This window comes from Heterocephalus glaber, unplaced genomic scaffold (genome assembly GCF_053883595.1).
Source record: "Heterocephalus glaber isolate CG9 unplaced genomic scaffold, H.glaber_assembly_v1.0 deba00000347, whole genome shotgun sequence".
NCBI classification, from domain to species: domain Eukaryota; kingdom Metazoa; phylum Chordata; class Mammalia; order Rodentia; family Bathyergidae; genus Heterocephalus; species Heterocephalus glaber.
In genome coordinates, this window is record NW_028258143.1 from 24,477,586 (window position 1) to 24,549,674 (window position 72,089).

The 72,089-nt window shown below is 36.4% G+C and overlaps 1 protein-coding gene across 1 annotated transcript; it reads right to left on the bottom strand.

The window, feature by feature from the left end:
• Positions 1–32,394: 32,394 nt before the first annotated feature.
• Positions 32,395–40,601, bottom strand: LOC147829884 (uncharacterized). Its single transcript, XM_087198275.1, has 2 exons — positions 40,194–40,601; positions 32,395–34,312 (listed from the first exon to the last, which is right to left on the bottom strand). The coding sequence occupies exon 2, from the start codon at positions 34,269–34,271 to the stop codon at positions 33,060–33,062; it is 1,212 nt and encodes a 403-aa protein (XP_087054401.1). The 5' UTR covers positions 34,272–34,312; positions 40,194–40,601; the 3' UTR covers positions 32,395–33,059.
• Between the last annotated feature and the right edge of the window lie 31,488 nt (positions 40,602–72,089).

Consider the following 72,089-nt stretch of genomic DNA (forward strand, 5'->3'; position numbering starts at 1 on the left):
AAATATGCGTAACACTCACTATTTTAGATTAAAAAAATAAAGTAGGAGTGTGAAGTAGCACTAGATAAGAAATCTGTTCTCAGATTACTTACTAAGATTAAAATATGGATACACTAGAACAACAAGTTCATTGCTAGGTGACTGTCAAAGAAGAGAATACTTACCTCACAGGATCAAGACTAGCATATACCTTGTTGAAATCTGACAAAATTCTCAAAAAAAGACCAATCCAAATGACCACAAAGTAATATGAATCATAGTATATTTATCATACAATGAAATAGTCCATGGTAATTCAGATTGACATATAATTATGCAAGTAATACAGATGGGTCTCAGGAAATTCATGCTGAATGAGTGAAACCGGGAACAAATACAGTGTCCCTTTCTTCTCACAGTATGACAAATACCACGATGACAGGGAGAGCAGCAATGTAGGCTGGTGGATGTGTGTTTAGCTAGTAAAATTAGAAATTATTTTCCACACAAGTGAGGATATCATAACTTTTTAGGGTAAGAGAAGAATAATGATTAAGAAGTGGCATGAAAAAATACCATTTTGATAAATGTGAGTACTGACTACATGCCTGTTCATTTAATAACAAAATATGTTATAAGCTTTTGTACTGTTTCCTTGTATGTTTTCTGCTTTACTATAGAAAGTAATTATAAATGATTGATGAATAGAAGTGCACAGAAATAAAAGCACCAAGTACAATGTGTGGTCACATGTTCTTTGTTTTTTGGCCTAGAAGATATATGGGAAAACAAAACATAGAGTGATGTATGAAGTTCTGTAGGGGATCAGAAGAAAGATAGAGGGCTCTGGCCAGGAACAATTAGACAGTTTCTGAAGGGAAGCAGTATGGAAGAAGGCAAGTAAAAATCATTAATTTTGAGCCAAAATATATGACAATTTAAAGAGAAAGAACAACAGTAAATCAGACTGGAGACAAGCATGGGCAGGGTACGCGTCATGTTAAGAGACGTGGCTTGGTTTCGGTGACAGTGGGACAGCCTATGTAATCATCCTCTGTTCAATTACCTACTTGGTCTTTCCACGATTGTGAAGTGCTGAAAACCTTTCTAAAAGTCTTGCAAATATTTGCCCTTCATCTAAATGACTTTGTGAATTACTACTGCAAAATGTGACAGATTCAACAAAAGAAAATACACAATTGTGATTTAATTTTTACTTTGTAATTTTTAGTTTTCTTTTTATTTGCTAAGTAATATAAATCTAAATACATATACCTACACATATCTGCTATTAAATTTTCTTTTATTTTTGAGGTCAGATAATATGGATAATCCTTGTACTATTTTATAATTTTTAAAGAGATTTTCCAATGTATCTATTAATAATGTTCAATCATCATTTAACAGTTCCTGTAATATCCCATCTTAAGACTGAATCTTTATTTACTTCACCATTGTAATATGGTTTTCAAAATTTTCCTTCTGTATATCTAACTAAAATGAATGTCCTGTCAATGTACAATATTGTCTGTATTCATGACTAATGTTCAGGTAAGAACTACTGTGCCATTTGAGCCACATGTGAACAATTTTTATGATTTTTGATATTTATTTTTAGCATTTTCTCAGATTTTTACATACCTAGCAGTAGCATATCAGAGAGTACATGAGTTTATCAGTCTCCTAGGTTGAATATTTCAGAAGTTTAAATGATTTGAAAGATGGGAAAAGGCATCATATGGTTGTTTTGATTTCCACTTACTTGGATTTCATATATTACTGATAAAATTTCATAGCTTATTGAGAATTCATGTTTCCTCATTAAATTTGATCCTCTGTGATCTATGCCAATTTAATTTGATTCTTGATTTTTTTCTCATAGTTTCATTTGCATTTTATATGGAGTAAATATTTTCAATCATATAGAAACTGATCATATATATGTGAATATTCTTTTTTCCTATATTTATTTAATAATTTAATTATCTAAAGAAACTTGAATTATTTTTATCCCTGTTCATCTAACCATATTGTCTAAAGTCCTCCTTTTATCAAGATTTGAAATGTGTCTATATTTTAAATTATATTTTTCCAAGCTTTTAGTGTAATATTACGAGACATACTATTTCTCATTTTATTATTAAAATTTTGCAGTTTGAACGTTCCCTCTTTTTATCTGCTAAAGCCTTGAAAAGTTGTTTTGACATATTCTAATGAAATCACTTGTGTATTTTTAGGCAAAATTTATCCCTAATGAGAACTTTGAGTAAAATTCTTATCTTACTCCATAATAAATCCATTGATTCTTCCAAATAAAAGTTCATCAAAGATTTACTAAGTGCTATTTTTCTGTACAACAAAAATAGGCATCAGACAGACAGAAAAGAATGATTTAATGGTGAGTTATTTCTAGGGGAGCTAGATAATATCAATGAACAATGTGTGGTGTCTCTCTCTGGTGGTGGTAAGTACTTGAGCAAAGTAAAAGAGAATAAAAATATGTTAATAGGGAGGGTGTATGGGTTACTATTTTAATAAAGGAGGTAAAGAGAAATCTTCCTGATGCACCTATGTTAGATTAGCTAATGGTAGACCACAATCAAGGACAGGACTCCTCAGGTAGTACAGAACACAATAAAGTGCACAATCCCTGAAACAGGACCAAAGTTCCGACTTGTGGTGACAGCATGTGAGTGTTAATTGTGGTTGTGAATTTTGCCAGTTCAGAAACTCCTAGAAAATTGCTAAAACACAGTTCTGTGCCTGTGAGTGAGTGTGTGTGTGTGTGTGTGTGTGTGTGTGTAGATGTTTCTAGAAATTATTGATTGTGGGTCAGTGAACTGAGGGAAAAAGACACACTACGAATGTGGGTGGCCGGAGACCCAAGCGGAATGAAAGTGGATGAAAGAGGAAAAAAACCCAAGGTGTCTAAGTTGGGTTCTTGAGATGGAACATATTTTGCTGCTGCATGGCCCTTAGACATCAGACTCCAGCTTCTTCACCTTTTGAATTTGGACTCATAGCAGCAACTCTCTGGGGAGCTTCTAGGCCTGCAGACTGAGCTGGCACTGCATCCTTAGTCCCACTGTTCTGAGGCTTCCAGCTTCTTGGACCAAGAAGCTACTGGGTTCCCTGGTTTTTGCTGACCCTTGTCCATCTTGGGGCTCTCCAGCCTCTGATTTTCCAATCCAATAAATTGTTTTTCATAATGAGATATACATTCTATTGATTCTGTTGCTCTAAAGAACTCTGGCTAATACAGAGCAACAATGACACTGTGGCTATGCTGGTGACCAAAAGTGAGAATAAAAGGAAGACAGGTCCAGTGGTCAGTGTTGATGCAGGGCAGGTGATGTGACAAAGGAAAATATTAAATTTCCTACTCTTTCCACACTAGTCTTACAATTTTTATTGCTTTTATGTGACTATACATAAAGAATATTTTATATTTTTCAGTCTTTTGATCCTTTGAAACCTTAATGAAAACTAGTTCTGATATAATTAAAATATATCTGTTTCTCATCTTTCTCTTTTTTTAGGATCAAATGTTTCACTCACTTCTTAATAATCGCAATTACTACTCTTTATCTCCTATGAAAAGGACAATTCCAGTGATTTGTTCTAGTTGATCTCAAGGGTTCAGATGCATGAAATGTTTTATCTTTTAAGAAATTATCACCTCCTGTATATTGATAGAAAATTCCATTCAGTTAATAAATAAGTTAAAGAGTTGTTTAGACACCCTTTAACTTATGATCTACCAGATGCTGGCTTATAAATAATATCTCATTAATCACCAATATCCTTGGGATGTCAATATTCTTCACTCCAGTCTATACACGAGAACTTTTGGTTCATAGAAACTAAATAATTGACCCAAATTGATAGAACTACAAGGACTTAAGTCTGATTTTTCTGAAAGCAAGATTCATCACTCCAAGATTAATCCCAATTCTAGAAACATTGCCCAATATTTCAAATCAGTTGTAAGTAACTGTCCAAATCTATCCAAGAACTCATGGGCATACCCAAGAATACATAGCTGTCAGACTTTACCAGGCTATTCTAGTATGGCATAATTTAATCCGATATACTCAGCAGAAACTACAGGTGCTTTTAATTCCTGTCTGCATGTTCTAAGCACAGTTCCAGAAGCTCGGTGTACGTCATTGGACCAAAGCACTTTTCATCTTGCAGCCGATATTCTAAAGAAATATGCCCTCATGCAAGCTGCTAAGTGTTCATTTCCTGCCTCTCTCATATCAAAACCTTGGCCACCTGAGACTAGTTCTAGAAGGACTCTGTATTTTGACATTTCCCTTCATCTCATTCCTTCTTCCTGTGTACAGCAATGTAGATTTTACTTCTATTTTCTGCCTTTCTCTCTCCTGTATAAATGATATTACTGCTACACATCAGGCACACTAGCAAAGCCAAGAGTTTGCCTTTATCTACTTCAGATTCAACAGTTTGTTGTTGTTATTAATCACACGGTCACCACACACTGGATTCTTTTTGTGCTAAGTGCTTTTCTATTATTTATTCAATTCAATTTTCTCAATTATCTTAAGTAGACATTTTAATTTCCATTTAACAAGTGGGGAAACAGAAACAGATGGAAGTGTAGAGAGCAGACTTGACATGTTCATTCTGCTCAATTAGACGCAAAAGCCACTTTTGGTACTGAAAGACATTATGTTACATGAGATAAGTCAGACCTAGAAAGACAACCACATGTTCTGTCTCATATGTAGGAAGTCAATAAAGTCAATCTGAATGTAAAATGGTGATTACTAGAGTCTGTGCAGAAAGGAGCAGGGAGATGGACAAAAGGAAGCTGAAATTGATTAGCATACACTGGCTGTATTGAACCCCACTAATGTGCAGAAATAATATACGTTAATGTAAAATAAAACATGTTTTAGAAACCACTCTTATTTTAGACAGTATGATGAAATATTTTCATTCCTAGAAAAATGTCTTAAATCAGTTAAAGAACTCATGACTCTAAAAGATTTTTTTAAATAGCTTCCTATTGATGTATATCACGAAGGAAAAAATAAGTTCAAGAATTGATGAACTTCTTCCAAATAAATACTGGCACCACCAGCACTATAACCAATACCAAGAAAACAAATATTTTCAGCATTCTGAAGGCTTCTTTTAGCTACTCTCTGAGTCTCCACTCCATAAGTAACTACTAACCTGAGGAGGGTGAAGGCAAAATTAAACTTTTGAGAGGGGCTTTGTTCAGAAAGGTTTTTCCTACATTCCTGCATCATGCAGGCAGGTTTTGGTGCTAATGTCTCCAGGGGCAGTGCTTGTGTGGGCAGATTGAAGGGGACCCAATAAACTTGCCACAGAGCACAGAGAAATAGTTAACTTTCAAGGGTAACACTTAGAGATTTTACAAGGTACACAAGAGCCAAATAAAATACAACCTACTTCTGGGGCCACAAGTGGATGATGTAATGGCTTGCATCTAGCTGTCCCCCCAAACCCTCCTGTGCTCACAGAGTGGCTTTTTGAAGAAGACTGAATCATGAGTGTGTGATACTGGGATGAAGGATGTGTGGTACTGGATTCACTGAATGGATCAGTATAGTTCTGGGTGTGGCTCAATGAGTTTACTGAAAACAGAAGCTCCACCTTCTGTGTGGGTGGCACCTACAAAAAGGCTTGTGCCCAGATAGAATACAGAGGGAATGGGAGGCTCACTGCTGCCACTTTCTGCTTACCTTTCATGGACAGTTTCTCCTCTTCCATGGCCCTCTCCCTTGACTATGGGCTGAAACCTCTACAAACCACGAGTTAAATTAAACATTTCCTTTTTTAACTTATGGGTATGGAGTATCTGTCCCAGCAATGAAGAAGTAACTAAGACAGATGGCTTGGGCATTGTGATTTTTATGCTGTCCTCTCCAAAAGCATTGTCAGAAACTTGCCACCAAAGGCCAGCCTCTCAAAAAAATGGAGATAATTAATTTTATATCATAGAGAACTGTGTTCTACCCCAGGAAGCATTTAACTTGTGCACAATCACAATCACTCTAGAATAAATGTTTCTGAATAAAGACCAACATTACGACTACTAAAAAGGCTGAAAAGATTGGAGAGAGGTTATTAGGAAACTGAGAAGTTTTCTCCTCGGGGAATGTCTTAAAATGAAACTATTGGTTGGATGTGTGTCTCTTATTTTTCCTTTTCTTTTTATATGACAAGCTGCACTCCATTTATAACTGCTTGAGCTTTAATTCAATTTGGTTTGACAAGATTGATGGTTCAGGGTTGCAGAAAGGCCTAGTTGTGACTATATACTGCTGTTGGGGCATAAAGTATAAAGATCACTAATAAAAAATGTAGGACTTAGAGAAAAATGTCATTCTATGTCAGTGGATTCAGGATAGGTTGAAAACAATAATGATCTTGTTTACATGAATTTGTGTCTGTGTTCACACTGAGAGCTTTAGAGAGAGATGAGTGGGGGGAGGGGGAGAGAGAAAGAGAGAGAAAGAGAGGGAGGAATGTGGGACTCAGTTAAGAAATCTAGGCCATATGTCATACCTTGGGAGGAAATGATCCTTTCAAATTATTGATCAGTGAAACAGAAGGCACATATATTTTCTATGCAGAATATTATCTATTAAAGGAAGTGACTGTAAAAGACACAACAAGAAAGGACCCCTAAATTTGTGAGTGGACAAAAGTTTTTCCTGGAGAAGAGAATATCCACGTTATGTATATAAGGTAAAGAGGGAACAAACTATTTTACAAAGATATACAAGCCTGTTCAAATGCTTGGATCTAATAAATACATACATACATAAATTATACACACACACACACGTGCACACACACACACACACACTACATTTGAGAAACCCTAGCTAAAATAGGGAGTGGACCAGAATTTCAGGGAAGTGGACCTTGAAAAAGCCTTGAGAATTCTGCATGCCATACCGAGGAACTTGGATTTCCTTCCAAGGGTAATATGGAGTCTCTGTAGGCTGCTTTGTAAAATTTGAGGCTTGTGCTTTAATAAAGTATTTCCAGTAAATGTTAGAGAAAGGGTTGGAGGGTTTGTGGCAGAGATAAAAAAAAAAATTGCGTTTAAACATTGAGAAATTCACTGGCTTGGAAACATTTTATAGTGAAGGGGCTTATGTAAATATCTTCTTTTTTTGCTTAAATTCTTTCATTGATGCATTTTAGGTATAGAATACATTTACATTTATCATTGGGTGCTTGTACCTGCACATGATGTATCTTTCCCCATTACTTGTGTCGTATGTAAATTTTTTTAAACTAGAAATATGAATTTTTATCAGATTGATGTATCTCGGTGTTTCTCAAATGTGTTTGACCAAAGAAATGTTTGTAAGTGTTTCTCTGCATGTTTTCCAAGAAATATATATTAATGCAATTCTTGGGAAAGATTTTAAGAATGTTGATATGTTAGTGAACTGGAGATTTAACTCATATATTACCCACAGATTTGAATTCTTTACAGAGGATAACTCATGCTACCATCAGAAGCCTGGTTAGAAAGTGCATACTGGGATTCTGGGAATTAGCAGATTAGGAGTCACTGGGAATCTATCTCCATACCTATATAATGGCTAAAAAGTGCTGAATCTGTCACCTGTTCTATTTTGGATCTCTAGAGTCACTGAAGGCTTACATCTTCTACTAGAAGGCTCCATAGGTCAATTGAGATAAATTTTGGTCAATTTTGGCTTTTAGCACAGTAGTAGATTCCCTTCTTTCATTTCCAGCCCCCTGTCAGGGAGCTGTGCACATTTTGTTGGAGTAGACTGCATGCTACTAATAAGTCACAAGGTGTGCAAAAAAGGTCTGTTCTCCAAATATCTGAATCTCTGCTATGATCACTGGTTGCTGTTTATGGAGCATGGAACCATTTATATGGCTTCTTCTCTAACTTCAGGTTTTTTTCTTACCTTTTTTAGAAGCCAGATTTAAGACTGGAACATTCAGGGTGCCAGGGATGTAGCTCAGTGGAGCTGTACCTGCCTGGCAAGCAGAAGACCCTGAATTTATTTCCTGTTACCGGAAAGAAGAAAAGACTGGAATAGTCAGTAGTAACTGTTAATACAGAGAAAATTAGAAATTGACAAAGTCCCACTTAGAGTCTGTTTTTAAAAAAATTTAAAATGGATGGGCATGTAGCTCAGTGATAAAGAACACTTGTTTTATTCATCAGTACTGAAAAAATAAATGAAATATAATAAAAACAGGAAGAAATGGAGAAAGGAAAGCATCTGTTTTTCAGAATTATCACATTATTAGACTCAAACAAAAAACAGGGCATACTTAAAAACATGAAAGTATAGACCATTTGAAGATAAAGAAGGGTAAACCAACTCCAACTCAGATTCAATTTCCTCTACTACACATTCACAGCATGGTTCATTTTTAACACTTGTTGGGTGGGAGTTCTCCCCTATGCATCAAGAAAGCAGTACTGCAGCAGCAGATAACAGCAGAGGGTTTCTAATCCAAACCATGTCTGACACTATCTATTGGAGAAAGAATCAGATCTCAAAGGGTGAGCATTCTCCAAGACTGGGTCTTCTTGCTTTAGATGCCATTGCATGACTCAAGTTGTTTTGCATATGCTTCTAACACTTGGGCTAAAAATCAGGGTTCCTCTAAGATCCACCTTGGATTCCACGAATTTACTAAAATGACTCACAGATCTCAAGGAAATAGTTATTTAAAATTAGCAGTTCATGACTACTCAGATATTCTTTTTCCTTCTGCTCATCAGTCTTCCCTGCAGGGCCTGTGACAGAACTCTTCTCAAATGACCAGGAACATATATCCTATTACCAGACAAGGTAGGTCAGAGTTACTAGAGAGAAATCACTGGGGAAAACTAAAAAGCATATATGTAATATCATACCTTTTCAAAGAAAAAATAAATACATCAAAAGAAACTGTCTGTAAGAAATACCTGATGGCTAATTTACTAGATAAATCTTTGAAACAACTCTCATTGAGATTCCCAAAGAACAAAAAGGAAGGTGTGGATAAAAGTCATGAAAACACTGTCTGAACAAGATGGAACACCAGTAAAGAGATAGAAAAGCTAAAAAGAAACCAAACTGATTCTCTGCACCTGAAAAGTCAAAAATAAAAATAGAACCCAGAATACTGAAATGAGAAATTCACTAATTCATCAGAGAGATTCAAAGGCAGATTGGATAGTAAATGAGTTTAGAGAGAAGACAAGAAAAATTATCAAGAATGAGTAAAAGAAAGAAAAAATGATAGAAAACAAGTGAACAGAACCTAATGTACTTGTGAGAAAACGTAAAGTGAACTGACACATATATTGTAATCATTTCTGAAAAAGAAGCTAGAGACAATACATAGAGAAATAATGTTAAAAATTTTCCAAATTTCATGAAAGATCTAAGTGTAAATATTTAAGAAGCTGAAGAAATGCCAATTAAGATGAGTTCAAAAAATAGTCACACTGAGATATACTGTAATCAAACTTTCAAAAAGCCAAAGATGAGGAGAAAATTTTAAAAACAGTAAGAGGGGAAACAGCTCATCACAGACAATGAGATAATCAACAGATTCCTCCTCAGAAGCTTTACATACTTGAAAACAGTGGAAATACATAAATACATACATATATATGCATCTATATATATATATATATACATACATGTACAGATTTTGAGTATAATTTTTGCTTTTTATGTGTTATGTTAATAAATAAAAAATATATGCAATCACCATGAAAGCTAGCATTATCATAGCTTCAGTTTGTAAATCTATATTTTCTTCCCTATTAAAGTGGATAATACATATAAGTAATTATTAATATTTAGTTTTGAATACATATTGTAATTCTTTTCTCAACAAACCAAAGAAGTAGGAATGGAAGTGTAAAAGTAACATAATTTTTGTGTATTATTGAAATTAAACTAGTTTAAATTGAAATTGCAGTATTATATTTTTAGAAGGCTAAATGGACTTCCCATAGTAACCACCATGAAAATAGTCATGAAATATATACAAAATGAAATAAGAAAAAAATTTAAATGTCTTTCTATCAGAAGAAAAAAATTCAACACAAAAGAAGAGTAAGGAAGTGTGGAAAAATTATAATATAGAAAACAAATAGTAAAATTTTTGAGTCTTTATATAGTCATATAAACTTTCCAGTCAAAGTTTGGAGATTAATAGAATAGGTACAAAAACATGATCTAGTTACATGCTGTTTGCAAGAAACTCGTCACAGAGAGACACCACAGATCAAGAAGCACAAACAGATTAAAAGGCAAAAGGAGGAGAAAATATATTTTATATAAACAGAAAGCAGAGCAAAGTAGAGATTGGTATACTAATATTAGATACAATATGACATAAATGAAAAATGTTATAATAGACAAAAGACATTAGAGCCCGAAGATATAATAGTTATAAATTTTCATACACCTAATGATGAAACATCAAAATATATGAAGCAAAATTAACAAATTGAAGAAAGAAATAGTTTTAAAATTTGGAGACTTCTATCACACTTTTTAATGGATAAAACAATTATCTAATGATAATAGAGAAATAAAGGTCCTAAGTAACAAACAAAATGGCTCCTACAGAAATATCGAGACATTCTATCCAACAATATAGCTATGCATGTTCTTCTCAAGAGTATGCGTTACATTTTTGAGGGTATACAGTTTGTTAGGCTACAAATGAAGTCTTGGTAGGTTTACAAAGGTAGAAATCACACAAAGTACCTTCCCCAAGCTCAAGTGAAATCAGTAACCAAAGTAAAACTGTAAAATGAACAAAATTATGAAAATTAAACAGCATATTTCTAATGGTTAAAAGAATAAATCATGAGGGAAATAAAAAATATTTAAAGATGAATGAAAATTAGAATAGAACATACCAAATGTGACATAATGAAAGTAAGTGCTAAGGGGGGGATTTATAGCTAGAAATGTTTATAATATTTAAAAATAAGAAGGACCTCAAACAATAGTTGCCTTTTATAACTTTAGAAACTAAAAAAAGAACAAATTTAATCCAGTCTTATCAATATGATAATAAAGATTAGAGCAGACATAAATGACATAGAGAGTAGAAAAAAACAAGACAAAAAAATCAAAGAAACCAAAAATTAGCTCTTTGGAAAAATCAGTAAATTGACCAACTAGCTAGAAGGACAAAGAAAAAATGAGAGAAGTCTCAAACTACTAAAATAAAAAAACAAAAGTGGCGACTTATTTTTGATTCTACAAACATAAGAAGAGATTATGAAGGAGTTCCACAAGCAGATGTATGCCAACAACCTAGGAGATCTAGATTAAATGGACAAATTCCCAGAAATACAAAATCTGCAAGACTAAGAAGAAATAGACAATCCGAAGAGACTTATAACCAATAAAGGAATGGGGAAAAAATAAGAACCAAGATGCATTATGTAAAGGTACAATTCCCAATGAGAAATGTAATTGTGTTGTATACCTAAAATGTATCAATAAAAGAATTAAAAAAAAAGAAATAAAATAATTGAATCAGTCAATCAACAATCATCTGACAAAGAAAATGCTAGGTCCAGTGGTTTTATTGAAGAATGTTACCAGACTTTAAAGTAAGAAATAATACTAATCCTGGAAACAACCCATTTCAGGCCAAATGAATAACAAAATATGGTGTTTTCAGACAATTAGATATTATTCAGTCATAAAAGTGAAAGCAATTCTAACTCACGGAAAAATGGTAATGAATCTTGAAGACATTATGGTAAGTGAAATAAGTTAGTAAAGTAGGAAAAATGTTTCATAATTTTAATTATATAAGACATCAAAACTATGAAGACAAAAAACAATAACGGTTGCAAGGGATTGGGGGAAAGTGTAATGAGAAGTCGTATTTTGTTGAGTATGGAGTTTCATTTTTGAAAAATGGAAAGAGATAAAGATAGGTAAGTGGTGATTGTACAAAATTGCCAATCTCTTTAATACTAAAGAACTGTACACTTAAATAAATGTTAAATTTTGTTATTGTATTTTACCACAGTCTAAAAATGACAAAAGAAATGCATGTCTTCATGGAAGGAACATTGACTTGGAGCTGGACAAACATCAGTTACAGCTCAGTCTCCACCAGCCCTGTGACTGAGTAAATCTCTCAAACTATCTTTGACTTAGTTCCTTCATATGAAAAATGATACAGAAAACAATATCTGTATTGGTGACTTGTATTAATAACTAAATCCCATTGTCTGTGTACAAAATCTAGACAAGAACCTTGCCCTTACCTGTAGTTCAAGCATTACTATGAACAAATAAAGTATATAGATATATTAAGAGACAAGGCATTAGATCTTTACACTCAAATTTGGATTTGATTTCAGCAGATACTGCTAATAATTATGTGTCCTGCACAAAAAATGAGGAAAAGATGTCTGATAATTATGACTGACAATAGGACAGTGTATTTTAAATTAGGACAGGTTGCAAGTTTGAAGCTTATAATTGTTGTCTTTATAAACTATTTATTTGTTCACATGGTGTGATTTGAGGGGCCAAAAGAACAATCTGATTATACAGTGATCTCTATTAATATCAAACATTTCTTTAACAGTAAAGAAGACCTTTCCATAAATAAACAGAAATAAGAATAGCAGGTACAATTCCCAGGATATATTCCATATACTCAAGCAGCGAGTACCCTCTGTAATGTCAATGCCACAGTAACTTTGAAGTTATGCATTACTCTTTGTATCTCTGAATAAATCTACAAAAGTTTAAATAATTTGTATAAGGCCAACAAAGTAATAAACAGTGGAGCCAAAATTAGAATAGAATTTTGTTCTAATCTAAATATAGCAACAGAATCTGAACTTATAATAAACATATTATTATTATCTGATAAGATTAAGGTATAGATTTTTTTAGAAATTTTGCTTTATTTTGAATTGAAGAACTAGCAAAGGAAAGGTAATTGAATTTTGTTTCCACTTTAGTAACATTGAGACTTCAGAAGAACTTTCCTTTCATTATAGTGACCTTTCAAGTAATCAGATTTTCAAACATTTATCTTACTAGGCGTTGTGATAAATTTTTTGTACTTTGCTTTGGCTATCATTCTCAAGACCATGTTTTGGATTCACAGTTGACCTGCAATGGTATGAACCTCCCCTGATGTCATTCTAATATTTCACTTTTGTTTTCCTTTTGTGTTGTATATGTTTTCACTCATTTTAACTCGATGTTATTGTATGTGGGTATAAGTACAGCAACGCATATTATTATAACTACATACATTTATTAAACTACCTTATTTGCTGTCACTTAAACTATTTTATTTACTGTCACAAATATATATACAAATATACATCAGAAAATACACAAAGACTACATTAAATAAAGTCAGTACTATCAGATCCATTTAATTGGGGTGAGTTCTTTTTTTATAGGGTAGATCAGGGAAGCAGCCCAATGAGGAAGAGATCAGGGAATTGAGATGAAAAACATTGAGAGATTAAGCTTAAACTTTTCTTGGCCATAGTTTCTTTCTTTTCTTCTCTTTTCTTTTTTTTTTTTTCATACCGGGGATCAATCTCAGGACCTTGAGCTTGCGCGGCAGGGAGAGGAACCACTGAGCTAAATCCCCAGGGCCATAGTTTCTGAAGTCAGCCTTAATGATAAAAGAGAACTTCTAACTGAAAAAAACTCAGTAACAAGAAAACAACCTAAAATAAAGAAAGGAAATGAATACACACTTTTCAAAAAGAAACATATAAATCACCAACAGATGTACAGAAAAATGTTCAACATTAGTAAACATCAGAGAAATTCAAGTTTAATGCTAGATCTTATCATATCCATGCAAATAGCACACTATTGATGGGAATGTAAATTGGCACACCTTTTATAAAAGAATAGTATGAAGGTTCGTCAGAAAATTAAAAATAGAATTACCTTGTGATACTATTTGATCCAGAAATCTCACTTCTGGATGTATACACAATGGAAAAAAATCACTGTATCAAAGAGAGATCTGCACAACAATTTCCACTGCAGCATTCTTCTGTGTAGCCAAGATATAGAAGTAACATGACATCTATCAACAGTTGAATGAGTAAAGAAAACACAGTATCCCCCAATGCAATTCCTTTTAAATTTAAACAAAGTAAATTCCATCATTTGTAACAGTTGGGATGAACCTGGAAGAGATGATGATGCTAAGTGAAATATGCATAGAAGGCAAATATCATACAATCTCATTATATAAAGAGGGTAAAACAGTCAAACTCTTAGAAGAAAAGAATACAATGATGGTTACCATAGATAGGGGTGAGTATGTAGTAAATGGGAAGACATCGGTTAAAAAAAACTACAGAATTCATATTAGACAGGAGAAATTAATTTTTGAAATCAAGAGCACTAAAATAATATGCATGTGGGGTGATATATATCTTAATTAGCTTGATTTAATCCTTCTGCATTATGCAAATAACTAACTTCACATTGTTCCCCACAAATACATATAATTATTATGTGCCAGTTAAAACAACAAAAATGATATCTTCTATTTCAATGGCACAATTTGTCAGAAGCATCTATTCTCATGTATAACTGAAATCAAACACTCTCCAGAGTAGATTGTATTGTGAAATGGTTGGTTAATCCCCCATATTTCCATCACAGGCAACTCATTTCTGTACCACTGATTATTTTTCACCAGAAGAGTAAAAGAATGGGAAATGTAATTAATATTTGCTATCAACTCCTCCTTATTGTCAAAAACTTTCCTATTCTTGCAGAAATTTTGACCAAAGAATAACATTTGTCTAATTGTCCCTTTCCCTGCAGTTACAATGTACTACTCCATGTTTCAAATTATTTTTTCATGCAAACAACTGTTTTTGTAAAACAATTGGAGACCCAAGGATTTTCTCTCAAATTTTGATTACTATAATAAAATCTGAATGATTACCAAATAGTTTTTCCAGATAAAACAATGATCAGGAGCATTTGAGTAATTTTTAATATTAGTCAAATGACAAAATTAAAAGAAACCATTTTATGTAATTCAACATTTTATGATCAAAATCATGGTGGCTAGTATTAATTACAAAAATATTTTATATGAATAAAAATGCTTAAACAACCCACTCCTCATGTGTAAACTCAGATGCTTCAAGCCAGGAAATAAATGGCAGTGTAAATAAAGGATGCATTATTCTTTCAGAGTATCTAGGCTGCTGATAAAATAAAGTTTGTTAATAAAGAGAAAAAATGTTAATTAAATTAACTAAAATATTTATTAACATTAGTTGATTCACATATTAATAAATAAAATGTTTCTAAACTACCAATAAAATACCAAGTCTTTTTGCTAGTACTTTAGGATTTCAGTAGATATTTTTTAGGTTATTAGAACATTTAATATGGGGAGAGATGACAAGAATCAAAGAAATATATTTTGTAATAGAAATTTATAATATATAATTAATTTATAATTTATAATATAAATGAACATGATAAAGTGATTATAAAGAACGCATGTAAAGTCTATCAACTAGAAATTTTTATTATAAAGAGTAAAATTTTGTAAAGAAAACAAAAAATTCATTTGATGTTTTGGATTGTGTAACAAATTTTTGTAGAAGATTGTCTCAGTACATTTATCAAAGATATTTACAAATGACACAGACCTGGTTTAGTTACATAGAAGTAGAGAAAATAACATTTGCTGAGATTATTATAGGCCATGAACTATATTGGGTGATTTCCTTTCACATATTTTATTTATGCTACTCAAGTATTATAAACTCTTATTTTCTAGAAAACTAAATAAATAATCACAGATACTTCCAAGTGTCTCAAAACCATGAGTGTAGAAATTTATGAACATTGGGTTTAATCTTCTCCCAAACATCTCATCTCAAAGCCTTTTTCTCACAATGTGTTAGGCTCTTACTGAGTGAATATTGCATTGTTATAGTAAATAAAAACTATTTATACATTTCTGAGTAAAAATTACAACAGTCAATATTAATTATCTTAGCCAAAAGTTCTTACTAGAAATTGCTTTTATTTTGTACCAGGGACCGAACTTGGAACCTTGAGCTTGAGAGGCAGGCACCTGAGCCACTGTGCTAAATCCCCAGCCCTCTTACTAGAAATTGTATAACTGCTTTAACAAAATTTACTCAAATGGCTGAGGCTTTGAAACTTGTTACTAATTTGTTCAGTATTTTTCAATAGCGAAGATCTTATTAATTCACTAACTTTTTACATAAGTAGTCCAGAAATAGAACGCCATGGAATAGCTTTTTTCTCTCCACTCAGATTTAATGCCCAGTTTTAACAAATACCAAGTGTGAGTCATCCTGATGTCTATTGCTAAATACAGCAATTGTCTTATTCTCATAACATTTTCAGGAATAAGTGCAAAAGGCACAGTCTCCAGGTTAATGTGGTCAGGGTACAAATTCTGCTTAACTCTCTGTGAATAGACTTTTGTATGAATGCTCAGTAACTTGCTAGTTTCATCAGAAGGACCAGTTACTAGGAAAGGTAAAAAATGGTGATTCTGCATAATTTTACTTTGCCTGGGGAGACCAGACCATACAATGCAGTAAGTATGGTCTTGATATCAACAGACCAGATAACATATATTGGCATTCTATTATCCTTGGGGATTTGAGCAAATTAGTTCACTCTTCTGTTTCTCAGCTTCCTCCTATGTAAAATGAAATTAGTAATTAATGGAGTAGTTTTGAAGATCATAAATTATAATTTATACAATGCTCCCACTACATTTTAGTATTGAAAATTTTTACCATTTGGTCAATTATTGTTTTATGTTTGTTTGTTTTTTGGGAGGTTTTTTGGTACTGGGGATCATGCTCGGAACCTTGCGCTTGTGAGGCAGGCAGCAGAAGCACTGAGCTAAATCCCTGGCCCTGGTTAATTGTTGTTTACCAGGCCTTTTAATGAGTACCTTCTGGTACCTCCAACATCTTTTTCAAACCCGCAGTGGAATCTGGGAACAAGCCAATTATCTTTATAGATTTGTTGAATGGAACTTAAACAGCTGTAAAAAAATGTAACACTGCAATAATAGGACTTATTTCACATAATTCAACTGTATATGCATCTTACAGCAGATTGACTATTTGGAAGCAAGCACTGTCTCTCTTCTTTTGTTGAAACAGTGACAACCACATAGTGGGTTTTCTAGAAATGCTAATGTAGTGGCATATGGAACTCTGAGATATTCTGTAACTCTTTTCCAAATAACAGAATTTGAGCTTACCCTAAGTAAAAAACTGGCATCGGGATTTCTATGGTCATATTTTAGGGTCCCTTGTAAACTGGCCCCTGGCAACATTTGACTCGATTCATTGTTGAGTCACAGGTGATCAGGAGAAAAATCAGCTCATAAGTTGCAGTGGCTGATAGGGTTTCTTGCCCCTCCTGCTACCAATCCAGAAAATAACTTTTCGTGACCACCTTGATGAATTTTATATTGGCCCTATTCAATAGCTGAAGGACCAAAGGCGGAGCGAGACAAAGGCAACCTGTGAACCTCTGTGAAACAGAAAATCTCAGGATGGCAATCACACTGCATTGGCTGCCCTCTTTAGCCAATGGACTGACATGATGCTTGCAAACTTACCCACCTTATTCTGAAAGTCCATAGATCTTTACTCTTCCTTGTTGTATGATGGTTCTTATAATTTTTTGACAAATAGTTCTTGCCATTTTAGAAGATGAAGAAACACACTGTTCCTATTTTAAGGCTGAAGTGGGAGCAAAATTAGAGATCATACTGTTCACAAGCACAATTTTGGTTAAATCTGCTCTAGTTACCTTGAGTCAGGCATTTTCTTTTCAGAGCTTTTGTGCCTTCAAGGCTCACTAGTGCAATAACATTAAGGATATCTGAGTCTGGTTATAAGATACATTAAATGCATAGATACTTCACAGTGACTGGGTGGCATTATCCTCCTGCCAAATATATTGTAGAACTAATTTTGTAATGAAGGCACATGATTTTCAAAGGGAAATTCATAAACCAACTAACCTAGAATAAGACTTTGCAATTAAACATGTGAAGACATATACCTGAAGCAATATACTCTAAATAATGAAATGTACAAAGTTGTTTTAACACAGAAAGGTAGTTTTACAAGACAGTAACATTAATGTGTTGCAGTAGAAACACTGAGCATTACAATGAATCAATCAATGGAAAATCAAGTTTATAAATATTTTTTAAATCATGAGAACTTGTACTGCACATTTGGAATTTACATAGAAATTACATAGAATGAAATTACTTGGCTAGTTCTTTTGTAATAATTGGAATATGGAGCAATGTAGTTGTAAATTTCCTTATAAAAATACCTATGAAATAACTTTGCAAATAATATCAGAATGAGAAATAAATATGTGGAGACATACTGAAAGCAAGTGCTTGTTTTTTTCTGTCAATACCCTTAATAATTGTCACTGTTGTTCTTTCTTTTTAAATCTCTCATTGCACTTAAATCATCAACAAAGCCTTTAATGGCAAATGAATAAATACTATTTAAACTTCAGTTGTAATTGTGCCAAATTTCACTCTTGCAGATAAATGAGATGGTGATTTGCAATTCAAAATGATTTCACAATTGGAGAAAGAACCATGTGTTTTAGAGAAAACTGAAATTGATCTAGATTTTGTTTTTACAACTTGATAACTGTATAAGCCAGAACTGATTCCTTTAACGCTTTGACCTGAGGGTCCTCACTTCTAAAATCTGGTATTGCCTAAGGCTATGAAGTCAAAACATGTTGGCACAATAAACCACTGTGTAGTCAGTTCCACCCTGTGGCTCTGCTGGACCTGTCCTGTGGGACATGAAAAGGTCACTATGTTGCAGCGGTGGGTCCCACAAGGAACACAAACATGGCAGGCTGCATGGTGAATCTGATAGTGTCATCCCAGGCATCTCACACTAGGAACTAGAGAGAATTTTTCTTTGGTAAGTTTCTCATTTCCAATCTCTTTTGCCAGTATAGAAATTTCTCACATTCCCCCCTTAGGCAAGGAATCACTTTCATTCTTATTCCCATTTCATGATAATTATGGAGACATTATCAATGTTTATTTCTTTCTGCCTTATATTGTTTATATCCATATTTTTTTTTGCAATCATATGTTAAGCCTTGAGAGGAAGATCTATGTGTGTCTCTGCTGTGTCTCTAAGACAATGTTTAGCCACTTGAATCCTTAATATACTCTAAATGCCTAATACAGCAGGAAATGCAATGATAAAATGTAACACAAATTATTCCCAATGACATCAAATACATGCTATACAAATGAAATCAGTATTTCTCAGTCAGAGATAAGACCTGGATATCACATTCATGAAATCAGAAATGTAGTACTTAGAACAGGCCATCCCAAGCTCCTAGGGCAGGGAAGCTGAGCCCGTCCCAGCACCTGGAAGGAAGCTCCCACACTGCCATCCTAAGCTCTTAGGGCAGAGAAGGTGAGCCGCGTGGGCACCAGAAGAACCCCCTGCCCCACCCTGGGAAATGAGAAGACAAGTAAACAAGCCTCAAAAACAGACTTCTGGATCACCTACAGCAACCTCAAAGGGAAATGAGATGGAACAATCTGATACCCAACTACCTGGACTCTCTGAACTGACCACAAGAGAGGATCTGGGAAAAATGAAATCAGAAATAATTACTCAGATAACAGCAAAGATTTTGCTCATGGTGCAAGACATGATTAATAAATCTAGAGAGGACACAGATAAAAAAATAGAGGATCTGAGGAACTTGATGGAATCCCAACATAGGAAACAAATGGAATCCATGAAACAGATACAAACAGATTTCCAAGAGATTAAAAACTCCATCAAACGTCTATGCAGCAGAATGAACCAATGTGAGGATAGAATTTCACATATAGAAGATAAGATTGCAATTAGTGAGGAGGAAAAGAAAAATTGCTTTAAAATTGTAAAGGAACACAACAAATCAATCCAGCCCCTGGTAGATGATGCAAAGAAGAATAACATAAGACTGATTGGAGTCAATGAAGAAAGAGGAGAGTGCAGATGACATAAAAAAACTGTTCACAGAAGTGATGGCAGAAAACTTCCCAAGGAGGGAAAAGAACTTGACATACAGATAAGTGAGGCATATAGGACTCCAGCTAGCCTTAATAAAAAAAAAAAAAACTACACATAGGCATATAATAGTTAGGATTCCAGAAATCCAAAAGAAGAACAAAATTCTACAAGCAATGAGAGAAAAGAAACAAATCACATACAAAGGAAAGCCATCAGAATCACAGCAGACTTCTCAATGCAAACGCTCAAGGCAAGAAGACCTTGGAGTGATGTATTTCAAGCCCTAAAGGAAAACAGTCTCCAACCCAGATTGATGTACCCTGCAAAACTATCTTTCAAACTTGATGGAGAAATAAGATACTTTCATGATAAACAGCACCTCAGGACCTTCATGAATACCAAACTGGCACTCCAAAAAATTTTAGACAATACCCTAGGAAAAGACAATGAGGATCACAACCCCAGGAAGCCCAGCAGGATGAATCCATTGGGAGTGACAAATTAAACACAAAGGGGGAGAGTCCAACAAAAAGAAAAAGTCATGACAAGGCTTTTAAAACTTTTAACTTCATCTCCCTAATGAGTGTATAATTCAATCTTATTACTGTACTGTTTAGTGTTTTTCTGATTCTAGAGTTGCACACCTTTCCTTGTGCTATACTGGCTATTTATCATCTTCTTAGGTCTACTTTTTATTTGGATTGTCTATTAATGAGCTGTAAATGTTCTTTATATATTCTGGTTATAGGTTATATGCATTGTAAATATGGTCTGTTTAAGGACTACTTTTCATTTTAATGATGTCATTTAAAGCTCTAAATTTTGATGGAATCTCATTTATCAATTTTTTTCTTTTATACATCACATTTTCTGTACCCTAGATAGTTCTTGCCTACCCTGAATTCATAAACATTTTCCCTTATAATTTCTTCTTAAAGTTTTGTACCTTTGGGTTTTCATATTTAGGTTCATAGATCCCTTCAAGTTATTTTCATGTATGGAAATAAAGGGTTGAGGTTAACTTTTTATATACAGATACCAGGTGTTCTAGGGCCATTTGCTGAAAACACTATCTTTTCTTCAGCTCCTGAATTGAGTTTATATTCTATAAAATGTTAATGTTAAATAATCTTTCAAAACTCAGTAGACCATATATGTGTGGTTCTATTTCTAGATTCTCTGTTTTATTTCAATGATCTATATGTCTTTCCTTACACCAACACTGCCTTGATTACTGTAGCTTTAGAAGAAGTCTTACAATTAGGTACTAAACATCTTCCAACACTGGTTTTTTTGGTAACTTTTCTAGGTCCTTTGTACTCCTACATAACTTTTAAATTTCAATATCCAATTCTTCATTTATAGCAAGTATACACAGTCCTGAATTTTATATATACTTTGTGTTTTCTAATCCTGCTAAATTCAAATACAAGTTCTAGGGGCTCCTAGGGATTTCTTAATATTTTCTCTGTAGATGATCATTTCATCTACATATAAAGATTTTGCTTCTACCTTGCCAATCCTATCTTAATTGTGTCATTTTATTGCCAGACTATTTTGGTGGGGCCTATGTTTCAAAGTTTAATGGACAGAAAAAGAGTAAGCATATCTGCCCTTGTTCCCCACCTTAAGGAGAAAGCATTATATCTTCTCCATTCATATAAGGCATTCTTGCTGGAAGTATGGAGTACATGTCTTTAATCTGTTGAGAAAGTTCTGTTCTACTTCTAGTCTTCTGATAGCTTTTACCATGAACAGCTGTAGAATTTAGTCCAATACTTTTTCTCCAACTAGTGGCAGGATCATATGGCTTTTTCCTTTCCTCTTTTAAAAAGATTACTTTTGGGGGTGGATCTTCCAATGCTAAACCAACACTACCATCCCTATAACAAAACCACTTTCTACATCCTGCCAGATCTGACTTCTAAGAGTTTGTTTTGTTAAACAAATTTCTATTTATGTTCATACTTTTTTCTTCTATTATCTTTATCCAGTTTTAGGATTAGCACAATGTTGATTTCCTAAAATGAAGGGAGAAGTGTTCCTTCTTTTTTCTGCTTTAATTGTTTGATATAATTTATCAGTTAAAATGTTTATGAGCCTGCTGTTGTCATATAGGTAGGTTTTCAAGCTAGGAATATACTTTCTTTAATAGGTGCTATTCAAATTTAATATTTCCTCCAGAGTTAGTTTCATTAATTTGTCCTCCAAGTTACTTCTTAGAAGTTGTCAAATTTATTTCAAGAAATATTTTTGTAATATGCTTTCTATATCCTTTTAAATTCTGTGAAATCTGTGGTAATGTCTCCTAGATCTTGATATTGTAATTTTAAAAATGTATAATTGATACTGTGTAACAGGAAGAAAAGATTTAAAAGAGCAGGGGAAGTGGGAGGGGTAGGGGAAAGGAAAAAAGGGAAAAGAAAAAATATGAGAAAAGGAAAAAAATGGAAACAAAGTCTTTGCAAATAGGGACAAGTGGAGAGGGTGGAGGGAGAGCAAGGGAAGGGGAGAAAAATAAGAACCAAGATACTCATGTAATGGTACAAGATCCCAATGATGAATGTAACTGTATTTTATACTAAAAATGTACCAATAAACTTAATGGGAAAAAACAGAAATGTAGTACTTAAAATTAGATACCTCTTGGGAAGCTTTAAGTATTTGGGTAGTTTTCCAAATCTCTAAGGCATTTTCATACACTTTGTTAGTTCATATTTTGTTGAAAGATGAAGAATGGATCAGAATCTCAAGTAGATAAATCTTACTGTTTCAACTAGATGTAAAAGCATAATGCCAATTTATTTGCTTAGAATAAGAAACATTATGATGAAACTCTAGTGTTTAAAGCCCTCACCATGAGTAAATTTTTCTTCCTTCACTTCTGTTTCTCTATATGAAGTTACTCTTGTATGAAGACTAATAAAGTTGCCATTATTAATGTTCTTATATTTTGTTATACCAGCCTTGAACTGATTTGGAAACATAAAATCAGGAGAAAGAAATAGGACTAAAGATGAATTGAAGATCCACAAACTAAAATAGTTTTTGCATCTTTTTCATGCTGAGTGGTCTTTGGCCAAAAATCCAGAAGTTGGTAAGTAACTTTTCCTTTTCTTTGGAGAAAAAGATACTGATCCAATCAATTATATCCTCATATATCCTGTGATTCTAAATTTCACTAGTTGTCCTTTTAATTGAATTATTTTTTGTCTTTATATGTCACTGCAATTTATATTAAATACTGAGTTCAATTTTAATTCTTTTGGATAACCTTGCAAATCTACACTTGCTCTTAACCAAAAGGCCTAGAAGCAATAACTTTGCAAATCTCTAGTTTGTTGTGTTTGTGTTAAAGTTAGGTTTACTTCAACAAGCAGTATCTTTTTCTGAAATAAAATTTTTTTTTTGTTTTGCTTTGTTTTTGGCTTGAGTTCCCATTTGCAATAGTTCTCAAATATCAAAGTAATGGCATATGTATGCATACACACACACACACACACACACACAGTGTAAGAAAAGAGCAAACCATTCCTAAATTTCATACATTTGCTTCCCTCAACTACTGCATCTCTCACACTTCTAGAGTCACACAGGACAGAGGATATGCAGGAGTTCTTCCCAGAGTATATGTTGAATCATTGTTTTACTTCCTTCTCCCTTCCTCCTTCCCTTCTTTTCTTCCTTTCTTCCTTCCTTCTTCTTTCCTTCTTTCCTTTCACTATTTTCTTTCTCTCCTCTTTAATTTTTCTTTTTCTTCTTTCATTTTTACTTTTTAAAATGGACACAATTATCCATATGAGGTATATTCTAATAAATCAATACATGATGTGTATATCAGGGTAATTAGCATTTCCATATCTTCAAATATGATTTGATCTTTGTGAACTGTGGCTATTATGCATTTTTATGAATTATCACTTGTAAACATTGCCATTACTTGGAGTCATTTCTTTTACTCAGACTTGATATTTTGCTGTTATGGATGCTTTAGTAGTCACTCCAAGAGCATAGTGAGAAAGACACCTTCCACTGTAGCAACTATAAACTTGAATATTACAATGGTCTAGTGTTAGAATTCTACGGTGTCTCTTCATATCACACTAATACATACATGAATATCCTGAGATACAGAGCATCATATAACAAAGTATAGCTACTATTGTATATGCATTAACTTTATGTTTTGGATAGTGAAAATGATCAATCATAAAGCATATGTCTTAGTAATTTGGTGTCTTATCACTTAAGCCTTATGAAATCATCATTCACTTTCAACCCTGGAATGTCCTTACAACACCTGATGATATTTTCATGTCTGAATTATTTTTCCTAAGTAATGAAAGTAAAAGAACAAGTATGAAATAGGAGAAGAAATGGATTAATACCCAATGAAACACAAAGTTACATGCAGGGGTCTTTTATTGGGATTTTACTCACTGATAAGAGTAACTAGGAAGGCTATTCAGAGGAGCTCAAAACTGAATCTCTAGATAAAAGTTAGAGATTTGGAAGACTGATTGTCACCTACTCAAGTCTGGGATGTCTTCAGAATTCAAACCATCACTAGTGACTGGGAAATAGGATTGCTTCATCTTGATTGTCTTGTGCTCCTTGATTACATTTAAATGCTGTGTAGGAAGGAGACAGTCACCTGAATGTTTTGATGAGCTCTTTCCTTCAAATTATGTTATCATTCTAGAAATTAAGACAATGAAGTTAATCATCTGTAGGGTATAAAGCCTTTTTTCCATATCCCCTCCTGTTGTTGCTGATTGCTTACCATCTTGACAGAGAAAGTGCTTTGAATTCAGTGAGGTTCTGAGTACTTTTTGACCCTGCAGCATGGCAATAGCTAAGACAACTGACACTGCTAGATTTCTGCAGACAGGCTGTCACTAAAGGTCTAAGTTTAGAGCCTGTGTCCCATCCAGAATTATACATCTACCTCTTCATTTAAGGACACTTCCCAAATCTGTAATTCTTCCTGCATACTCAGAAGTGTCCCCAGTCATGATTTCTAAGTCATAGGTTGTTTTGTGCTTTTATCCAACTTTGTCTAACACATCCTAATTGATTGCTCTCTCAGGAGCCCTGGGTAAACTTACTAGTTGGGCAGACAGAACACAATAGTTGATACAAATATGTGAACATGTGAGAAGGATGTTCTTACTTCTCCAGGGCTTGTGAGCAGGAATGAAAAATGGTCACAATCACAGAGTCATAGATATCCCATTTTTTATTTTATTTTATTTCTCCTTCACTGAAGACCACCTGGATCAACTTCAGTTTCAGCAGATATATTCTCTTAGCAGTTTTTCAAACTTCTCAAAATGTACTAATATTTTCCCAGGTTCCTTGGAGAAAATTACAAACATTTTGCTAAAATTATTACTAGACTAGCTGTAGTAAGCTGATCTCAGAAAACCCACATAAAGGTGATTCAAATATTTTCTTAACATTCTATCTTATAGTATGCTGCATGAAGAACAAAAATTTTTCACATTGCAATAGTATTGATATTTTCCTGAGACATGTTTTTTTGACTTTTGAAGATCTCCAGTTCTGCAAAACTACGTGCCTTATCTGGTGAAGTGGACACCACTGGGAATAGTGAAGAAAGAGTTACAGTCATTCTTCTTTATGGAGGGATCCACACTCACATTCTAAGATATTTACTTTCAGAAATCCTCACATTTTCCTGAGGGCCAGGTAAATGTTTTTATCCCAATTTTACAGATGAAAAGCATGAAGCTCAAGGTTAAGTGACTTGCTTGCAGCAGCACTGGGAGCCTTTGTCAAGATCAGACTTCCAACATCAATGTCTGATTTCTCAGAGCACTCAGCCTTGATCTTCCTAAGAATAACACAAATATTTGGAAAATTATTTTAACTACTCTTAGGAACAAAAATACTTTGACCTGTGTTCTGGGTCAGAACAGATTTTCTGTGTGCTTGAAAAACAAAGAAATATTGAAGGCAGACTGATAGCAATGTCTCATATTTAACTCAGATTGCTACTATTGTAAATAATTTTAACAGTTAATTTATTCATCCCTTATACATGCCTACAAAAATTCTACAAACATCCAGTTAACATCCACTAACATAAGTATGATTTTATTTGGAAATATAAATGTTTACATGTAAGGCATACATTTACAGATATTACTTAGGGTAATTATCTGGTGTCACTTTGTCTAGCGAATGCTTAGTATATGTTATCAAATATATTAAACCATATATCATCCCACTTAGTATTATATGTTCAACCATGTGTGACAGTTCTTATTGTCCCATTTCTTTGGTAGAAAAAATTCCCAGTTCACGCAGCAAATCACTTGGTAAGGCAATGTTCAAATACAAACTCATGTTGCAAAAGAAACAATGATTTTGTATTAGATGGACTTTCAATCCAGCTATAACCACATCATTTATTAAGCATATTTACTCCAACTATGAGTTCAACTTTTCCTAATTTTCAAAATGGAAATGATAATGATTTATTGTCTATCAATATAAAATTGGACTGAAAATGAATGAAAAAAATGTGTATTTAGTTACTAATATATATTTTCGAATAAATTAAGACATTCTCTGAGCAATAACTTAGAAGTTCTCCAAATAAAGTTATTTTAAAAAAATCTTAAAAGAAGTAAAAGTGATTTGACAGGTAAATAAGAAAGTCTGAGAACAAGGACCAAAGGAGTAGAAATCCAGAAGAGCAACTGGAAGTCAGTCATCATTCTCACTTCCAGGGACACAGTTTCCAGAAGGACTTGTACTTCAGTCTCTCTGTTCTATCCCGGACAGAGGGTCTAGCGGGAAATTCTCTCATGTCAAGTGAGGAAATCAGAGTCATGCCTCATTACTGTGATAAGATAAATCTTCCCAGCAAGATTGACTACCTTGCACATTAAGAACTGCAGAATTATTTTTTTCAGAAACAGCAGAATATGATAATTAAATACATCTAGTATGCCATTTAAAATTACAGAACAGGCAAAGAAATAGGAAATATAAAGAAGGAATTGAGGGAGGGCAAAAGGCTTATAAGAGAGGGCGATGGGTGATGGACATGATTAAACTATATGCATGTATGAAAATGCCACAGTGTAGCACAATATTTTTTGAAATATGATATAATAAAAAAAATGTAGAGAAAATAACCCTTCTACCAAGATGTTTCTTCATTGGAGCCTGCTGGCTATGGACTGAATCCCCTGAAACTATGAGTCAAATTAAACCTCTTCTCCTGTATGTATGTTGGAGTGTTGGATATTGTGTCTCAGTAATGGGAAAGCTGATGGATACATCAAGATAAATAATTCTACAGTATGAGTACCAAAGGATAAATACAATTTATTAAAAAAACCAAGAGTAGCATAAAATAAATACATTGTAAATACATAAGCCCCTCTCTCTTCTTATGTACAAACAAATTTTCTTCATTTTTTAATTTCAAGTTTAAACAATACTACTATTGTATTTTGGGACTCTTATGCATGCACATGGACACATATTTGACAAAAGCCTTTTAGTCTTTCAGCACTGATTATTAAAATATTATTTGAGAATTGTTTGCATACATAGTCTTTATCATATGAAGACATTATGTTCAATTTACATATCTATATTTTTTCCTGTCATGAAATTAAGGTGAATTTTTCTTTATTTGTATCAACTGAGATGATCATGATCAGATTTCAGTTGTACATAGCACATAAATAACACTCATATGCATTTTATAGAAATATATATGTATTTGCTATATTAACAGGAAAAAGATGGGGCTAGTGTAAATAAAAATGCTGTAAATTACTTGAAGTAGTATGATATTAATTCTGAGATTTTATGAAGTTAAAAACACTTATTGATCTTTCCAGAACAATCATTAAAAATAAATTTATGATTCTTATTATAAGGCCAGCATTATCCTGACACTAAAGTTTGACAAAAACATTATTAAAAATCATTAGAGGCAAAAAAAAAAAATCATTAGAGGCCACTATGCCATATGAATATTAAGGTAAAAATCCTCAACAAAATTCCAGCTAACTGAATTTAGAGACATAATAAAAGAAATACCATGACATAACTGGATATTTTTTATACATCAAACATCCTTCTTCAAGAGAAAATCAATCAATGTGACTTACAGATGTAATATAATTTCCATTTAAAACCCAATGATAGTCTTTGCAGAAATAGAAAATATCTGAAAGTTGCAAAGAGTAAAATTCCAGAAGTGTTTTGTTTAAATTAATTATCACGTTAAGTGTGATAACGACCTATAAAATCTCTTTTAAAATCTAAGAAATGTAAGAGAAGGGAAAGTTTGGTAACTATTGTATGAGACGAGTATTATCCTAATATCAAAGCCACACAAAGGCACCACAAATAAAGAAAAGTATACAGTCATTTTCCTTATTGATATAGTTGCAAAATTCTTAACTCAAATATTAAGGTAAGAAACCAGGGTATGATCCAGTGGTATGTGCTCTCCCAGAATGTGCAAACCTTGGGTTTAATTCTTAGCCAAACTTCAAATATGTATACTATACTACTCACCCCACCTACAAACACACATGCACAAGCCTCCATCAAACTGATTCCCACTGGATTGAAAAACTCCAAAACTGTAAACTAAATAAACCTTTTATCCACACCTTTTCAATTATGTCATACTCCTTCCAAATATAGAAAAGCTGTTCCTCAAATTCTTGTGAATTTGCAAGACACACTAAATAGTTGAAACCATATTTACAAAGAAATAAAGGCATGTATTTGTAGTCAAATGATTTTTGATAAGGATCTCAGGCCCATTCAATGGAGAAAAATGCTATCTTCAATAAATGGTGCTAAGACAATTGGATATATATATATTACATATATATGTATATATACAGACATATGGATATATATATATATATATATATATATGAACATAGTTATTGGACTCTTACCTTGTACCACATAAGAATTAACTCAAAATCAAGAAGAAAATCTAAATATGAGAGTCAAAACTACCAAATTTTTAGAAAACTCATTAAGGGTAAATTGTATTGAATGTCAAGAATAATTAGTAATGATTTTCAGATGGGACACAAAAAATACAAGCAGCAAAAGAAAACATAAACTAGATTTGTCAGGATTAACAATCGTGCATTAATTGCATATGAAGAAAATAAGCACATTTCAAAAAATTGGAGAATATATTTGTAAGTTATATATCTGACAAGGGTCTAGTAATCATGCTATGTAAATGTCTTACAAAATAATAAAAAGATAGACAACTCATTTAGAAGTACACAAAATTCTTGAACAGATATTTCTCAAAAAAAGTGTAAAAATTCATGAGAACTAAGACTATGCCTTTATGTACCAAAGAAATGCAAGTCAAAATTAGATACTGCCTCACCAAGAGGAAGATGGATAAAAGCAAATGCAAGAAATTAACAAGTAGTGTGGAAGACATGAAGAATTCAATTTGGAATACTCGTGCATTGGCAGAAGTATAAAATGATTCAAGTATTGTTGGAAATAAGTTGGATGGTTTCTCAAAAATTAAACATTGGAGGAAAGGAGGGATAATATGCAGAGCACAGAAAAATTTTAAGGCAGTGAAACTCTTCTCTATGATACTATGATAATGGAAACATCTCATTAAATATTTTTGAAAACTCAGAAAATGTACACCAAGAATGAACTATAACATAAATTGTGGACTTTGGGTGGAAACTGTGTGTCAATGTATATTCATCAATTACAGCAAAAACACCACTCTGGGGGAAGATGTTCATAAAAAGAAAGATTGTGGATATGTAAAGGTAAGGGGTTCTTTGCGTATTTGTATATAAAATTCTTTGTATATTTTCCTCAATATTTTTATGGTTCTAAAACTACTATGGACACTACACCAATTTTCTTTTAAAAGGTAAACATAAAATTACATCTTTCCATAGCAAACAACAATTCCATTTCCAGGTATATATTATAAAAAAATAAAAACAGGGGCCAGGGATTTAGCTCAGTGGATTTAGCTACCGCCTACCTCTCAAATGCAAGGTCCTGAGTTCAATCCTCAGTACTAAAAAGTAAGTAAGTAAATAAATAAATACAAACAGATACTCAGAAACTTGTACACAAATGTTCATTGTAACCAAAAGGTGAAAATTACCTAAGTGTCCACCAAAACATAATTTAATAAATATATTGTGGTATTTACATATAATGGATCATTAGTTATCCTTGAAAAAAATAAAGTACTGATACATATCATAACATGCATGAAATTCAAAAACAGGCTAAATGAAAGAAAATAATCACAGCTGCCCCATGCTGGTGATTCCTTTCTCAGTGGAGTAGTTAGACTATCTAAATCCACAGCAACAGGGAGAAAATTTGTGTTTGTCAGAGGCTGGAGAGTGAAGTGAGTAGTAATGGCTTTATGATTATTAAGAAAAAAGAGCAAAATAAAAACAAAGCTACAAGTTCGACAAGACAGATGTATTTTAAACCTGAGAGGGGCTGCTCCAGCACTCAGACCTCACCAGTTCCTCATATGGCCTGTAAGGTTTTTTATAGGGTAATGAGGGGGAGAATTCAGTGAATAGGAGTTGTGGTTACCTGCCAAGGATAGGGCTTGAGAATCTAAAAGCAGTAGAGACCGCCAGGGACAAAAGTTGGAAAAGTATAGGGAATAGTGTTTGCTGTCAATAGCAGGGCTGAATAATGATGGGAGTTATGGAGTGCAGCCATTCTTACTGGGACTTATTAACCCATACTTACACATCCTTAACAGGTCCAAAAGCATAGGGGGACAGAGAGAGGTTTAGAGTGGAGTCTGGTCAGCCTAGTATGTTGGCAGTCAAATTTCTTCATTCCAGACTGTATTTAGATAAGGAAAATGGGCAGGACATCTCCTCCTTAACTATTTCCTGCTGATTAGGGACAGCAGTGATCTGGAATGAAGGAGGACTCTGTTGATGTGGCCTTTAGCAACTGCTTGTGAAATGGCCTCAATCCTGCTGGTGAGAAATCACATTGATTAGGCTACACAATAATGAACAGGTGAGTGAAAAGAACAAAACAAGCACTATAAAGTGAAGTATCTGAGACAGATTAGTGGACTTCCATGAATCCAATGAATTCTACAGGGGATCCTATGACATTTGCTGTACTGCCTGAACCTCTGAGTTTATCTCTTAAAGAGCTGCAGTTACATTGTCATGATTATCTGGACTAAATCTATGCCACGTTTATGTAGCATGGTGCATGTGCCCCTTTGGGCAACTGTAAGAACTAAAGCAATGCAATTTTTTAAACCATGTGATTCATTTGGTATGTTTCATCTACTAGTAATATTGTAGCCTGGTGAGAGATATTTAATGCATGGGCTAGATGTTATGGTAAGGCCTCTACATCTACGTTTATCTTAATAGCAGCTACTTCTGGAAGGGTCACAGCCAGGGGGTAAAAACCACCAGGGTGTACATTTTACACAGTGCCACCAGTGGTAAACAGCATCCCAATTTTGGGGTTGTCCTCACTGGACCAACTCTGCAGTGTCCCTCCGATTCAGGTACTTGCATGTGTCAGAGAGAGAAAGCTGTCCAGTTTTCAGCTGTTGCTAAAACAAGATGCTAAGGAAGTCCTCCTTCCATACTTGTGGAAATTCCTACACAGACAGCAGTGGGAGACATTGTGTGCTTTGGGGGGAATGTATCGCAGGCACGTTTATCATTGGTTCCATCTGCATGAGGAGTTTGGGCATCTCTACGTGAGAATTAAAAAAATACAACAGATTAAAGCATGTAAGACCAAAGCATGAGCAACAGAAAGATACTGGGGAAAGAGCTACATTTAGACACTGTTCTTAAGGGATTAGAATAGCAGTTGTAAGCATCTGGCTCCTAGATGTGTCTATAGGTGTACCTGGAAACTGCCAGCAGGGTTTAGGGATTGAAGCCCCTTTTTTTATGTCTATCCTACTTTACTATCACTTTTGTATCTCTTTGGTTATGCTTTTCTGGTGGGTGTTCAAGACCAAGTCAAAGTAAGACTTATGTTAAAAAAATTAACCTCCTACTATCTATCAAGATCAGTTGAGTCTCCTTGGCATTACTTTTGGAACCATGTACAGACCCTCTCAGCTCCTCTGTCAGTGTCAGACACCAGAAAAGGTTGTCCCGGCCCGCGGGTAAGTCAACGGAGACCCTAGAGGGGGAGCGAGGATGAGAGGGGACAGGGGACACGAGAGATGGAGACAAGACAGGTTTCTGATCAAGTCTCGTTTATTGCAGAAGCTGTTACAACATATATACCGTAGGGCTAGAGGGGAGGAGCAAGAGGAGGGTACTGGGGCTACTTCCTTGTTGCCGGGTAGATTTGTAGCAGGCCCGGATATGTCCGTAAAAGGCACTCAAGATTTCCAGCGGGGGGGGGGCAGGGCCCCCTACAGGTCCTCCCTTTTAAAATTATTTTTTAGAAAAGCATCAGGAGAATCAAGCCTGTGGGGGCTGAGCCTGTCTTGGGTCAGAGCAACATACGTGTCTGCACCGTGCACCTTACCCGTCATCGGTTAACCAGAGAATCAAGGCTCTGGCACCTGTCTTAGGCGGCACACGAGGGCTCTCTCATTGCATGGCACGCTTGCTCAGTTGCCCGTCATTGGCTTGCCAGCCCGCTCACCAGGTGGGGCGAGAATTTTACGCCGTGGCAGAGATGGAATCGGCCCATGTAGCGTATGTCCAGCCAACATCCTGACAGTAATTTACCGCTGATTTTGACGTACATCTTTGTCTCCACTATAGCTCCAGGGGAAATCACAACCTTACAAAATCAGAACTATCCGAGGACATTTTAGTTACTAAGATTAACATAGGTTAAGATACAAAGGGGAATACAAGGCTTTTAAATCATATCAGCCTGAACCTTTTATCTAAAAATCAAAGCGATTTCTACGTATAAGCATTGGTATCCATTGTATGCAGCAGCATGACAATAACAGACAAACACATACAATTGCAATGGCAAGAAACAATTGTTTTACCCATTGTAGGTTGGGTAGCCATGAGGTCAACCATTTAAATAGGTCTCCGCCATCCTCATTGTGTACCTTATTAGCCAGGTCTTTCAATTGTTTTATTGTATCATCGATTTTTTCTCCATTGTCAGTCAAATTAAAACAACACATATTTTTTATTTTTTCACAGCCCTGGTGATGAAAAAGCAACAAATAATCTATTGCTGCTCGATTATCCAAAATAGCTTGTCTTTGTTCCTGTAATTCTTGATTAATCAACGCCAGGGCGGTGGAGGTGGCATTCAATCCTTTTACCACTTTACAGGCTAATCTTCGTACTGCCGCTTCCGCGTGTACCCCGATGGACAGCAGAGCAACAAAAGACCCTATCATGACTAACACTTCTGCATCAGTCAATAGACCCACATCATCATTACATCCCGGGGCGGTATACGGCGACCACCGTCTAATTCGATTAGGTACAATCAAATCAGTTCTGTCTGGTAATATCACAGCCAACCGACTCAAGCAACAACGAGTGTCACTCAAGTTGGCCGGAATGTAATTAAAAGTTTCCCTTTCACAAGTGTAAAACCAACCCATTGGCAAAGAGACATGGCAATTACTATACATAATTTCTTGTTCAACACGGCAGGACATGTTTTCCAAACGTTTAACTTGCAGACATTTAGTTGTACAATTTCTGTATACAGCACATTCGGTCTTATTAGACATAATTACCTTAGGTGAATATAATTTGACAGCATTCTTGGGCCTGCGACAAGTAGCAGATCCCCAATTGTAACTATCTGCATATGTGAGATTTTTTCCTGGGATATCTTTAAACAGAGTATAAGGCCGCAATGATTCCAATGGGGTACACACAGGAATGAGGCAACTTCCCAACATATAATGAAAGTTTACATCAGCACTTAGACAAAACTCAGACAAGTTGAGCGAGCCTGCCAACTGAATCCATATATTTTTTATGTGGTCTAACCCTTCTGAAGGCGACACCACCCATACCCTGGTCAGCAACATCAGGGAAACTAGGCATTTCCAGCTCATCCTATTCTTGTTTTCGGATCGTTCATTCAGCCAGATGTCCTTCATGAGTTCCCTCTTCATTGTGCGCCGGAGGTCCAAACTTTAAATGATGACGATGTTCCCTAAGATCACATGATATAAATTTCACTAAGGAGTCCCTTTGAGGAATTAAGACCAGAACAATATTTTCTGGGTGGCCACTTCTATATTCATCAAAGGGAGTTCCCATCTAAAAATCACTTTAATAAATTCCAGTGATACCTTGATCCAAGAGAAAAGCATATCTTTAACAAAATAACATCATCAATGTAACAATGGGTGAATATCCCTTAAAGAGAAAAGAACATTTTGAGCTCAATTACATGACCACAAACAACAAACACTAGACAAACATGTAAGACGGTGTAGAACATCAGGGTGCACCCAAACATTACTAGATAAGCTGAATTATATCCTTGCTCATTTTAAATTGAAATTGTGGGCGCCATTGTTAACTGATCAGGATTGGACAACGTCAGGTCATCGGCATCATCAGCACGCCCATCAACTTGTTTTACTAGGCGTTCTGGGAGCCATCTGGCTGACTTCATTTCCTTGGAGTAAATACACACCGATCCTCGGCCCCAGATAAGTACAGGATCGGGCCCGTGCCATGAGTGGTCCAGGGGGTCTTTCCACATCACCGAGGCAAATTGTCATTGCGTCTCTGGTTGCCAGAAACGATTGGCTGCAGATGAACCTTTGGCATCCAAATTTAAGAAGTTAAGAATAAATAGTGCATGTGATATCAGGTTTCTAGGAGACCCCTTGGTAGGGTACCATTCCCCCTTTTTTATTTTGTCTAAAGTAATTTTGAGTGTGAGATTAGCCCTTTCTATAATGCCTTGTCCTTGAGGATTATATGGGATTCCCGTTATATGTGTTATTTCAAATTGTTTGCAAAAGTTGGAGAAGCCAGAGCTGGTATAGCCAGGACCATTGTCTGTTTTAATTTGTTGTGGACATCCAAGTACTGAGAAGGCAATGAGGAGATGAGCGATGACATGTTTAGTAGCTTCCCCGGACTGCAGGGTGGCAAATATGAATCCACTATAGGTATCAATGTTGACATGTATATATTTAAGATTTCCAAATTCAGGGTAATGCGTGATGTCCATTTGCCAGAGGGCATTTGGAATCAAGCCACGAGGATTAACTCCCAGATGAGGTGTAGGAAGGTGTAGAGTGCACGTAGGGCAGGCCTTAACAATTTGTCTAGCTTGTTCTCTAGTAAGCTTATACATAAGGCGAAGCGTGTGAGCATTAAGATGATGCAGTTGGTGTGCCTTTTGTGCCTGGTCAATTGGAATGGGGGCATCAGTATTTATTGAACAGGCCAAAACTTGAGGTCTTGTAGCTAGGTCTGTTAAGCGGTTGCCCTGTGTGAGTGGGCCAGGTAAGTTAGAGTGGGCACGAAGGTGTCCAATGAAAAAGGATTCGGATCTCTTTCTGATTAAATCTTGTAATTGGAGGAAGAGACCACCAGTCTGAGAAGCAAGTTTGATCAATCCACATGTTTCCAATAAGGGGACAGATTGAGCAATATAAGCACTGTCAGTAAAAAGATTAAAAGCTCGGGCAGGGAATGTAGAAAAGACCGCTATAACTGCCTGCAGCTCGGTTAATTGGGCCGAAGAGTGGGCGGTTTGGAACTGGGCAATGTTATCGTCCCACACATAGGCAGCCATCCCAGTGGAAGAACCATCTGTAAAAACGGATAGGGCTTCTGGCAGAGGAGAACAAGAAGTGACCTTTGGGAAAATGAAGTCATGTCTGTTAGCAAAGTCAATGAGTTTGTTGGGAGGATAGTGATTGTCCAATAATCCTGAATAAGAAGCGAGAGCAATTGGCCAGGAATCGGTAGTCTGCATAAGCCAATCGATTTGATCTTTAAGGTAGGGTTGGATAATGACATCAGGTTCCTTTCCAAAGTACATCTTTCCATGGTCTCTACCTAGAACAATCAGGTCTGCAACTGCAACATAATAAGGGTAAAAGGCCCGCTTAGGGGAAACTGGGAGATGAACCCATAAAAGGGGAGCGGTTTGCCAAAAGACAGCGGTGGGGGAGAGAGAGGTTCTGCAAACGATATATTGTAAAGGAGAGTTATAGTCTACAAAGGTAATTGTCTGATTTTGAATGGCTTGTTCTACCGTGCTAATGGCTTTGCGCCCCTCAGCAGTGAGCTCCCGAGGCGAAGTGGGGTGGCTATCACCTTGCAGGGTATCATAGAGAGGCTTTAGGTCATGTTTAGTGAGCTTTAAATAGGGCATAAGCCAATTAATATCTCCGAGCAGTTTTTGGAAGTCATTCAGAGTTTTAAGACCGTCCAGCCGCAAGGTGAGCTTCTGGGAGGAAATATGACGTCCCTTCATCTGAAATCCGAGGTAACTGTAAGGGTCTTTTAGTTGAACCTTATCAGGGGCAATCTGGAGGCCACAAGATTCAAGGGCCCGCCGAAGGTCAGCATAACAAGCCAAAACCTCACTTCCCAATTGTCCCGCCACGAGAATATCATCCATGTAATGGATAATATACATTTGAGGCCAATTGTCTCGGGTGGATTGAAGTGCTGTGGCTACAAATGACTGGCACAGGGTGGGACTATTGGCCATGCCTTGGGGTAGCACAAGCCATTGAAAGCGCTGCATTGGGGCGCAGAAATTGGTCGCCGGGAGGCTAAAAGCGAAGCGTTTTTGATCTGCAGGATGTAAGGGAATGGTGAAAAAACAATCCTTTAAATCAATAATAACCTTATAATATCCAAGGGGGATGGCTACCGGTGAGGGAAGACCGGGTTGTAAAGCTCCCATGAGTACCATAGTTTTATTAACTGCTCTGAGATCTTGCAAGAGCCTCCATTTTCCCGACCGTTTTTTAATGACAAAGATGGGAGTATTCCAAGGGGAGTGGCTAGGAATGATATGGCCAGCATGAAGCTGCTCCTGCACCAGCTGTTGAGCTGCTAACAACTTCTCCTTGGAGAGGGGCCACTGATCGACCCACACTGGATCATCCGAGAGCCAGGTGATCTTTTCAGCATGGACTGCAGGAGTGTCAGCGACCCCTATGGAAAATGGCCCAACCCTGCTCGAGGGGGCCGAGGGACAGGCTCAATGGGGTGAGTAAGGCTAGTAGGGTGTTTTCCCAGCCCTGTTCCTGGAATGTACCCATTTTTAAACATCTGCATAGTGACAATTTCATTGGGGCTGGAAATAATTATCCCCATTTGTGATAATAGGTCTCTCCCCCATAAATTAATGGGTAACCCTGAGATGATATAAGGTTGAATGGTGCCCTGATTACCATCTTGGTCCCTCCAGGTCAGATCTTTGGCACTTTGTTTAGGATTTTGACTCTGCCCTATACCCTTGAGATGGGTGAGGGTGTCCTTCAATGGCCACGCCTGAGGCCAATCCTCTCCCTTTATGATAGTTACATCGGCACCAGTGTCGACCAACCCAGAAAACTGTCTCCCATCGAACCACAAGGTCATGAGAGGCTTTTGTGCTGAAAGTACCTCCGACCAGTAGACATCAGATGAGCCGAAACCCTGGCTGCCTCGGGCGTTTTTAAGAGCCTTATTAGAGGTGGAGAGAAGGGGAAGGAGTAACAATTGGGCAAACCTTTGGTCTGATTGAATGGTATTAATAACTTTGGGGGAAGAAACCATAACTTTAATTTCCCCAGAGTAGTCACTATCAATCACTCCTGGGTAAACCAGCAGTCCATTCATGGTACTGCTGCTTCGGCCTATTACGAGGCCAAAGGTCTCCTTAGGTAAGGGTCCAAAGACTCCCGTAGCAAGGGCCTGAACTCCCATTTCTGGGGTTAATACTGTGTGGGTGGTGGCACTGAGGTCCAATCTGGCACTTCCTTTTGTGGCTCTGACGAGGTCTGAAATGGATTGCTGTTTATTGGAGCAAAATTGAGCGCCCCGTAAATTTGTTTGGAATTGGGGGCCCGGGGCTGGCCCCCTTTCCCGTTTCCCGAATTCAAACCCTGGAGAGGGGGGAGGGGTCGACCCTGGGCATCAGTCTTGGATCGGCACTCACTCGCCCAATGCCTCCCCCGATTGCATCGGGGGCAGGGCCCTGGGGGCGGAGCGTCGGGGCCCTGCATTTTAGCGGTCGGGCATTCTCTAGCAAAATGGCCGATGGCCCCACACCGGAAGCATTTATTGCCGACGTGGCATTGTAAGAATTGTTTGACTGTGAAGCCTTGCATGGCGGCCGCCATGGCAAGGCCCTGTTGGTAGGCGGCCCCAATCTCAGAACAAAGGCGAATGTAGCCGGAAAGGTCAGTTTTCTTTTTATAGGGGCGGATAGCGGCCTGACAGGCGGCATTGGCGTTCTCAAAAGCAAGCTGTTTAACAAAATCTGTCCCTGTCTCCGCGCTCCCAAAAATCCGGCCTGCCGCCGTGAGAAGGCGGTGGACAAAGTCCGCAAACGGCTCGTCCGGCCCCTGCCGGATATTAGTGAGGGAGGCACTCACGTCTCCTTTGGAAGGGAGTTTCCTCCAGGCCCTAGTGGCTGCGGTCTGAATCTGGGCATACAACCCCACGTCAAATTGCATTTGCTGGTCGTTAGCGGCGTAGGCCCCCTCCCCAAGAAGCATGTCAAGCACCCAACCATTCCCCGCCTGAGCATTGCGTCTAGCGGTCTCTCGACAATTCTCAACATACTCAGATTTCCATAATAAGTAGTCACCTCCTGCAAGGGTGGCACGGGCCAGAGTCTGCCAATCAATTGGGGTGAGCCAATTTTCTGCCACCGATTCTAGAATAGCCATGGTGTAAGGTGCAGTGGCCCCGTACTGAGCCACAGCCGTTTTAAGCTCTTTAATAACCTTAAAATCAAAGCCGCCATGGTGTCTCCATGCCTGACCCTGTGCGTCAACAGTCTCAGTGACAGGGAAGGCTTCCACGGGCTCAAGTTCTAGGGGTACCCTTGACCCGGACGGCACCCTGGGGGTCGCCCCTCTAATGGGGGGTCATGGCTTATGGGTGTCCTCTCTAGGGACATTTCCATGAGCCTTGCCTGTTCTTAAGCCCTCAAGCTGGGTAATAAGTTCTTGATGTTCCTTTTCTAACCTTATCTGTTCTTTTAGAAAGTCTATTTTGTCCCGGAGTTCCTTTTGGGGATCAACAACAGGATAGGCCAAAGCGGGAGTGCTGGGGCCTGGACGGGTATAAGGAGGGGGGCACCCAGAGCCGCCCCGCAATGCTTCCCCCGCAGACTCGTCAGTTCCGGAGTCCTTTTGGGGTGGATCTGGGGGCGGAGGCAAGCAGCGATAGGCTTGAAGGGAGGGATATAGGGGCGGAACCTCCCGCGAGGGTGGGGTTGCCTTAGAGGCAGTGATGGAGGAAGAGGAAGCGGGGGTCCGGCAAGGCTTTGCCTTATAGGGCTTGGCAGGGATCGCGGCCGTTTGGGATTGGTCCGAGGGAACGTTATGTCCGTCGGGGGCGGGATCATCATCACTGTCAAAGGACATCAAGTCCTCTTCCTCGTCTGGCGAGGAAGGCGTGGCCTTAACTGGCCTGGGTCCCGGCGCCATATTGGCATCCCGGGGAACTGCGTCAGTGTCACCAGCGGGTGTCAGCTCCTCACCACTACGGAGGGCTACCGCCCCAACCTGTATAGCCTGAGCTACCAGTGGATCCCTTGCTTTTTGGGAAATAATATCATTAATCAAATTCCAATATGAGAACGCCGCAATCGGGACCTTCCCGGGTCCACAAGTGGCATAATAATCCTGGAGAGCCTCCCCCACCTTTTTCCATCTCTCTTCGTCAATGGTTCCCTCAGCAGGGAACCAGGGACAGAGATGTTTAATAAAATCAAAAAATTTCAGCAATTGTTTGACTGTAACCTTTACCCCTCGTGCCTGTAATGTCTTCTTGAGACCTTGCACAAACAGTTCGTGCTGACTAATGCCCTGTCCCATAATCGCTGCTCAACTTACCGAGGTGCAAAAAGACGGCAGGTCCACGTCAATCGCAAGCCTCTTCTATGTCGAGTATGCTCTTTGTTCCTCAATCTTAATCTTAGGGCCCCTGAGCAGCGTCCTTCACTGGATCCCCCGTTCTCTGGCCCCACGTTGGGCGCCACTTGTCCCGGCCCGCGGGTAAGTCAACGGAGACCCTAGAGGGGGAGCGAGGATGAGAGGGGACAGGGGACACGAGAGATGGAGACAAGACAGGTTTCTGATCAAGTCTCGTTTATTGCAGAAGCTGTTACAACATATATACCGTAGGGCTAGAGGGGAGGAGCAAGAGGAGGGTACTGGGGCTACTTCCTTGTTGCCGGGTAGATTTGTAGCAGGCCCGGATATGTCCGTAAAAGGCACTCAAGATTTCCAGCGGGGGGGGGGGGCAGGGCCCCCTACAAAAGGTCATAGTTTTCTTTAAACATGTGGCTTCCAGTGGAAGCATGGGAGACATTTCTCTCTCTCTATCATCCTTTTTAGCACACTGCATGCTGCTTGATTCCTATTTTCTGGGGTCCAACAATTTCCTAGTTCAGGAGGTTGGGACATTCACCAAAGTTGCAGGATCCTATAAAAAACAGGTCCCCTCATCTCCTGAGTCTTTGTTGACTTTGGAGGGCCAGAGCCAAATATTGGCTGTCCTCCTAGCCTAGATACCTTTTTAGCTCTAGTCTCCATACCTTAGTTTTTGAACCCTTAGGAAATCACTTATGTCAGTATTGCAGTGGGAACAGTAGGTTTAATCTTATGATCTTATCTCGACATCAGGCATTTTGAAATATGTAATATGACCAGGGAATTTTTATTTCCTTACTGCTCCTAGCTGTCTTAGACTTTGAATCCCTGCAGAATGTTAACAGATGACAATTATAAAGTTTCACTGAGAAAACCTGAAAACAAGGGAAACATTTTAGCATAACAATCATGGTGACATCATTAAGTTAAATGACATGAAAATGTTTTCCCTAAACTTGTCATCCTTCAATAGAGTGCCATCAAAGAAGAATATACATGTCCATAGATGTGCTTTAAACATTATTATTAATGTCCAACTTTTTTTTTTTTTGGTACCAGGGATCAAACTTGGGTCCTTGCACATGCAAGGCAGGCAGTGGAACCACTGAGCTAAATCCCTGGTCCCTAATGTCCAACTTTTAATTTCTAGAGTGACTTTGCCTGGGCTGCACAGTGTTTGAACATCTATAAATGTTGTAACATATACACAACATATACATAACCATCACATAACCATAAAACTTTAAGAAGTATTCACACCATATGGCTAGCTGTCTCACGCTGGATTGGCATGAACATTTCATCACAAGTGGCTGCAAAACAAGTCAAGGAAAGTCAGATAATTGATCCTAAAAATTTATTACCATAAATATGTTAGCCTGGAAGTAAACAGTATGACAATATGTTTTTCAATTTTGGATATTTGAAGCCCTGTACACTTGGGAAACATAAACATATTTAATACAACATGAAGTCAGCAATAATGAGCATCACCAACCAGGTCAGAACTTCCCTAGGAGGCAGTTGTGTTTTTTGTCACGAACCAGTATTCGTATGTAGTATCAATTTCAGAAATGAAAGTTAAAGCCTCTGTGTGGAAGCACCAGTTATACTGAAAGGAAGAGTTCGGTCATGGGCCTGAGGAAGAGTGACCAATGATCTGAGAGTCAAGCCTGCAGCTCCCCCATCTCCTTTGAGTAACAAGGACATTTTAGAAGGAACAACCTAGTCTCTTCCAAACCAACCAGAGACAAAGCTCAAAACGACCAAACATACATACTTCTTCCTGCAAAATGCATCCTGTTATAGACAGTCCACATGAAACCAATTGTTTAAATAGGCTTTTAAAAGACAAGTTTAATACAGTGAACACAGACTAAACTCAAGGATATATTCTAGCAGCTAGCTAGGAAAAGCCAAGTTTATTACATTAATATGTGAATTGGCTGACATTGGGAGAGACAAATACCAGCAGACAGCTAGGAGAGATTTCATCCATGAGTGGATGGGCTAACACCAGGAGAGAGATATTAGCAGCTAACTGGGAAAGAAATTAGGCTTACATAGGTATTAAAGGGGCTAAAAAATCTGGGGGTGAAATGTTATTATTAACCCCAAGAACAGTCAGCACAGGTATGTAGACAATCACTGGACTTTTTGGTCCTGAGGAGATTGTCTTCTATTTACTGAGAAATAGCCTGTCATTTGCTGAAAGTGGCCTGTGTGCTTTAGTTCCATTTGTGAAGGACTCACTTAAGTCAGGCATGACAGATCCTCCACAAACTTATTCTCAACATACTTGTGCCTTCTAGTTTTGCTGCTACCCCCTTTTTTTCTTTCTGGTAGTACAAAAAATCTTATCACATAAAATCTTTTCATATATGGTCTCTATATTTTCTTCTTTGTTTTAAATATCATGTCTCTTGATAACAATCCTGGCAATTGCCTTTTGGATTTTAAAGTATTCCTCTACCTCTTTTGTTCTTTTTTTCCCGTTGGTCTCAAATTATTACATTTTAAATTTGACTGGCTACCCACAAATTTCCAAATAAAAGCAGCAGAAGAGAAAATTAATCCTGTAATTGTAGTCTAATAATTTACAATATACAAGAAATGTTTTAATCATGTCAATTAAACAAAAAATCAACTCATATTGAAGGCCAAAAATGAAACCTATATAAACAGCTTTCCACAGAAATCTCAAAACAACCCAAAAAGTGTGTGTGTGTGTGTGGGGGGGAGTTGTTGCACTTAAACAAAGCAGCTGCAGGTGTTGTAAAAGGTTAGTAGCACAAATTGAATGGACACATAGACAAGACAATTGCATTTAGACCAGAGTACACTCAGATGTATTGGCCATGTGATCTTTGATTTTTTGTAAAGTTACTGATGGGGGTTTCTTTTTCAAGGTAAATCTGTCCCAGTTCAGGAAAATTTACTGGCTTGATTTTTTGCTATCTTTAGACCTTCCTTTTTGAAAAATGGGCCCAACTGGCATCTAGTATTATAATTTAACCCCCCCCTTGTCATTTCTTCTTGTATTTTATGTGTAATTTTTCCTGTTTATTTATTTGTCCTTGGTAGAGCAGTATCTCTGGGAAGAGCATAGCAATTTTGGCAGAGAGAGAGACACACAAGTTGAGAATGAAGAATGCTGAGGCATAAGAGACCTTCTGCCACTTGCTACTTCTCTGCAGGTAGTTATCAAGGTCATGAGGAATGTGAAAATTAAATATGCCAAATTTAGGCCATGGTTTCTACTGTCTAGCTTGTATCTAGGCCAAGCCGTGAGAGAATAAAATATGAGACATTTGGGCCAATATCCCCTTTTAAGCCAAGAGGTGAAAGATTTTTAGAAGGCAACCCAAAGGGGTATCTGCTGGAATTTGAGAAATTTGGGCCTCCATAGCACCAGAACAGAGAGCAGCCAGGAGTTGATAGCCTTTTGTTGGGGCATTCTGCAAAAAAAGACTAGAGACCCCGACAAATTCTTCATGTGACTCAGCCATGTCAGAGAAGGGTTTTTTTTCTGGGAGATTGGGCAGGTGTCCCCACTCCAATTTCTGCAGAATTGCATTGCAGAGCTCAGACTCTATCCAGGGATCTAGGACAGGTCTACATTTCATCAGTACCTGGGGAAGGCAGGGGTTGGTTTTACCAGTCCTGAGCTGGATAATGAAGTGTCCGGGGTGGAGAGGAGGGTTAGTAAGAAATGGCAAATTACCTCCTGGAGCTCATGAGATGGAGGGGAAGGAGAGATGGTGGGAGGAAGAGCCACAAAAGGAAGAGGTAGGGGATACCAGAGCAGTCCCCTTGACCTCCTCCATGTATAGGCCACCACCAAAATTGTTAGGAAATGAGCTCAACTGGACTGATTTATTTCAAACATGGGAGGAACATTCCTGGAACTTAGACAAGACTGGTTCCTCTCATATAGGCTATGAGGTCTTCTATAGTGTCATGAGTGAGAGAGTTCAGTGAAAGGGAGTTTTGACTACCTGCCAAGGACAAGGCTTGAAAAGAACAAGGAGTGGTGTTTTTTGTCATTAGCAGGGCTGAATAATGTGTTATGGGACTCAGCCATGCCTATTGGACCTTATTAATCCATATCTATACATCCTTAGTAGCTCCAAAGGCATAGTGGGGCAGGAAGAGGTTTAGAGTAGTCGCTGGTCAGCCGAGGATGGTGATGGTTGGATTCCATTGGCCCTTATGATTTTTTTAAAATGAAAATTACTTGAAAATAGATATAGGCAATTGTTGTTAGTACAACACTGAATACAATTAGTGGTATCAAATTGTATACTTCAAAATCATTAATTTCACTTTATATAACTTTTTTCTCAATTAAAAAATAATTCATCATAGACTGGTTAGGCAAAAAAAAAATGGTCAAATGGAAAGTTACAGTTATTTGTTACTGATCAAATCATAGCTTTTAAAGTTTTGGAATTTTGGGAGGTGAATATGTGATGCATCTGACTCACATCCACTGGATTTCATACTGTGAAATAAAGATTATGTAAAGGAAATATTAAAAGAATGGCCCTAATCTCCTTACTTTTCTGAACAAGTAAAGTAATTGAAAAATCATAAAAATGCATTTTATTTATATGACACTTACAAATGATTTCTGTAATACTTTGTTTAAAGGGAATTTGATTTCTTTTTTTTTGTATTAAATTCTTTTATTGGTACATTGTAGGTATACAACACAATTACATTTCTCATTGGGAATTGTATCTATAAAAAATAATGCATCTTGGTTCTTATTTTTTCCCCATTCCTAGCCCTCCCTTCACCCCCTCCACCCTTCCCTATTTACAATGACTTTATTTCCATTTTTTCCATTTTTCATCATTTTTTCCTTTCCCTTCTTTCCTTTCCCCTGCCCCTCACACTACCCCTACCCCTTTGGATCTTTTCTTCCTATTTTACATTATCGATTATTCATTCTAATAATCGGTACATTTTATGTATACAATATAATGGCATTCATCATTGGAAATTTGCACCTTTACCTAGTCTATCTTGGTTCTGATTTTTCACCCTTGCACAGCCCTCCCTTCAACCCCTCCAGTCCTCCCTATTTACAAAGATTTTGTTCCTGTTTTTCCATTTTCTCATATTAATCCGATTCCCTTCTATCCTTTCCCCAGCCCTCCCACTTCCTGCCCCTTTGCCCCTTTTCTTCCTATTTCACACTACCTAGTATACATTTAGTACTTATTTACACTTTCAGTTTCTCACACCAGAGAAACTATTTGGTATTTACACATGTGTGGCCTATTTATTTCACTTAAGAGTATTGCCTCAATGTGCATTCATTTAGCTACAAATGTCTCTAATTTCTCATTTTTTATGGCTGAATAGTACTCCATTTTATAAAATAACCACATTTTCTTTATCCAGTCTCCAGTTGATGGGCATTTGGGCTGTTTCCAAGTTTTAGCTATTACAAACTGTGCTGCTATGAACATGGGTGCACATATATCACTGTGGTATGATTCTTTTAATTCTTTGGGGAAGATCCCCAGCAGTGGAATAGCGGGGTCAAATGGGAATTCCAGTCTTAGTTCTTTGAAGTATCTCCATACTGATTTTCACAGTGGTTGGCCCAGTCTACACTCCCACCACCAGTGGAGAATGGTTCGTCTTTCCCCACAGCCCTGCCAGCATTTGTTATAGGTTGATTTCATGATAGCAGCCATTCTTTCTGGAGTGAAATGGAATCTCAGCATTGTTTTCATTTGCATCTCTCGAATGACCAGTGATGTTGAACATTTTTTCATGTATTTATTTGCTATTTCTACTTCTTTGCCTGAGAAATGTCTGTTCATTTCAGAAGCCCATTTTTGCATTGGGTCTTTAAATTTGGGAGGTCTGATCTTTTTAAGTTCTTTATAGATTTGAGATAGTAGACCTTTGTCTGGGGAAGGGCAGGTAAAGATTTTTTCCCACATTGTGGGCTGTCTCTTTACACTGCTGGTGGTTTCTCTTGCTGTGTAGAAGCTATTTAATAAGAAGAGATCCCATTTGTTGATTGTTTGTGCTAGTTCATGGGCAACTGAGGTTTTGTTCATAAAATCTTTTCCTTCACTGATGTCTTCAAGAGTTCTACCTAACCTCTGTTCCAACTGGTTCAGAGTTTCTATTTTAATATTTAGATCTTTAATCCATTTTGATTTTAGCTTAGTGCATGGTGAGAGATATAGGTCTAGTTTTAATCTTTGGCAAGTTGAAGCCCAATTTTTCCAGCACCATTTATTAAAGAGGCTATCTTTCCTCCAGTGAGGGTATTTGGCTCCTTTGTGGAAGATAAGATGGCTGTGTGTGTCTGGCTTTGTTTCTGCATCTTCTAATCTGTTCCACTGGTTCTCAAGTCTGTTTCTTTGCCAGCACCATGCTGTTTTTATCACAGTAGCTTTGTAGTATAGTTGCAGGTTGGGGCTTGTGATACCCCCTGCATGTCTCTGTTACCTAGAATTGCTTTTGCTATTCTGGGTCTATTCTTGCTCCAAATGAATTTTTGGATTGTTTTCTCCAGGTCTTGAAGTATGCTGCTGGGATTTCAATTGGAATTGCATTAAATCTACATAGCAGTTTTGTAAGTATGGCCATTTTCACTATATTAATCCTTCCTACCCAGGAGCAGGGGATGTCTGTCTATTTTCTGATATCATCTTCAATCTCTCTTTTCAGAGTGCCATAGTTTCCAGAGGTCTTGGATTTCTTTCATTAGGTTGATTCCTAGGTATTTCAGTTTTTTGGGTGCTATTGTGGAAGGAATGGTTTGCCCTATTTCTCTCTCAGTGAGTCTGTTGTTTGTATAAAGGAAAGCTATTGAGTTTTGTCTGTTGACCTTGTAACCAGCTACTTGACTGAATTTGGTTATTAAGTCTAGAAGACTTTTGGTGGAGTTCTTGGGGTCTTCTATATAGAATATCATGTCATCTGCAAATACTGACAATTTGAATTCTTCATTACCTATCTTTATTCCTTTTATTTCTTTCTCTTGTCTAATTGTTGTGGCTAATGTTTCCAGAACTATATTGAACAAGAGTGGTGATAGTCAACATCTTGTCTTGTCTTATTCCTGATTTTAGTGTGAAGGATTTCAGTTTTCGACCATTTAGTATGATATTGACTGTTGGTTTTTCATAGATGGCTTCTATCAGTTTGAGGTAGAGACCATCTATTCCAATTTTTTGTAGGGTTTTTATCATAAATGCATGTTGGATTTTGTCAAATGCTTTTTCTGCGTTGATGCAGATAATCATATAGTTTTTGTCCTTGGCTCTACTGATGTAGTTTATTACATTAATTGATTTTTGTATATTGAACCATCCTGAATCCCTGGGGTAAATCCCACTTGATCAGGGTGTATGATCTTCTTGATGATCTTCTGCATTCTGTTTGCCAGTATCTTATTAAGGATTTTTGCATCTATGTTCATTAGTGAGATTGGCCTATAGTTCTCTTTTTCAGTTGGGTCTTTCTCTGCTTTGGGGATCAAGGTGATGCTTGTTTCCAGGAATGAATTTGGGAGTATTGCTTCCCTTTCAATTTCATTGAAGAGTTTAAACAGTAGTGGCAGTAGTTCCTCTCTAAATGTCTTGTAGAATTCAGCAGTGAAGCCACCAGGGCCCGGGCTTTTCTTAGTTGATAAGTTTTAATTACATTTTCAATTTCATTGGTTGATATTGGGTTGTTCAGAATTTTTAGGTGTTCTTCGTTCAACTTTGGTAATTCATATGTGTCTAGGAATCTGTCCATTTCTTCTGTGCTATCCATCTTATTGGCATATAGGTTCTGGAAGTAAATATTGATGATCCTCTGGATTTCTGCTGGGTCTGTTGTAATTTCACCCTTTTCATTCCTAATTGCATGGATTTGGGCCTTTTCTTTCCTTTTTCTGACAAGATTGGCTAAAGGTTTGTCAGTTTTGTTGATTCTTTCGAAGAACCAACTCTTGGCTTCAATGATTTTTTTGCATCGTTCTCTTAGTCTCCATTGCATTGATTTCTCCTCTGATCTTTATCATTTCCTCCCTTATATGAGCTCTGGGGTTGTCCTGCTCTTCTTTTTCTAGAAGCTTGAGGTTCACCATGAGGTTTTTTAATTGGGCTCATTTTATTTTCCTAATATGTGTATTCACTGCTATGAATTTCCCTCATAAGACTGCTTTCATTGTGTCCCATAGATTCCGATATGTTGTACTGTCATTGTCGTTGAATTGAAGGAGCTGTCTGATTTCTTCTTTAATTTCCTCTGTGACCCACTGTTTATTCAGAAGTGTGTTGTTCAGTTTCCATGTGTTTATGAAGTTTTTTGAGTTTCTTTAGCTATGGATCTCCAATTTCATTGCACTATGGTCTGATAATATACAGGGGATAACTTCAATTCTTTGCACTTACTTAAATATGTTCTATGTGTGAGTATGTGGGCTATTTTGGAGAATGACCCATGTGCAGCTGAGAAGAATGTGTATTCTGATTTTATGGGGTGGAAGACTCTGTAAACATCTGTTAAGTTCATTTGTTCAAGAGTTCAATGGAGTTCTAGTATTTCATTACCTATTTTAGTCTAGTTGATCTATCTATTTGTGACAGTGGTGTGTTGAGGTCCCCCACTACAAATGTATTAGTGCATATATGACTTTTCATGTCCATTAGTATTTGTTTTATATAGTTGGGTGCACTAGTGTTTGGTGCATAGATATTTATGTTTGTCATCTCTTCCTCTTGGATTCTTCCCTTTACAAGGATGTAGTGTCCTTCTTCATCTCTCTTAATCAGTGTTGGTTTGAAATCTACTTGATCTGCTAAGAGGATAGCTACTCCTGCTTTTTTTCAGGTTCCTGTCACATGCAGTATTGTTTTCCACCCTTTAACTTTCAGTCTATGAGTTTCCTTTTGAATTAAGTGTGTTTCTTGTATGCAGCATATTGTTGGATTTTGCTTCTTGACCCATTCTGCCAGTCTATTTCTTTTGATTGGTGAATTGAGACCATTAACATTGATGGTTATAACTGAAACGTATTGACTTGTCACTGCTGTGACTTTTTCTTTTATTTGGGTTCTACCCCTTTACATTTAATTTCTTGTCATGCCAGATGGGTTCATTCGACTTTGCTTCCTGGGGATGTGATCCTCAATGTCTGTTCCTAGAATATTGGGTAAAATTCTTTGAAGTGCTGGTTTGGTATTCACGAAGTTCCTAAGGTGCTCTTTGTCATGAAAGTATCTTATTTCTCCATCAATTTTGAAAGATAGTTTTGCAGGGTACTTCAATCTGGGTTGGAGGCTGTTTTCTTTTAGGGCTTGGAATATGTCACTCCAAGCTCTTCTTGCCTTGATGTTTGTGTTGAGAAGTCTGCTGTGATTCTGATGGGCTTTTCTTTGTATGTGATTTGTTTCTTTTCTCTCACTGCTTGGAGAACGTTGTTCTTTGTGTTTCTGGAATCTTAACAATTATATGCCTATGTGTAGATTTTTTTTTTGATCCAGGCTATTTGGAGTCTTATATGCCTCACTTATCTGTATGTCAAGCTCTTTTCCCCTGCTTGGGAAGTTTTCTGCCATTATTTCTGTGAAGAGATTTTTTGTGTTATCTATACTCTCTCCTGTTTCTTCATTGAGCCCAATCAGTCTTATGTTATTCTTCTTTTCATCATCTAGCAGCTGCTGGATTGATTTCTCATGTTCCCTTATAATTTTGAAGCAATTTTTCTTTTCCTGGTCACTAATTGCAATCTTATCTTCTATATCTGAAATTCTGTCCTCACATTGGCTCATTCTGCTGTGTAGACTTTCAATGGAGTTTTTCATGTCCTGGAAATCTATTTGCATCTGTTTTATGGATTCCATTTGTTTCTTATGTTGGGATTCCATCATGTTCCTCAGCTCCTCTCTAGATTTATTAATCATATCTTGCACTAGGGGCACAATTTCTCCTGTTATCTGAGAAATTATTTCTGATTTCATTTTTTCCAGATCCCCTTTTGTTGCCAGTTCAGTGGGTCCAGGTGGTTGAGTATCAGAGTGTTCCATCTCATTTCCCTTTGGGGTTGCTGTAGGTGATCTACAAGTCTGATTTTGAGACTTAGTTATGTGTTTTCTCATTTTGACTGGGGGGGGGCTGTTAGCCCCTGCAGGGATTACCTCCTTTGAGCTGGGTGAGGTGGGACAGGGGCCGGGAGCAGCGGTAGGGATGGTGACCCCAAAGCCCTTTCCTGTGGGCTGTGAGCAGCTGGAGGGATGGAGGCCGGGAAACCCCTTCCTCTGGACCAGGAGCAGTGGGATGGTGGCTCAGAAGCTCTTCCCCCTGGGCCAGGAGTGGTGGGAGGGATGGTGGCCCGGAAGCCCCTTCCTCTGGGCCAGGAGCAGCCAGACAGAAGGTGGCCCAAAAGCCCTTTCGTCTGGACTGGGAGCAGCAGGAGGGATGGTGACCAGGAAGCCCCTTCCTCTGGACCAGGAGCAGTGGGATGATGGCTCAGAAGCCCCTACCTCTTGGCCAGGAACAGTGGGACTCAGTACCTTGGTCTGGTGGTCTGGTGTCCTCTACGTTTTTGTAGTGTGGAACCAGGTGGCTGCCTGTCTGCAGAGGGGTGATTCGGTGTCTTCCGAGCTACTCAGGACCTCGGTAGGGTGTGCACAGACCTGCCTGTCTGCAGCGGGCTGATTCAGCGAGTTCTATGAGACTCAGGACCTCAGTAGGGCATGGGCAGACCTGCCTGTCTGCATCGGGCTGATTAGGCTTGTGTTCCACATGACCGAGAATTTGATTTCTTAATCAGGTTAACAATTTCTTTTATAAATTTGTGAAAATGTACATTTGCTAAATAACCTTTTTAAATTTAGATAATGTCAATGTAAATTATACTTCAGTTCAGTTAATGTAAATTATACAAGTTCTTTAACATATAAGTCATATGTAAATCTTTAGATGGAGGGATTTTAGAACAAAAGATGCCACTAATTATGTAAACATCACACACAAAAAGTGATTCTAATCCCCCATTTGCTTTTTCATAGCCAAACTGTATAACTAAGAGAATTATGCCATTGATCCAGGATTTTATTTAGTAAAAATTCTTTCTGTTTTTCATCCATTATAAACTTTTACACAATGATAAATTATAGGTGTAAAAGTCCATTCTCTGTGACTCTCTGAGAGCTTTTAGGTAACTCAATTAGATTATTTTACACACTATATTTATAAGAGAAAATTAATTGAGAAAATTTCTATCTTCAATGGTTCATTTCAAAATATAAAAAGAAATACCACAATTTTTTTTTATTTCCAAGAAAAAAACATCTAAGTTGAAGTTTAATCAAATTGTATATTTGAAAATTCATTTGTTATGGAAATACTTCTTGCTCATTTATTCCATAGATACTATTTATTTTATATTTCTTATATGCTAGATATTCTTAACATTAAATGTAATTTATTCTTATGTCAAACCAAGGTTTTGATATTGTTACTCTCTCTTTGCAGATAAGAAAACTTAAGCCTCTGGAATTGTCCATGATGGTAAGAGAAATTTCCCAGAACTAAAAGCTCACACCTTTAAACATTGCAGAATAAAGCTTAATGCATTATTGATATATATTTTGAAGATTAAAAAAAGTCATCAAAATACTTTTCCTGTAGTTGGAAAGGTAATCTTGATATGCTGTAGTAGATAATGCGTAACATGGTTAATACTAACTATCTATGAGCCTTGATTTACTTGTTACAAAATAAACTTTTTTTTGCACAGGTTTGTAAAAATGCTTGTCAGTAGCTAGGTGTGATGGTACAAGCCTGCAATCTCAACACTCTGGGACACTGAGGTAGGAGTATCTCATGTTCAAGTACAACCTGGAGAACTTAATAGTTTAGCAAGACACTATTGAAAATTAAATAAATATAAAAATAAACAAACAAAACCCTGTGACTGTAGCTCAGAACCAAAGTTATGTGTTCACTCTCCAGTACCACTTAAAATATAAATGAAAAGTAGAATAACATAAATAAATGCTTACATGTTTATGATACATTACAAAATTATACTTGCTAGATATTAATGCCTTGGAAATCAGAGGCCATTTTATTTAACTGAGAAGGTAATAAATATATTCATTAAACACTTCCTAGTATCGGGCAGTATGTTAACAGTGGTATTAATCTTTAAAAACAACCTTAGCTGATACTATGATAATATTAATTTTTATGGATGAAATAACATTTAAAAGATGTTGAAAACTGGTTCAATGTGGAAAAATAAAACAGAAGTGGTGATATAAAAGGCACATATGTTTTGCTTAAAATCTCAAACTCCTTGCAAGCTTCTCTGAAGTTAGACTAAACATGCTTGAATCCTTATTAGACTTTATGGTTCTCTGTAATTTATTCAACTTCTCAGAGTCTCAGTTCAGTCACTTCTTGGCCTTATCTGAATCAAGGACCATTTTCTTGTAAATTACCTGTCAAATAAAATGCTTAAATTGTTTTCTTCACCTGTAATAGGAAGGATGGTTTGGATCTGAAAGGTATTGAAGATAGTTTAATTAAAAGGATTAAAGATATGCAAATGTGAGGTGATTGGGATCAGTAGTAGGAAATGACAGGAGGAATATGAAAGAAGAAATGGAAAATAGATACTTTTGGGAAAAGGATATAAGGAGGCTCAATAATGTATGACTTTACATATGAGAAAATAGAAAAAAGTTAAAACTACATCATTTAGCATAATGGTTGTAGATCTAAAGAAAAATGTGTTAGAATGAGAAATGGTCTAGTTTTCCAACATTAAACACAAAATTGCTAAGTTTAGTGAATGCATAAGTTTTGGGGAAAACATATGCAAGGAAGTAGAATGTGATGATGATATCATCACAGAAATGTTAATGGTTATGCTATGTACACTGGATTCCCCACTTGTCAGCTAATAGAGTCCATTACCATTCTTCTTGCCCAGTATTCCAAGAACTGTGACCCTACTCAGGATGTGTGATTCATCTGTGTTTACAGATGTCCAAACATTCAATCCAGCCAGGCCATCAGATTCTTCTTCCTGGGAGTTTGGGACAAGGATATAGAAAGGAAAGATTGGGCAGTTAAACTCTGTTGATTTGAAACCCTGCATCTGGGATAGCCATAAGGGACCAGAGTACAGAGAAATCTGATCTCTTCTCCAGGAAAATGAGGGGCCAGAGAGATATACAACCATAGCAAAAACCAGAGGCAAGATATCTTTTGCTCTGTGGAAGGAAAAGGAGAGAAATTGAGAGAGAGAAAAACTCCCTGTTCTTGTAACCTGTTTCTTTTCTTCTGCTCTCCTATGAACTCCATTAATCTTGCTGCCTTTAATTACCTTGTGATAACTGAAGCTGCCAAATCAGTTTCCATATTTTTCTTTAAGATGTAGAAGTATCAAAGAACATTCTGTCTTTCCAACTAAGGACCTCAAGCCAAGGCAGCTACGGAGATAAAAGAACTGTGAGGGTCACTGAAAAAAGAAACTAAACTACATGAGGGTGATCAGGAAAGAGTGTATCTATATAAATAACCTAAAGAGTGATGAGCATGTGATGAGCAGCCTATGACCCCCAGAGTTACTTTTTGGAATACTAGAAAGGTTGATAGTATTCAAGGACACGTTGACTCATAAAAGACACTTTGCTTTTTCCCAGTGCTTACTTCCACATGAATACCCTTCTAGTGAGGCTGCATTTAACCTGGTAATAAAAACATTTCCATGTAAGGTAGAAGCATGTTAATTATTAGTATGAATTCTCTTGGAAACACAATAGAAGTGAACAGTTTAAAGAGGGACTGCCATCTAAAAAATTGTGGTCCCTTGTCCTGGCAGGGACAGGGTCACCAGCATTTAATTTGTACCTTCCCAGATCCAGAGGAATTCCAAAGGATGGAAATGTTCTCTCTAGTTCTGAGTGACTGCTTTGCTTTCCATAAAGACCAGTCCTTAAATAATAATGTATTTAGTGATGTGTGAATGTATGTCCTTCCTACTAATACATAAAAGAAGCATAACACCTTCACACAGTTCATTATTCTAACCTCTGCTCCATGAGCCATGTGTGTTAAAATTTTATAGAATGTACAAAACTCATCACTCAATGTCACAAAAATAAGCTTGTAGGGCCAGGGATGCAGCTCAGTGGCACGGTGCTTGCCTGGCAAGTGCAAGGTCCTGAGTTTGATCCCGGTACCCCCCCCCTTCAAAAAGAAGCTTGTAGAAAAACTTGATAGTGGAAGAAAAATGTAAATCACAATTATCAATATAGATTTAGTCAGAAAATGTATACTGATATTAAATGTTTTTAACCTTTTTCTATTTTTTTTGAGAACTCAGAAGAACCCTCTTAAAACCCTCTACTGCACAAGATAACCCTTAACTACAGTTTGTTACCAAACTGGAAGCATTGTTTTTTTCTCCCCAATGTCTATATCCAAATTCCATTTGAAAACCTGAATTTCTTCAAATTACAGGTTTACCTCACATTATTGTGTTTTGGTTGATTACATTTCACATATAATGCATTTTTTTTACAAATTAGAGTAAATCTATTTTGTCATTTTTCTAATAGATTAGATGATTGTTAGAATTTTCAGCAATATTTTAAAATAAAACATGCACACTTTTAGACATAATGTTAATGCACACCATAGTAGACTGAAGTATATTGTAAATATAATTTGTATATGCACCAAGAAATCAAATGAATTCTGTGACTTGCTTTATTAAAACAATTGCTTTATTGTAGTGGTCTAGAACTACACCTATAAGATCCCTCAGTGTATTAGTTGCTTTCTTTGTCACTAAGACACAATACTCAATATTTGCAATTTAAAGACTGTGTTAGCTCACAGTTTGTAGAGGTTTCAGTCCATAGTCAGCTGGTCCAAGGCAGAGAGGCATGGCGGTGGGGCATGGAGGAGGAAAACCACTTGTTTCATGGTGAACAGAAGCAGAGAATCAAGAGAGGATCTGTGAAGGGAAACATAATATTTAGTTTATGCCCACAAGGACACACTTTTCCAACTAGGCCCCACTTCCTAACTACAAATTAGCATAAGCTTTCATAACAAATCACCTCCAAAAAACTCCATCTGTGGGCCCATGAGGCATTTGTGGAACATCTAAATCTAAACTACACTATTCCACTTCTGGCTTCAAAAGATGTATGCAAATTCCTTTATGCCAAAAAAAAAAATGCATTTAGTCCATTTTAAGATTTGCCAATATCCTAAGAGTTCCAACATTGCTAAAATGTCCAAGTCCAGATTATTATTTGAAAATTAAGGCAAATTCTTGGCTATGAACCCCTGTTACAATCAAAAAGGAATTTAAATACTTTCAACATAAAATCTCACAGGATAAACATCCCCAGTGTAAAAGGTGGAATAGGAGAAATGGAAAAGAATGAGACAAAAGAAAGAGCAAAACCCAGCAGAACAAACATTAAGTTCTGTAGTTCCATATCCAGCACTCAAGATAAGCTGTGATGGATCTGAACTCCAAAGGGCTTGGGCAGCCCTGCTTTTTTGGTATTGCCAGTCATTGCAGTTCTCGTGACTCATCTCCTGGGCTGGCTTTACTCATTCCTTGTAGCTTCCTTCAGACATTCTATCTTCCTGGGTCTTCACTGTACCTTCAGCTTGATTCACTCTCACAGTTTTATACACTGCTCTCTCAGGAGCACATTGCCTGGCTTCCCAGGGTTTCTTCTCAGAAATCCTCCACAACACAGTAGAACTTACATTGTACATGTGCATATGTAAAAGCAGAATCATGTGGATGTTGCCAAAGTGTACCACTAGCTGGAGCATAGCTGGACCTGTTTCCAGCTTGCTAGTGGTTACAGAGGCTTTCAACTGACTGGATGGCTGAGCATGCTGAACTTAACCCTAGGAAATCAATTCCCTAGAGAGTCTTTATTCAACAATGTCCTTGGCCTCTTTTCTTAAAGCAAAGTCTTTTAATTTTGCATGCTATTGAGAGGGTCTTGCTCTTTTCTGACATGGCTTCAAGCCATTTTCCTAGTGCCTCTGTTCAAGGCACTTGGATTCTTTGTAATGCTAATCTTTTCAACAACAAATTTATCCTCTGCCCCACCTTACAGGCCCCAAGTTTACTGGAACTTCCTTTCTGGTCAAACCCAAAACTGTTTAGATCATTCAGCTGTGCTATTTGCTCTTGATTCTCAGTACAGAGCTGGCTAAAAGCTCCCAACACTATGCTGCATCCTGAAAATTGGGCTCCCCTGAAATTTCCTCTCTCAGATTAGGTAGTTCACTGCCCTCTCAGTCCTCCTGCAAAGTCTCAGGACATGACCAAAACTGACAAATTTTCTGCCAGAACATAACATACCTGACCTGAAGTCCAACTATGAATGGAGTCCTTTGTCCCAACTGATATCTTTTGGGCCTGGTCTTTATTGACTGCATTTCTGTCAACAGTCTGTTCTGTGCTCAGACTAGAATCTTTCATGAAGCTCAGCTGACAGCATTATACATTTTCTCCAGAAGGCTTCTCCAAACCTTTTCAAAATTCTCCTGAAGACCAGTTCCAAAGTCTTCCAAACCACATGGTCAAGTGCTCACAGTAATGACAAAACTGTACCAAAATTTGCTTCAGGAATTACTATAGAAATGAACATATATATACACACACACACACACACACACACACACACACACACACATATATGATAAAGAACGGGTTTACTATGTAAACTTAGAATAGCCACCTGCACAGTCAGTTGGCAGGATGCTAAAATGGCCATCCACATGCTGGAGAATTGGAGAATCCAATTGAAATAAGAAGACCTGGAGCTTCCTACAGGGTCAGACATGTGTCCCTATTATAAAGCAAAAGATTGAAGGTTAAAGGTTGAACTATTGGAAGGTTGAAGAACAAATGTTCAAATCTAATGGTGGAGTCTAAAATTCCTCCAAAGAAGCAATGGTGAAGATTTCTTTCTTCCTTCCTTTCTAATTCCATCTAGGCTACAAGTCTATTGATTTGTTCCACCCACTTCTGGAGTGGTCTTTCCTCCTAGTTTGTGTCCTATATCATCAATCACCCTCAGATACACCCAGAACTGTGCTCCACTCATCTGCTAGGCTTTTTATCCATTCAAATAGACATCAAAATTACCTATCACACTGTTATGATTTTATTTCCCAAATCATATATCTCATAGGTATAAAGTGGCCTTCCTATTTAACAACAGTGGGTTAGGGCATCTAACCAAGGGTCATCTCCCTGGGAAAGTAATTAGTATGAGATTATACAGTTTTAATGCTCCTTTTATATACTAGTAAATGAAAAGTTGAAGTAATGAGGCCAAGAATTTATAGCATATATTTTGCTTTAAATTTTTACTTTCAATTTAAACATATTAACAATGTATATTTCTCCTATCATTTTCCTAAGGCACATCATATCCATCACCTGGCATTTTCTTACTTTCCATAAAAACAAAGCAAGGCAATAAACTTTTGACAAATCTATTTTTCTGCCTGTCAGTTTCTTGCACCGACCTAGTTAAGTTGCAACCACTTTTTCTTTCTTTGAAGAATTTCTCCCATCTTCTTCATGATTTTGCTTTTGTAGCTTAATATTTCTCTTTTAGGGGTAAACATAAAGAACTTTAGAACCATTTTATAGTCAAAAGAAGTGTGCTATGAGTGAGTGATTTGAACTGGAGATCAGGCTGTGACACTTACTGTATAGTCATGTGTAATAATTATGTAACTACAAATGGAGATAAATGATACAATTTTCATATGTAATAACTTTTTCATATATGCCCTTTCAAATGTGAATAATATTGTATCAGGATGAAAAGAAGAATATGTCTTTTCCTTGATTTCTAAAACACACTGTCTTCATTTCCTGCACGGCACCTTATCCAATCACAAGATATAGTAGAATGGCACCAAAAGCACCTACTTTGACCTCCTCTATTGAACAGATAAGGAAAAACATAAGAATTAAATCACGTACTGTTCTATTACTCTGTTTGACTACTCAGGGGCTCAAGTTTGCACATTTCCAAGGTAGTTCCCTTCCCTTGAATCAGGTCAGCTGTTCTTCCACAGTGAAGAATGATGGTCCAAATACTTACCAGAAATCATCTCTATTTTTAAAGTTTAAGGCATACAGATCTCTAACTCAAAATTCTTTCTTTGAATTTGCTCTTGTCTATTTCATATGCACATAGACATGGTAAGAAAACACACATCATTCAATTTAAGGAAGGACATGTTACCAGTAGATTTAAGTTTTCAGCCTCTACATGCCTGTATTCTAATCTATTGCATATGTAAATACAATCTAGAATTTTGTTTTAAGCATTTTCTTGCTTTGAAGTAATATGTTTTTCTTAGATATCATTAAATAAAACATTTTAACTTTTATTATTTTAATTTTTATGAGTAAACATACTGTATATATCATATTTCTGATTGTATTCTGTATTCAAAATTTTATTTTAAGAATTTATCCAATATAGAAATTCCTCAAAAAAATAAAAATATAAATTCCATTTGACCCAGATCCCCTTTTGGGTATCTTCCCCAAAGAATTAAAAACATACGACAGCAATGTATGCTCACCTATGTCTACAGCTGCATAATTCATAATAGTTAAATCTTGGAATCAGCCTATATGCCCATCAACAGATGAATGGATAAAGAAAATGTGATGCCTATACATCATGGAGTGCCACTGTGCTATTAAGAAAGATGAACATGAGGCATTTGTAGGAAATGGATGCCCTTTGAGACCATAATATTAAATGAAGTAAATCAGTTACACAAGCTTGTACATTGTGTAGTTCCCCTTACATGAAAAATGTAATAGGAAAGAGGAGAGAGTAAAAAGAGAAAGAAAAGAAGTAATTCTATTTTAAATAGATTTCTGTTACTCTCTGGTTTCACTCTAATATTATGTGAGAGTTTATGCTACAGGATTTATATTTCTTTGCATATGTTAAGGTCTTCATTGTTGTGAGTATGGTCTATTTTGAAAGAAAAATTAAATATATCCCCAAATAGGAAATCTATGAAGACAGAGAGATGCTCAATGTTTACCTAGATTTAGGGGTTGGATAGCGTGCTGAAGTAGAGTGTTTTGATTTGGGATGGGAAAAATCACCTAAATTTGATTGTGGTTGTGTTTGTACAACTCTGTAAAAGTGATGGCATCTATTTAATATTACTCTTTAAGTATGTATATTGTGTGATATGCAGATTTTTGGATTAATAAAGCTGTCTTATTTTTTAAATTATTCATATGGATATGAGTTTCTAAATTTATTCCTCTTTCTTGTATTGTATTAAATTTTTGAACTATCATAGCTTATTAGCTACATATTACTAAGTGAATATAAATCAGAATTGTTTTATTTAAGCTGTCATGGACTTTGTTGGTATAAGCATTTCTTTAGATGCCTCTTTCATATCTGTAAGATTTTTGACTAGCATACAAAGCTTCTGTGACATAGGTCACTTATTCTAAATGGTAGCAGAAATTTACATTACATGACCACCATTTTCACTGTCTTATATTCTTGAAAACTTCTGATATGTTTAGTGTTTGCCCATCTAATAATTGTGAATGCTTACAGCTTTGGTATGCATTCTTGAAAAAAGATAGTCTTGGTTGCATTTGTTTGTAAGATATTTATATTTTATTTTTTGTGCGATGGGATTTCTGTCTTTGCTGACTTTTTCTGTTGACCCATTTCCTACTTCTTACTGATTCTTGTAAGCATGTGAGTAAGTTAGAAAGAAATAGAGACAGAGACAGTGAGCTGTTCCTCCAGAGTGAAAGACTATGTTGCAAGTAGTTATGTCTTAGCGACCAAGTCCATATTTTGGAATGCACTGTATTCACCTCTATAAATGAGGATGGATGCTATCATTTCACATGCCTTATTTTATATATGAATTAATATTATGACTTCCATACTATGTAAATTTGCAGGCCTTTTGAAAATAATTTTGAATGTATGACTTGGTTTGAAAAATATGTCACATGGAGAGATGACTTGTGCTGCTGCACCAGGAAAGTTTAAAGAGCTAATAGTTGGTTGGACAAGCTCCCTTCCTCCTTCTACAGTGATAGTGGTTAAATATATCTAGATCCTAGACAATAAGGTTACTAGCCTTATTCAAACAAGATGGAATCTGTGATTTTTGTCCTGGCTAAATAGTGCCTTGAGTCTTCTACAATTTCTTTTGCTTTAGCAATATCTCAGCTATGTTTTTAAAATGCTTTCTTTGCATATTATAGGAATCCTTTAGATATTTTCTTGAGAAGTCGTATCTCTACTTATCAATCATAGTTTAAGAAAACCCAGCACTGGGAAGGAAGCTCCCCCGCCTCCATCCCAGGCTTCTAGGGCAGTGAAGCTCAGCCGGTCCCAGAACCCAGAAGGAAGCTCCTCCACCTCCATCCCAAGCTCCTAGGGCAGAGAAGCTGAGTCTGTCCCAGCACCCAGAAGGAAGCTCCCCTGTTGCCATCCCAAGCTCCTAGGGCAGAGAAGGTGAGCCGCGTGGGTGCCAGAAACACCTCCCCCCACCGTGGAAATGAGAAGACACACAAACAAGCCTCAAAAATAGACTTCCAGATCATCTACAGCAACCCCACAGGGAAACGAGATGGAACACTCTGATTCTCAACCACCTGGACTCTCTGAACTGGCAACAAAAGAGGATCTGGGAAAAATGAAATAGGAAATAATTACTCAGATAACAGCAAAGATTTTGCTTATGGTGCAAGACATGATTAATAAATCTAGAGAGGACACAGATAAAAAAATAGAGGATCTGAGGAACATGATGGAATCCCAACATAGGAAACAAATGAAATCCATAAAACAGATACAAACAGATTTCCCAGAGATTAAAAACTCCATCGAAAGTCTGCACAGGAGAATGAACCAATGTGAGGATAGAATTTCACATATAGAAGATAAGATTGCCATTAGTGAGGAGGAAAAGAAAAATTACTTTAAAATTGTAAGGGAACACAAGAAATTAATCCAGCAGCTGCTAGACGATGCAAAGAATAACATAATATTGATTGGAGTCAATGAAGAAAGAAGAGAGAGTGCAGATGACATAAAAAACTGTTCACAGAAGTGATGGCAGAAAACTTTCCAAGGAGAGGAAAAGAACTTGACATACAGATAAGTGAGGCATATAGGACTCCAGGTAGCCTTAATCAAAAAAAATCTACACATAGGCATATAACAGTTAGGATTCCAGAAATCCAATAGAAGAATAAAATTCTACAAGCAGTGAGAGAAAAGAAACAAATCACATACAAAGGAAAGCCCATCAGAATCACAGTAGACTTCTCAATGCAAACCCTTAAGGCAAGAAGAGCTTAGAGTGATGTATTTCAAGCCCTAAAGGAAAACAGCCTCCAACCCAGACTGATGTACCCTGCAAAACTATCTTTCAAAATGGATGGAGAAATAAAATACTTTCATGATAAAGAGCACCTCAGGGACTTCATGAATACCAAACCTTCACTCCAAAAAATTTTAGACAATATGCTAGGGAAAGACAATGAGGATTACAACCCCAGGAAGCACAGCAGAATGAATCCATTGGCCATGACAAATTAAAGGGGAGAATCCAACAAAAAGAAAAAGTCATGACAAGGATTTTAAAACTTTTGACTTCATTTCTCTAATGAGTGTATAATTCATTCTTATTATTGTAATGATTAGTATTTTTCTGATTCCAGAGTTGCACACCTTTCCTTGTGCTATACTGGCTATTTATCATCTTCTTATGTCTACATTTTAATTGGGTTATCTATTAATGAGCTCTAAGAATTCTTTATATATTCTGCTCATAGTTTATATGTGTTGTAAATATGGTCTGTTTAAGGACTACTTTTCATTTTAATGATGTCATTTAAAGTTCTAAATTTTGATGGAATCTCATTTATCAATTTTTTTCTTTTATACATCATGTTTTTTGTATCCTAGGTAGTTCTTGCCTACCCTGAATTCATAAACATTTTCCCTTATAATTTCTTCTTAAAGTTTTATACTTTTAGGTTTTCATATTTAGGTTCATAGATCCCTTCAAGTTATTTTCATGTATGGAAAAAAGGGTTGAGGTTAATTTTTTATATATGGATACCAGGTGTTCTAGTGCCAATTGCCCGAAGACACTATCTCTTCCTTGGCTCTTGAATCGAGTTTATATTCTATAAAATGCTAATGTTAAATAATCTTTCAAAACTCAGTGGACCATATATGTGTGGTTCTATTTCTAGATTCTCTGTTTTATTCCAATGATCTATATATCTTTCCTTACACCAACACTGCCTTGATTACTGTAGCTTTAGAAGAAGTCCTAAAATTGGGTGTTAAACGTCTTCCAACACTGTTTTTGTTTTTGTTTTTGGCTTTTCTGTGTCCTTTGCACTCCTACATAACTTTAAAATTTCAATATCCAGTTCTTCATTTATAGCAAGTATAGACAGACCTGAATTTTTATATATACTTTGTGTTTTCTATTCCTGCTAAATTCAAGTACAAGTTCTAGGGGCTCCTAGAGATTTTTTAGTATTTTCTCTGTAGATGATCATTTCATCTACATATAAAGATTTTGTTTCTGCTGCCAATCCTATCCTAGTTGTGTCATTTTATTGCCAAACTATTTTGGTTTAGACCTATGTTTCAAAGTCTAATGGACAGATAAGAGTAGGCATATATGCCCTTGTTCCCCATTTTAGGGAGAAAGCATTGTATCATCTCCATTCATAGAAGGAGTTTTTGTTGGAAGTATGGAGTACATGTCTTTGATCTTTTGAGAAGTTTCTGTTCTACTTCTAGTCTCCTGATAGCTTTTACCATGAACAGCTGTAGAATTTAGTCCCATACTCTTTGTCCAACTAATGACAGGATCATATGGCTTTCTCCTTTCCTCTGTTAAAATGATGACTTTTGGGGGTGGATCTTCCAATGCTGAACCAACACTGCCATCCCTATAATAAAACCACTTTCTACATCCTGCCAGATCTGACTTCTAAGAGTTTGTTTTGTTAAACAAATTTCTATCTATGTTCATATTATTTCTTCTATTATCTTTATCCAGTTTTAGGATTAGCACAATGTTGAGTTCCTAAAATGAGAGAAGTGTTCCTCCTTTTTTCTGCTTTAAATGTTTGATATAATTTATCAGTTAAAATTTTTATGAGCCTGCTGTTGTCATATAGGTAAGTTTTCAAGCTAGGAATATACTTTCTTTAATAGATGCTATTCAAATTTTATATTTCCTCCAGAGTTAGTTTCATTAATTTGTCTTCCAACTTACTTCTTAGAAGTTGTCAAATTTATTTCAAGAAAGATTTTTGTAATATGCTTTCTATATCCTTTTAAATTCTGTAAAATCTGTGGCAATGTCTCCTAGATCTTAATATTGTAATTTAAAAAATGTATAACTGATATTGTGCAACAGGAAGAAAAGGTCTAAAAGAGCAGGGGAATTGGGAGGGATAGGGGAAGGGAATAAAGGGAAAGGAAAAAATATGAGAAGAGGAAAAAAATGGAAACAAGGTCTTTGCAAATAGGGAAGGGTGGAGGAGGTGAAGGGAGGGCAAAGGAAGGGGGAAAAATAAGAACCAAGATACTCATGTAATGGTACAAGATCCCAATGATGAATGTAACTGTATTTTATACCTATAATGTACCAATAAAGTTAATTCAAGAAAAAAAGTAAGAAAATATATTAGTCTGTTATGGGTATCATAATATCACAGGCTGAGTGGCATATTCTGTAATCATACAATGAAAACTTACTTTCTCATAATTCTGGAGTCTGAAACTCCAGTATCAAAGAATGGGAAGACATGGTTTATCTCAAGACCTCTCTCCTAGGTTCCCAGGTGGCTGTTTTCTCACTGAACACTCATGTAACCTTTCCTTTGTGGTGTGCAAACCTCCACAACCCTTTCTTCTTCTTTTGAGGACACCAACCATCTTGGATTAGGGTCCGACTCATATAACCTCATTTACATTTAATTGTCACTTTAAAGGCCCTAACTCAAAATTGAAAGTTTGGCCTTTAACATATGAAACTCTGGGGACACATTTTATTCTTTTAATTAATTTCTTACTGTTAATTTCCTAAGTTCTGGCTTATTTTTCTGAGTACTACCTACACTCATTTAATCATTAAGCATTTCAGTATCATGATAACTGTCTCTATTTCATTTTATTTAAATATAATTAAATACTGTTACTAATAGGTAAGGACATATAAACATTTAAAAATATTTATTTTATTATATGGACAAAAATTCTATTTTAAAATCTAAGACATCAGGTTCTTTGTTTCTGTTATTTGACTTTGCTTCAGTGAATTACTTGCACTAAACAATATGTTTTCCAAACTGGATGTAATTTACCATCTAATTCTAAGAATTCAGATATATAATTTCTAAATGAACTTACCCTCACACTTATAAGTAGTGATCTGGTTAAATTTAAATAGAAAACTGATCAATTCATAGAATTTTGATTGCCCAAATTTGAACCCATAAGATATTTTTCTAAATCCTAAATTTATGAATCACTTGAAGGAAGGTTAAGAGTTAGTGACATGAGATAAAATCAGCCTTTGAAATTTATTCTGAATCTTATCTTTTAGTCATAATTTTCTTACTTGTACTTTTCCTAACCAGCTAATTTTACTTATGTCTTTACTTATGAGCTGTTAAATTAGATAGATATTAAAACAAAATTTGGTTCCTCCTCATTTCTCTTCCAGCTCCACTGAACAGGATCTGCCAATGAAGAAAGAAAGGAATCACCTGACTCTTAATAATCTTAAGATGAAACAATGAGACATTTTGTAGCACCAGCTAATTTCCACTTTCTCATATCTTCCAAAATAATTGTCCTCTTGAAAAACTTTATCAAAATTATTCCCTCTCCTTAGCCCTTTCATTTCTACAGATTTTAAGAATCAAATAATATATAAATAATTGTATACAGTAATTGGTCTGTATTATCTTTAGTATGCATTGACTTAATACAGTTTTTTACAAAATCTTGCCAAGTTCCATTTCCAGTCATTTTTTTAACCTTAATCACGTATAACCTTTAACAGATTATTTACTACATGTTACTTGTTTTTTACTCATTTAATTCATCATTTTACCTGCAAAGTAATATTGTAAGAATTAATGGCTAATATACAAAATATCTCAAGGTAACTTTGCATACATGTTTTATTATAACTATTATTTTATTTTATCCATGAGTTTTGTTTCTTTCATCTTATATCCTTAGTACCTAGTCTTACTGGTATGTGGTATATGTGCTATACATATATATATATATATATATATATATATATATATATATACACACACACACACATATATATATAAAATTAAATATATAGATTTACTGTTTTTAAATAAATAATATTCTATAATTCTCTTCTATGTTTCTTTGAAGGCCAACATCAATGCTTCTCATGTTATTTTTTAAATTACCCTTTTATCAGTTATATTGATCAATGGATTTTATTTTTGCAATTTTGAACAACATGGACTTTGATCATTTATGTATTTTGATCTTATATGTAACATGATAATTTTCATCCCCAGCAACCCTTGTCTCACCCTCCCCACTAGTTTTACACTGTATGGGTTTTGGGGAGGCTTTCATTTTGTATAATGCACTCTCATCAGCATAAAATTTAACATGTTAAGTCTGTTTTTATTTTATAAGTTGCTTTTACTCTTTCAGAAGGATTTACTTCTATGAGTGGAAGGACTGATGATTATACATATGCTGTATTGTACATGGTACTTCAAGAAATATGTGTGATAGTTCTCCCTAAAAGTGTTGCTAAACCTTGCAGTTAAAATGAGTGTAACCAGTAATTATATTAAACATTTACCCAGTGTCTTAGTTATTTTCTTGTTGCTGAGGCAAAATACCTGACAACTACAAGTTAAGGGAGGAAAGGTTTATTTTGATTCACAATTTAGAGGTGTCATTCCATAGTCAACAGGTTCTAAGACAGGGCAGCATACCAGATGGACATCAAAGAGGAGAAGCAGTTCATGGCGTGACCAAGGAGAATGCAATGAGGCAGCAAGAAGCAGCAGGCCTGTCTTCCTTCTTTTCCCCTTATATTCCACCCAAGTTGTAATCCTATTTATTGGTGCCACCCACACCTACAGTAGGGCTTCCATTGGATAAAACTATACTAAAAATGATACTAAACCAATTTAGGCACCAAACACCCTTAATCCCAGCATCACCCACCACAGACCTAGCCACCTCTGAAAACCCTTACCTGTGAGTGCATGAGGCTGTGGGGGTATGTCAAGATACAAACCGTGATCCTTCAGTGAAGACAAAACACATAAGTTTGAATATCTTTTACTCACATTTCCAATATGTAACTATTTAAAGCCAAAACTTATATTTGTGCCAATAAACAAGACTGAGTTGTGAATCCACTTGTCCAGTGGAAGTCAGGCAAGGTTAGGCTCTGGTAACCTTGATAGATCACTTGGAAGATACTTGGACAGGTCATACATTAATCTGGTTTCTGACAGAATACATTCCCTCTTGTGTCTAGTACCAATGAATTAAAGTCAAATTCAAAGGATCATCAGAGAATGGGAAAACAATATGTAATGTATTTATTGTAAAATTATATGAATCTCTTATGTGAACTAATATGGCACATTTCCTCTTCATCAAATATGAAATGGAAACAGTGATAGAGAAATTATATATATTGATGCAATTTTTCAGGCTTGCTTCTTTTATAGAACTAGATATTAAATAGTTAGTGCTTGGCTAAACTATATACTCTTATTTGATAGTTACTGGCACTTTTAACCGCATCTTGGTATTTGTCTCATATAAGGAGCACTAAACAAATAAAGTTTAGTCTTGTTATTTACACATTCTGAATTTATGAAATTGCCTTCTCACTGAAGTTTATTTGTAACCCCAAAATCAATACTCACTGTTTTTTTGTGGTTATTCTCAAACATACACAGAACAGCAAAATATTTCTATTGCCTGAAGTGCACATTCAAAACTGAGGGTAAACAAGGGAAAACTCTGATTTCTTATTTCTGCTCTTATACTTTAAACAAGAACTTTTTTTCTTTGCAGAATATTTAGTGCCATGTTTTTCCACACTGTTGTGCTTTTTTTATGTTTTCTGTTTTAAGTGGCCTCCAAACTTGGTTCTGAAGGGCTGTCTAGTGTTGTTAAGCACAAGAAGGGTGAGCTATGCCTTATGCAGAAAACATAAGCCTTGAGTGTTATTCACTCAGGAGTTGGAGTGCTCTGAGCAGTGAGCCAAATGTTACTTAATCACAATATATATTATGGAAGGTGCCATTCAAAATACACAGATATAAAAAAGGTTGCACATTGATAAACTGATAGAAATGTATTTTTCCAGTGGCTCAGGAACTTGACCCTGTATTTCCCCTAGGAAGAACGCTTCAGAATTCACTAATTTACACTTTATTGTGACTTTACAGAACACATATAATACAAATAACACAAATTGACCATGTATATTTGTTTGCCTGAACAAGTATAGTAGATATAGATAGTCCCATAACCCAATCCCTACTTCAATTTTTTCTTTCCTATCAAACCCATTAGGATGACTATGCTGTAAAGGAAAATAACAGTGTTGATAATTAATAATCGTTGACACTACTATCAAAGTTTAAAATGCTTAAGACTGTGCTGAGAGCATTGGTGGTTTCAATCTTATCCCCACACAAATATATCTATAAGTTAAGTCTCATTGATCTTATTATACAGATAAATCTTTGACATACTAAGGAATTCAGCCAATACTAGACAGGTGAAATCCGAATCCCAGGATTTCAAAACCCAGAACCATTCTATTCCATTCAAATGATTCTCTAATCTACTGTTTCATGCCCTTATGGTCAGTTAGTTCACTTTTCTTCATCAGATAACCAAAATATCATTTTGTTCCTATGGCCTTGCCAAAGGCTGAGATATTCCACATAAAAGAATTTCCTGGATGACTGGAACTTGAAATGGCCAAAATGTATTTTAATGATTTTGGATAGAACTCTCTCAGACATATTTCACACCCTCATGGCTGTCTAATGAATATATGAGACCTCAGATAACCTTTCTTTGATAAGGCAGAGCCCACTTTCTCCTCCAATCCTGCCCTGGACTTCCATGCTGGGTTGACTTTAGGAGTAACTAAGCCAGATATGTTTGCTTATCTCAGTATTAAGTCCTCAATATAAAGATTTTTTTATTTCTCCTACAGCTGCATGAAAATACAGGATAAAAAGTTTGTCTTCTCTTTTGAGTAATAGCTATCATTGTTTAATTTTCTCACTTATATCATCTCCTTAGATTACACAAATTTTTACCACATAGTATTTTAGAAATATTTAACAAGATAGTGACATTTGACTAATGTTGTGCCTTACAGAAGAGCCAGCATGAGTACTTCTTGAACTGTTTGTGTAAATTAGTACTAGTATATAAAATGATTATATTTTATTTAGATTCATGGAGGTCATTCATGTTTTCCATTGTCCTTTGCACTATTTTCAGATGTTATGAGGGCATAAGTAACCATTAAATAACTTGGCTTATATTATAACTAATAGCATCACCATTAAGCATATCCAACATGGAATGTAAGACCAATATATTCTGCCCTTAAGGGATAGACTAGTTTATCCCCTGAGAAAGGAGGAAAACTGTAGTTACTAAGTGCTTGGCATGCGCTTGCATCCTCAAAACAATGCTCTGAGTTAGGTAAGAAGTATGCGTAGTTTACATGTGAATTGACACAATGTGTTCAACTTTGAACAAAGCTATTTCTCATTTCAAAATTGTAATCTTATGAGCTCACTGTAATTCCTGCCACCAAAATTATGGAGTAGGCCATATAAGTCACAAACAAAACAAGTAGTGAGTAGTCTTGATTTGTAAAATGTTACCACAGAGCTCACACCAAGCACACCAGCGGGGTGCCAGAGAGAGGTATTGGGTCGCCAGAAACACCAGTCCATCCAGCCCACACCAAGCACACCAGCAGGGACCAGCCAGAAGGTGAGGACTTCTTGTAAATGCCCACCAGGGATCCACTTAGCTGCCAAGGTGCCTGCAGGAACACATCCCCCCCCCCTCTGACCTCTTGGCTGTACCGCTACCTGGTTCCTAACTACAAAGACATAGAGGACACCAGATCACCCTCCTGTGTAAGTTGGAGAGATCACCACCTCTCATCGTAACCTGGGCTATCTTCAGGGGAAAGGCAGCTGGAACCTGCAGTACAACTTTGCAGAGTTCAACTCTACAGGAGGAAAGGGAGCTCACCTTGGGACTGGCAGCCAGAAGTCTGCCTGAATCTTACAGGTCTGTAACTGGCTTGCTGAGACTCATTGACTTATATCTGCACACTGCTACCCATGTTGTCTATTGTGACAGGAGACAATACCCTGAACAAGCCCCTTCATTTTCATTTTTATTTTTTATTTCCAAAATTATTATTATTTGGATTATTTTGCTCTTATTTTTAATTATTTTTTCTTCTCTTTTCAAATTTAAATTTTTCTCTTCTTTTTTTCATTCTTTTCTCTTTCCTTTCTCTCTCTCACACACTCTCTCTCTTGCTGTCCCACATTGTTCTTCATCTCCCTTTTTGTTCCTGTTCTGGCCCTAATTCAGATTTCTTCTTTATTTTTCTTTTATTCTCTTTTTCCTCCTCTCAACTGTGTCCTCTGGCCTAACTGTTAACCTTCTCCTATCCTTCTACCTATCTATCCCACCCTCTCCAACTCCTAATCCCTCATCCCAAAGGATAAAGTTGCTATATTGAAGAGTTTATTCACTATAAACAGATGTTGGGTAGGTCCTCAATTTTGATTTAATTCACATGGTTAAAAGTGATAGATTAATAACATTCACAAATTGTCATTTTCTAATATGTACTTGATGCTAGGGTGTTGGTGATTGTATCTCTTGGGCTAAAGTGTTGTGATTGATCTAGTCAGTGGTCCTTCCTGGTACAATGAAAATGAAATAGCCTCAGAGTCATTAGAGACTCAAAACCTAAAGACTAGCTATATCTAGAAGACACCTCTGAGAAGAAATCATTCCATAAGGGTTTTAATTACAAGCAACAAACACACTTACAATAAGCAAATTCAAAGTATCAACCCAGGAATTAAACTAAGGACAGTACCAAAAACAAAAATGAGAAGACATTTAAGCAAGGCACAAACTAAAACCTCCACCCCACCAAGGGTAAATTCTGGGGAAACAAGGTGGAAAACTCTGATAATCAACCATCTGGAAATGCTGAACTGATAGCACAGGAAGTAACAAAACAGATGAATGAGGATCTAGAAAAACTCAAAGCAGAAATAATCTTCCAGATAACTGCAGAGATGGTGAGCAGAGTGAAAGCCATGATTAGAAGCTCTAGAACAGAAACAGATAAAAAAAAATAGATGAGCTCAGAAACATGCTAGAAGCCATGAATGCCCAGCATAAGAAAGAAATGGAATCCATGAAACAGATTGAAAAAGATATTCAGGAGATTAAAAACTCTGTTGAAAGTATGCAGAGGACATTAAGGGAATCTGAAGATAGAATATCAAATATGGAAGCCAGGATTGCGGTTAAGGACCATGAAAACAGAGATTTCTTAAAAATAGTAAGGGACCACAAGAAATCAATTCAGCAGCTGCTAGATGATGCAAAGAAGAATAACATAAGACTGATAGGAGTCCACTAAAAAACAGGAGAAAGTACAATTGACATAAAAAAAAACTGTTCGAAGAAGTAATAGTTGAAAACTTCCCAGACAGAGATAGAGAATTGGACATACAGATAAGTGAGGCATACAGAACTCCAACAAGCCATGATCAAAAAAATCTACACCTAGACATATAATAGTCAAGATCCCAGAAACTCAACAGAAAAACAAAATCCTACAAGCAGTTAGAGAAAAGAAACAAATCATCTACAAAGGAAAACCCATCAGAATCACAGCAGACTTCTCAACAAAAACCCTCAAGTCAAGGAGAGCCTGGAGTTAAATATTTCAAGCCATAAAAGCAAATAACTTCCAACTTAGACTGTTGTATCCTGCAAAATATCTTTCAAAATCAGTGGGGAAATTAAATACATTCACAACAAAGAACACCTGAGAAATTTAATGAACAACAAACCAGCACTCCAAGCAAATCTAAACAACATCATAGAAAAAAACAATGAGGGTCATAACTCCATGAGGCCCAACAGGGGGAAGCCACCAGGCAAGGTAAGAAACTGAAGGGAAATGGGGAAAATAAGAAATAAAAGAGCCAACAAAAATAAAATATCATGACAAGGATGAGTTGGTATCTATCAATTATAACCATCAATGTTAATGGCCTCAATTGACTAATCAAAAGAAACAGACTGGCAGAATGGATTAAGAAGCAAAATCCAACAACATGCTGTATACAAGAAACACACCTAACTCAGAAAGAAATTAATAAACTGAAAGTAAAAGGATAGAAAATAGTTCTCCACACCACAGGAACTCAGAAAAAAAGCAAGGGTAGCAATCTTATTTGCAGACAAAGTAGATTTCAAACCAAAATTAAATAAGAGAGACAAAGATGGTCACTACATCCTTGTAAAGGGAACAATCCAAGAACAGATGACAATCCTAAATATATATGCACCAAATCCAAATGCCCCAACCATACAAAACAAATATTAATGGACATGAAAAACCAAATAAACACTAACACAATTG

Excerpts from the sequence above, each read along its gene's own strand:
- LOC147829884 (XM_087198275.1), bottom strand. The coding sequence starts at position 34,271 with ATGAAGAGGGAACTCATGAAGGACATCTGGCTGAATGAACGATCCGAA.